The 72,089-nt window shown below is 37.4% G+C and overlaps 3 pseudogenes across 3 annotated transcripts; 1 reads left to right on the top strand and 2 right to left on the bottom strand.

Moving 5' to 3' along the window:
• Positions 1 to 19,457: 19,457 nt before the first annotated feature.
• LOC308415167 (S-adenosylmethionine decarboxylase proenzyme-like) lies at positions 19,458 to 27,620 on the bottom strand (annotated as a pseudogene). Its single transcript has 2 exons — positions 27,609 to 27,620; positions 19,458 to 20,456 (listed from the first exon to the last, which is right to left on the bottom strand). The product of its transcript is annotated as an S-adenosylmethionine decarboxylase proenzyme-like (transcript).
• A 456-nt stretch (positions 27,621 to 28,076) lies between these two features.
• Positions 28,077 to 28,467, top strand: LOC308415166 (small ribosomal subunit protein uS8-like; annotated as a pseudogene). The gene has a single exon. The product of its transcript is annotated as a small ribosomal subunit protein uS8-like (transcript).
• Positions 28,468 to 49,360: 20,893 nt separating this feature from the next.
• Positions 49,361 to 70,483, bottom strand: LOC308415165 (serine/threonine-protein kinase Chk2-like; annotated as a pseudogene). Its single transcript has 4 exons — positions 70,480 to 70,483; positions 67,894 to 68,186; positions 50,609 to 50,975; positions 49,361 to 50,457 (listed from the first exon to the last, which is right to left on the bottom strand). The product of its transcript is annotated as a serine/threonine-protein kinase Chk2-like (transcript).
• Between the last annotated feature and the right edge of the window lie 1,606 nt (positions 70,484 to 72,089).

Raw genomic sequence — 72,089 nt, 5'->3', positions numbered from 1 at the left:
ACATCTCAGATGTAAATAAAGAGTATCTAATAAAAAACAGAAAAAAGAAAAAAATCTCTTTCAATAAATATGCCTTAAAGATGGTTTTACAATCTTAGTGTTGTTAGTGAAAGGTTGATGACTTTAATACGTATTGGTGAATTGCCCTTGGAATATAACTGCTCCATCTCACTGGAAAAGCATGCTCTGAGTTCCAAGCTGATGACTTATGAGTTAGCATTTGGACATAACTCATTCCTAAGATTGAGGCTGTCTCTACTTAAAATACATCAAGTATAGGTCAGAGGTACTGGAATCAGAGTCAAATAGATTAAGAGCAAAGCCATAAAATGAGAGCCAAAAGGAAATATGATATTACCATGTTCTAAAATTAGAGAAGAGGCCAGTGAGTCTTCTCATTGTACAGTCTGGAGTGGAAGATGCATTAGAAAATAGACTAGAAAATAAAGAGGAAGAGTATTTGGAAGCTTTTAGAAAAACAGCAATAGTACTTGATATTGATTAAAAACTTACTATGTGCCAAAAACTATTGAAAGCAAGCCATATAGACTGTCAATATTTTCTTACAACTTTATTTTAAAAACAGAGAGATACATGTACAGATTTTAAAAAGAATTTTGGCATAAAACTATATGAATATATTTTTGTCAGTACTTGATTTTTTTTAAAGGTTTGATAGTATGCATTGAAATCTTACTAGTTACCATAAGCATAAAGTACATGTAAAACAAAACATAACATGGAAATAGTCAAAATTTTCTTGGTGTGCAAAGATTTAACATAATGATTTTTAAATACGAAAAATTGCCACAAGGCTATCTTCTTAGCTCTTGAGTTATTAATGATTTAAGGTCTAGGTGTACCACACTCTGAAGGGGTGCTATACAGTTGTTGTTGTTGTTGTTTTTTATGAAGGCCTGAGGTTTCTACTTTTTGGCTTTTCTTTTTTTGAGTTTCATATGTTCTGTGAGTTGTTTCTTGGGTATTCAGAGCTTTTAGGAGCTAGTATGCAATTATCAGTGACTGTATATTATTAGACTGTCAATTTAAAGAGACCTGCTCTACCATGAGAAAAAGTGCCATTGTTGTCTTTCTTTTACAAGTGGAGAAAGCATCACACAGAGCAATTAACTAATTTGTGTAAGATGTCAGCAAATAAATGCAGTACATGAGTTAGAACTCAACTCTCCTGATTTCACTATCTACTACCCACTAGCTTTTTGTAGTATGTGGTGCTTCCAACACTGTACAATTTAAAAGCCAGAGACATTTTCCTGACCATTTAGTATCTGTAAAAATTGGTTCAAAGGAAAATTCATAATGAAAGAGGGTTTAGTTGGATCAACCAATCACTTTCCTGTGGTCTTGCCTCATCATTCTTGGGCAGCAAGTACTCAGAAAGTAGATGTCCCACCTCTCTTGCCCAAGGTGGTAGCAAAAGTACTTTTGTAAGGGTAAGCACTCTATATCTTAGCTCCACCCACTGCTCCTCGGTTTCTTGTCACAGACTCTTGCTGAGTAGCAGAAGCTGAACTTAACATAGTTATAGATCCCGGAATGGATTTCAACTCATAACCCCTCTGCCTAGACTCCCAAACATTCAAACTATAGGCGCTCATATCTTTTCATGGCTTTGTTATCTTAATCTTATGGGTGATCAGTTTTTATTTGGAAAGTAAATTAAAAAATAAGAGAGAAATTGTAGAGACCAAGGAGCCATCTACCCAAGAAGATGCTGAGGCAGGGAGGGAAGTCTTAGCAGCAACATCTATCTACCTTTTAGATGTGCTGTCATGGAAGAATTCTGGAGTTAGTTGTTCAAAGTTAAGACAAAAAAACTCTATGATTTATTATGATAGAAATTGTTTAATAAATATTACTTGTGAACAATTGAGCAGGCACATTGCATCTTATTAAATGTGGAAAAAAGGAGAAAAATAATTGTAGTCTTGGCCACGAAGACTCTTGGGACAAGCAGAAATGCTAAAACTCATAAATGTGTATGAAAAATGGGAGTTGAAATGGCCAGAGGGTTGCTTAGGCACATCATGGAAGAGAAGGCAGAGAATCAGAAGGCAAAGAAATAGCATATTCTGTTTAGATTTTCATAGACAATTGGTATGATGGAAATTTAATATTTGTCAAAACAATATTGGCTGTGAAACATCTATTAATATTTACAGTATGCAAAATACTTTAAGACAAGAAATTCCAGTGTATGCTACAGTAAATTGTTTTAAAACCACTTAGAAGAGAAATTGTTTTGCATACAATAGGCACTTTTTGGCCTCAGACATATCACCTAAAGGTAAGAATTCAGTGGCTATTTCTCCTTTAGGCTCCAATTGGAGCAGATGTCTATAAAAATGTTATACAAGGAACAAATGCAATCGTGGGAGCCACCATCTTGTCCATAAATGTTATTTACCTGGTATGGCAATTTCAATTTCATTTGATTACAAAAACAGAATTCCTTAAAATTCCTATGGTTCATATGTCAGGAGATACGTTTAGCCTGGAAGCATTAAGTAGACTCAGAGAGCTTAAGAAAGGGTACATGAAGTTGGGTGTTAAAAGTAACGGTGGTTCAGGATATAAAGGAGGAGGGAGTACGGAAGGGGTTGGGACAAAGCACATTTTATATGAAATTCTCAAACTCTAAATTAAAAAATTATCTGAAGGAACATGTTAAAACCACTGAGAGACATTTAAAAATATCCAAATGTCAAGATTCAGAGTAATACAACCTTTAAAGGCAAAAGGGGGTCACTCTGATGGACTATTATGAATATGCATTTGGTATTCACTTTCATAAGCATATTACTGTTTGTGAAACATATTCCCTTTGTGAACTGTTTTGGCCATATTTATGGCTTTACATCCTAATTTGGCTTAAAAAAAAAAAAAACACTGATATCCAGTCTACCTGTTAATGGATGCCCAGTAGTAGCCATAGCGTGAATGTTTGCTAATACTTTTCATGGTGTTTACTTAAAAAATATATTGAGGGCATGGAGTGATGGCTCAGTGGATAAGAAGAGCACTTCTGATCTCTAAAAGGAATTGGATTCAGTTCTCAGAACCCACATGGGAAATATCACACAACCTCTGTACTTCCAGGTTCAAGAGACCTGATTTTCATCCTGTATTTTTGGCCTCTGAGGACATGACATGCATGTGGCACACATTCATGTAAGTAAGACCTTTATATTCATAAAATAAATGTAGATCATTAAAAAAATTGACATAATGAGTCAAGTTTCTGTTTTCTTTCTGGTCTTTGGAGGAGTTAGAAAAGAACAATTAGGAGTGTTTTTATTTCTGTTGCGAACTGCTTAAGTACAGTGTTTACATGCTTGTCCTTTGGGGGATTCAATATGGGAGTACTTAGTTCATAATATTGAGAAATCTTGTTCTTTTCTGAGATTCTTCGACATAGATTTCTAGATCACATGACTGGTTGACAAGCTGTAGGTGAATTTCATAGGTGGAGAAAGCTTTGAGTCTGGCCTTCACACAGCAGATGCTCAGCGTGTAACAACTACAGTGTGGCACCAGGAAAGAAGAGTGAAGGGGATAAGCAGAGACAAGCTAAACCTGGTGAGAAGTAGACTCAGAATCACACAGACAGTAGTGTCTGAGCTTACAAGTGTGGGCCGTGATTCACAGGTAGGATGATGACCCATAAAGCCAGGCAAAAATTCAGTCATTGTTGTGATTGGTACTCGGAAGGCATTGGTCCAGGTTCTGAAGGCCAATGTATATGAAGATGTGATTATTTACAATGACTGTTTAACATGGTGGATTGGAGATCTGCCATTAGCCAGAGCATCAAGGAGGAGAAATGCATCCTTAGAAAGAAATATGTGGTCATTTGGGCACAGCATCTGGTAGGGGTAATGGTAGGAAAGTCCCTGAAACACTGGGTCAGTACACAGTAGTACCGGCTAGTGAGACCACAAACTGAAGGAAAAATACATTACTAGAAAAAAAAATGAGCCCATGAATAATCCCATCTCGTTGTGATAACAATAAAGCTGTTACCTAACCATTGTGACTAGATAAAAAAAATACTGCAGTCACAAAAAAGGCAGTTTTAATTCAAGATTGTTGGGGAGATGAATTCATTCACCTAAGAGGCATTGTTTCTCAAACTTCCCATTTACTCAAGTGCTGGAAAGAGGAGACAAAACAGAATGGGGTCCACAGGGGGGATAAAGAAGGGCATTTCAGGTGAAATTCATGTTCTGGGGTTCTAATTATTCTGTGTCATTTATTCTCTTCATTAGACTCAGCTGTTCAAGTGTTCAGTAGTGGAAATATATCTTCCCTTTGCTTTTTTTGTCTTATAAAAACTTAAATGACTATGAATAACTGATTACATTGCTTGCCCTGTTAGAGTCCAAATAGAGGCACTTACGTATGTACGAGGGAGGCAGCCATTAGTATTGATTCACACAATAATTACTCTGATAAATGGGCTTAGGTAGATGATTGCCTTTACATTTATAAAAACTGCATTTGCTACCTTTCTGTAGGCTGATTCCCAAACCTTAAAAAACATTAACACTGAAGCTGCCTGTTAATCCTTGGAACTTCTTTAACTACATCACCATTTGGCTATTGTTCTTATATGTGGTATTCAAATTACCTATACTTCTAAATTTGATATTCATATGTAGGTAAAGCAACCATTTAATTCAATGGCAAAACAGTATTCCCCAAAAATGACATGAAAGAAACCAAATTATTGGTGGATTTATTGAAATTCTACTCTTGGTTCAATTATATTAGTATTTATTTTTAATTGGACATAGCATAATATCCTCACATCCTATTATCATCATATGGTTCAAACAATAGGAAATTCCTATGAGACAATGGCTGCCAGACATTGTGATACTTCCAAAGGCATTAAAAAGGAAATAACAGCATCAGTTTTACACAGAAGAAATGACCGATAGAAGTCTATTTTGGTTTCATGATTTTCTTAGGTAGGCACAGTGTCAATTTTCTCAAAATGTGTAGTTCCATCGGTGCTGTATATAAATGGGCAATACTTTACAACTAAGACAGAATATTGAAAAAGAGAGCAAGCCAGGAAGCTAGCTAGATCTAAGCCTAAATGCTTCCAGTAACTAATAAATTGTGTAATTTTACAAAAGTTACTTTCTCATGAGAAATGGGAATACGGCTTAGGCCCTGACAGAAGTGTTCTGAGGATGATAGAATTTCCATAAGACAGTCAGTCAGAAAAAAAGAAGCCATGCTGGCATCCTGCAACATTATTAGTTAATTATATTAAATGGTCAATTTGTTTGGGAAAGGAGTGCAGGAGAGTACCTACTATATTCCTAGTCACCCTAGCTCCTTTCCCTCGTATCATACACTCAATCCCCATGTATGGCTTTCCTCCAGCTTGTATGCCATTGTTGCAAACATGTGTCCAAATGTCATTTGGCCCTACCTTTTTCAGTGAGTTTAACACACTCCAGAAACAACACAATCTGAAGTGTTAGGTTTGAGTAACAGCTGAAGAAAGTTTGACTGCATAAGTCATTAAAATTTCTTCCTGATGGTAGGCGGGAAAGATACACAAAGAGATGAAAATTACTCACTGACTTGGGGCCGGAGGACAGCATCAGAGAAGTGCACCTCATTCATAACAGAAGCATTTTGCAGTTGGCAACACCCCCACAAATGACTAATCTCCAGAAAGAAATTTGATTCCTTCAACTACAAGGAAAAGAAGTCGAATGCAGGCAGCTGTGGTGATAAATCTTCCTCTCAGTTGTGGGTATGAAGCTGGAAAATCTCGAGTTAACTGTGCTGGTGAATCATGCACATTTATTTCTACATGTTTGAATTTCTTCCTTTCATTTACACAGAAGTGGCTTGTAATAAGGCTATCACAAAAGGTTGGTTTCTAAAAAACAGTAAAATAATTTCCCAGCATACATAATGCCAGCACAAGTGCCAGTTCATGACATGTAGTTTTTCCTTGCCTGAGTAAATATTAAGTGATATTTCTTCTTGAAGTATCCAAAAAAAATTGTTACTTTGTTCACAGCCACATGAAATATGGATTTTTTTCTGCATACCTTAAGAATCTTTAAAAATACTGGTGTTTGCTCAATGTGGGAAACCGTAACTCAAATGTAAGAGTGAGTGCTGGAAATTTAGATACTCTGTTAGTGGTTTAAGCGTTTATGAATCATGGTTCTAGAGCAATGGATCAGTGGTTAAGAGCACTTGTTGCTCTGGCAGAAGACCCACATTCGTTTCCCAGCAGCCAACGTGGTGGCTCACAGACACCCTTAAGTCGGGTTACAGAGCATCTGATGCCTTTTAATGTCTTCTGTGAGTACCAGGCACCACATGGTGCACATATAATACATGCAGGCAAGACGTTCATCCACATAAAATAAATAATTTTAACATTTAAAAAGTGTTTCCCTAAAAAGAGCAGTGATGACCTTGATTTTGAACAAAAGTTTTCACTTATGGACTTAGAGATCTCCGTGCTTGGCAGTTAAGGTAACTGGGAGAAAGGAGACAAAGGAAGAAACACTGCCTTGTTTAGCTCATCAAATAAAGTTCACTTCTGTCCTAACACAGCTAATGAGAACATCCACAACTGGTCTTTATAGTAATGATTCTGGTCTGTATCAATAGATGGGTGGAATGAGGGATCGTCTTCATCAAAGAGATATTTTCTTCTGTCTGCTCAGCTCTTTGTTGGCTCACCTTATAGTCTAACAAAGCAACTATTGAACTAGTTACATTGAAGCATTGAAAGAATTTTAGGGAACAAGTTTCACATCACATGTGACTGCAAAAGCAACTCCTATCAGCTGTGATGCTCAGAGTATTGTGTTGTTCTCATTAATCAGGTGGTCTCCCTAGTATGAATGTAAGTTCAACAGAGATTACAGGAATTTTTATTGGCATTTACTTTGAAGTATTTTAGGCCCTGTGTAGTGGAAAGGACATGAAGCACATGCTTCCAGAGCCAAAGCCCTTGAATGCTGGACCAAATTGGAGTTATTCCTATTTTATCTGGCACTCCTTGTTGAACCATGGATTCTATTCAAATACGTATGAGGCTGTCCTTTACTGAATTGAGGCTACTTGCCAGTGGCTATGTGACCAAAGAAAAGGACATTCCCTTCCCCATAATAAAATGTTGGGAAGGTTTTGTGTGATGTAATTTTTTTTTTCAGAAAATTGAAAACTTTGGGTTCTTGGTACCAAGATTATGTACCAAGAATAATAGTACTTTCAGCTAGGTAGTAAGTAGGCTTTTTACACCACAGATCTATTGGTCACTTTTACATGTCCTTGCAATAGGACCTGCAAGGTTCTAACCCCTTTCACCTGGTAGGTTCAAAATATCTTAAATTTCCTTGGAAATTGTCAAAATATGAAAGGGAATAAAGTGGGGAACATTGGCAGAGGCATACAAATTTGGAGAAATTGCACTGCCATAAAGGAACTATTGCAGAGAGGACATGGTTGATGCTTCCCTAATGAAGATGGCAGAACTGGCTACTGTAGAGATGGAAGGCTTCTGCTCTCCAGGCACCTAATGGAAGGTCTCATTCTGCTAAAAGCCAGGCATCTGATAAACTGTGGATTTGCCTTGCTGATATTTCTCAGAAGTCTAAAGAAACATTGAGGGGAAATGATGCTGTGGAGTTAATTATGATGAAATGGATCGAATCTTGGGAGAAAAATAACGATATCATTTAGTAATTTCTAATAGAAGGAAACTGTGGCCAATCTTTGTGAAAGGGAATTGGCTGTCAGGTCATTTTCTGTTTTCTCATTTTTCATTTCTTAAAGGCTCTGAAAAAATATACACAACCAGAATTAGAGAATCTTCAGACCTTGGGATTAAAAAAAAAAAGAATAGACCTTTTCACTTTAGTCGCAAGGCCCAGGCATGCAAGCAGTCTGGTTTCAGTCAACTCTCCTGAGTGTGAATAGGACTGCTACAGTAGTTTCATAAATTCCAATAGGCAGCAGCTTTCCCTTGTTGTAATGAGAGTTTTCTAGATCCATCCTCATATTCACCTGTGTATTCTTATGTGAAGATCTACAGCTATGAGGGCTTCTTTATCTCATGATGTTTTCTCAGAGTGTTTTCATATATATATATATATATATATGTATATATATACACACACACACACATAAATGTATATATACATAAATATATATGCATACACACACACACACACACATATATATATATATATATATAATTTCTCTTCCTAAAGGCTATGAAAAAAATATAAAGCCGGAATTAGAGAATCTCTAGATCTTGGGATTAAAAATATAGACCTTTCACTTTAGGAGCAAAGCACAGGTATGTGCCTTAAAGGACACCAAGTTTTTGCTGCCGTTGCCTTGACACACTGCCATGTGTAAACCTAAATGTCTAGTACTAAAATAAGCCCCGAGAACCCTCTTTGTTCATGTGCAATTCTGGGTAAGCGCAGCTATCACCTCGCACCAAGGAATCTTCTCTTGATAGCAAGTGAAGACCACTGCAGAAAACCACAACTGAGAACAATGCTTAGTATGTGTATGTTTGTAACAGTAATAATAATAATCAATAAAAATATGCTGTCATCCTGAGTGGAGGACATGGGAGGGGTTAGTGGCAAAGTACTTGGGAGGGTCTGGAGGGAGATAAGAGAGGGAGAAAATGAATGTAATTTGATGTGTTACAAACATACTCTAAAATGAAACAACAACAACAACAACAAACTTACTGAGTCCTTCCTGTATATCCAGTTTTAGTACAGTTGGTAAGGATTTGACAATGGACAACAACAAAAAAGGAACAAGCTTGTATTCTATTGGGGTTAGGCAAATAGTAACAAGTATCCCGTTTGGCGTACGTTCTCTTAGCGTTAGGCAAACAGTAACAAGCACTGCAGTGTTTTGATATTAACAACTGATATAAAGAACAAACGGAGTCATAAGAAAGAAAGCAATAGAACAAAAATTGTTATCGGTCGGCAGTGGTTCCCAGGATGGACACTTGAGGTGAGACCAAAGGATGCAGAGAAAACACCCATGTTAAATAAAGTTCAGGGAAACAATATGCCGGACAGAGTAAGCAGCTAGTACAGAGACCGGATGACGCAGCAAGTGCAAATGCTTCCTGATTAAATGGGAGATAATTGTGGCTGAAACATAAAGCTGTGTGTCCAGTCTTTGTGGGCTGTCTAGAAATGTTGTAATTTTAGCACTTGAAATCTTATGTTCTAGAAACCTCTAAGTCACTTTGTGGGATCTGGGATTACCACAGAAGCTCAGTAAAGCATAAGCTTCATGTTCAGAATATCTTACTCTATGCTAAGCATGCTGTGGTTTTTCTGACTCATCTCAGATGATAGAATTGCAAGATATCACAACCACAAACCCAGATCAAGCCCTGAGATGGACTATGACAGTGTTCCACTGGTACGTCATCTAGGATAGTAAGTTATTCACAGTAATATACTGTGTAGTGAAGTGAGACGACTAATACTACTTGTGTTGCACGAATGCCACTCAAATCATTAATGACAGTACAATTAATTTTTTTTTAACATCAAGGCTCTGTTTTACCCTTTCCCCAGCAATGCTCCATCTTTTAGAGCTTGGCTCAGAATTTTATTCCATTGTGCAATTTTTGAATGCTAATTCAGATATCAAAATCTCAACCTATCACCTCTTATTTATTTGTGCTACCAAAAATTTGACAAGTGAAAAATTGTGGCTTCTTACCAAAGTCATTTGATAAAAATGTTAAATAGGGCCACCTTTATTAGACCTGCCAATCCAGAAACAAATATTTAGATTCACTTCCTGCACCCACGTTCCTTACCCACTGAGTCCTCTGGGGCACCCCAGCTACCCTGAGCAGCCTGCTATCCCCACTGGACCTCCATCTTCCCCTCTCTTCTCCACTCATCTTCATCTGACCTGAGGATTCTGAACCATACAGGTTAGCATCCCTTTCCACACCTATCTTCCCTGCTTGCTGAATCTTCAAGGTCACCTCCAGCCAGCCTTAACAGCCTGCCATCTCCACTGGACCCCCATTCTCCTGCTACCTCTCAGACTACCTTCCTGATCCAAAACAATACAGCGGAAAAAAAATACCACATCAGAGGCCGGCCACATCAAGATTATAAGGGTTAGGCTCCCTCTACAACACTAACATCTAGTTACTAAAACCATCCAGATGGCCAAAGACCCTCATAGGAACACAATCAACAAAAGCCAGGGCAATATGACACCTTCAGAGCACAGCCACTTCACTATATCAAGTCCTGGATATTCTAACACAACCAAAACACAAGAAAATAACCTTAAATACAACTGTACTGGCTGGTTTTGTGTCAACTTGACTGAAGCTGGAGTTATCACAGAGAAAGGAGCCTCAGTTGAGGAAACGCCTCCATGAGATCCAGCTGTAAGGCATTTTCTCAACTAGTGATCAAGGGGGGAAGGGCCCTGCCCATTGTGGGTGGTGCCATCCCTGGGCTGGTAGACCTGGGTTCTATATGAGAGCAGGCTGAGCAAGCCAGGAGGAGCAAGCCAGTAAGCAACATCCCTCCATGGCCTCTGCATTAGCTCCTACTTCCTGACCTGCTTGAGTTCCAGTCCTGCCTTCCTTTGGTGATGAACAGAGATATGGAAGTGTGTGCAGGAATAGAAACCCTGACTAAGACAATTTGGTACCAGCATAGTGGGGTATTCCTGTGACAACCTGACCATGTTTTGGGGAGGACTGTGGAAGGACTTTGGACCTTTGTGCTAGAAGAACCATTGGGATATTAAGAGCTCTGTAGCATGTTCAGTAGGAGTTTGGAAGATAATGTTGAGAACAGTGCAGAAGATGGAGGCCTGGCTTGTGAAATTTCAGAGGGAAGATTAAAGACTCTTTGATCAGTGCTGTTGCTGTCTTTGTTGTGAAGATTCTGTGGTTTTGGTTAGCTGGGGCTGAAGAATCAGCTGTGATTAACAAGATACCAAAACTACTAAAGCAAAACTTTTGCATTTCTGGGACTATTGTTGCTGGTGGGCTGGAGCTGGGAGATTGGTGGTGATTAAGAAGAGACCAGCATCAGGTGAAGTCTTCTGGGAACTGTTTTCTGAGAGCATAAAGAGGATGTGTTCCAGAGAGAGCCAAGGTTGGACCTCCTGCTGTGACTTGACTTGGTAATGTGTAAGAGTCACCCAGGTGGTACTGGTTTTGAAGGAATGAAGGGATCATGGAGAGCAGCCGAGGCTTGGCACTGTGAGAGGCCATGGAAGGCTATTGGTGAAGGTGCATCCTTAGTGGCAATTAGTGCCCCAGGACTGACAATATTGTTTTGGAGATGCCAGTATCAAGAGATGCCCAGCAAGAACAGAAGCAGCAGTGGAGAACAGGCAGTGGGAGCCTAGAAGACAAGATGTGTGCTACAAAGTGCAGAGCTGGAGAAGTGACTCAAGCCCTTGGAGTAGCCCAGAAGTTCGTAAGTGTCTTCCCAAACACTAGATGGCTAGAGATTGATTTTGCTTTGACTGTGACTGTGCCTTGATATCTTTCTCTCTTGAAGGAAGAAAAGGAGCCCACAGTTTAGAGACTTTAAATTGTAAAAAGACTTTGGTTTTTAAAAGAGACTGAACATTTTAAAGGTATTGCAATTTTAAAATGTAAGAATTGGTAAAGACTGTGGGACTTTTAAGGTTATCTAGATCTTGGGGATGAACAAGAAAGTAAGGGTTGAAGCTTAATATTGATTTGTGTGTCAAGTTGACAAGGGGTCAATTGTACTGGTTGGTTTTGTGTCAACTTGACCAAAGCTGGAGTTATTACAGAGAAAGAAGCTTCAGTTGAGGAAATGCCTCCATGAGATCCAGCTGTAAGGCATTTTCTCAACTAGTGATCAAGGGGGGAAGGGCCCCGCCCATTGTGGGTAGTGCCATCCCTGGGCTGGTAGACCTGGGTTCTATAAGAAAGCAGGCTGAGCAAGCCAGGGGAAGCAAGCCAGTAAGTGACATTCCTCCATGGCCTCTGCATCAGCTCACGCTTTCTGACCTGCTTGAATTCCAGTCTTGACTTCTGCTGGTGATGAACAGCAATGTGGAAGTGTAAGCTGAATAAACCCTTTCCTCCCCAACTTGCTTCTTGTTCATAATGTTTGTGTAGGAATAGAAACCCTGACTAAGACAACAATCTTATAAAGATGATAGAGGCCTTTAAAGGGGAAATAAATGAATACCTCAAAGAAATACAGGAAAATACAATCAAACATGTAGAGGACTTTAAAAAGAAAACAAATTCCTTACATACAGAAAAATACAGTTAAACAGGTCTATAAAATAAAACAGTGAAAGGCCTGAAAGTGGAAATAGAATCAACAAAGAAAACACAAACTGAGGGGATCCTGAAGATGAAAAACCTAAGGAAGAGCACAGGAACAACAGATGCAAGCATCACCAACAGATTACATGAAAAGGAAGAAAGAATCCCAGTTGTAGAAGATACAATAAAAGAAATTGATATACTAGTTAAGGAGAATGTTAAATCTAAAAATTCATAGCAAAAAACATTCAGGAAATTTGGGAAATTATGCAACGACCTAATCTAAGAATAATAGGAATAGAAGAAGATGAAGAGTCCCAGCTCCAAGGACCAGAAAATATTTTCAACAAAATTGTAGAAGAAAATGCTTCCAACCTAAAGAAAGAGATGTCTATAAACATGTATGACACTTATAGAACATCAATTAGACTGAACAAGAAAATTCTGACACATAATAATTAAAACACAAAATCTATAGAACAAATAAATAATATTAAAACCATTGGGGAAAGCCTGGAGCAGAATACATGGGAACTGGGCGCTGTCTTTTTTAATATTTACTGCAGCTTGGAAAAGGTAATATTATAAAAGAATAGTTGGACTGGGTAAATGATGAATAAACTAAATTCATTATTTTAGAGCAGTATAATTGTGAAGCATAATGCCATAATAGGATATACTATTATTATACGTTTCTAAATTTACAACATAGGGTAAGTTTTTACGCAAACAGTGAATGTTCAGTGACTATGATCTAACAACAGTCATCCATGATTAGAACTACTCATCAGTGTAGAATGAGACACTGAGTTTACAGGATACCATGAATGTGTGGCATGGTAGTGTTGGGAAAGACTTTGTACTTTATGCTTTTGGTGTGGATTTAAGATAATTGTGTTAGTATGTGTGTATATGTGTACGTATGTGTGTGTGTGTAACAAAAAAAATAAAAATAAAAGCACTGGGGGAGAAAGCCCAGGTAACATACAAAGGCAGACCAATCACAAATGCACCCAACTCAAAACTAGAAGGGCCTGGACAGATATCTTGCAATTTAAAAACCAAACAAAAAATCAAAAACACAGATACCAACCTAGACTACTATACCCAGAAAAACTCTCAATCACCATAGATGGAGAAAAATGATATTTCAAGACATATCCTAATTTAAACAAATATATCCACAAATCTAGCCCTATAGAAAATACTAGAAGGAAAACTTCAACTCAACTAGGATAACTACATCCAGGAAAACACAGGAAGTAAATAATTTCATACTAGTAAAAACATGGGAAGAGTTTGTGCCTGTGAGTGTGTGCTTACCAAACACACACACACACACACACACACACACACACACACACACACACTCTAACACAACCAACATCAAAATAACAGGAATTAACAGTTGCTAGTCATTATTATCTCTTGACATTGAAGGACTCAGTTCCCCTATAAGTAGACATAGGCTAACAGAATGGATGTGAAAACAGCATCCCTCATTCTGCTGCATATAAGAAATACACCTCAGCAATAAAGACAGACATTACAATATAGACATCACCTCAGAGTAAAGGGCTGGAAAAAAGTTTTCCAAGCAAATGGACCCCAAGAAGCAAGCTGGAGTGGCCATTCTAATATCCAATATAGTAGACTTTCAAAGGGGAGGACACTTCATATTCATTGAAGGAAAAATTGACCAGGATGATATTTCAATTCTAAACATCTTTGTTTTTAACTGATTAATTTCAGTCCTGATTTTGCTTATTTCCTTCCTTCTACTCCACTTCAGTGTGTTTGCTTCTTTTTTCTATAGTAGTCAAATGTACTTTTAAATTTCTGGTATGAGAATTTACTCTTTTCTTTATAGAGGCACTTAGTACTATGAATGTTCTTTTTAGTACTGCTTACATTGTTTCTCACAGTTTTGGGTATGTTGAGGAAGATAGAAGACAGAAAAATCTCCCATGCTCACAGATCCCTAGGAGTAATACAATGAAAATGACCATTTTACCAAAAGCAATCTACATATTCAATGTAATTGCCATTAAAATTCCAACACACATACACACATACACACACACACACACACACACACACACACACACACAGAGAGAGAGAGAGAGAGAGAGAGAGAGAGAGAGAGAGAGAGAGAGAGGTTTCACAGCTCATACTCCTTTGTTGTTAGCATTTATCTCTGTCATTATAATAAAACTTAGTTTACAAAAGAGACAGTGGCCTGTACTAAAACATGTGCTGTCATTTGCTCATTGCTAGTGTACATACATATGCATGCATGCACATACACAGAATTTGTGAATATTCTTGGAATCCCATCCCATGGTCTGAATACTTCCTATTGTGTTGTGAGTTGGAGGCTTCCAATGTCTTTAAGGCCATTTGCAAATCTCAGATATTTCCTCATCAGTCTTCTGGCCTATATTAAAGCATATCTTTTTATGATCCACTGTGGTTTCTGAATTAACAGAACTATGATGTAGAAACAGCTTCATATCCCACAACCCCAAGTCTCAGAGTCCTTTGAGAATGCCACCTTTAAAGAAGTCTGCCAGTTTTGTATCTCCTGACCCAGAGGGAAAACTTTGTAATCTAATTATAAGGTGTTAGCAGTTACTGGGAATTAGCACCCATCATGTCAAAAGTTCAGATTTCCTTCACTGAAACCAATTCATAATTAGAAACCGCGTCAGCCTTTTGCCCAAACAGTTTAATCTCTTTCTTCAACAGAGACTAGCGCATCTTTGTGTGAATGAAGCTGCTGGTGCCAATGGGCACTTAGAAAGAATAGATAACAGGTGGCAGCCTCTAGAGAGTTTTGCAAGGGCGATAGAAAACAATGAACCCCCAATTGCTGATCTAGTTGAAACCGAGAAGCTGCCCAGTAAGACATATATAGCTCATATAAAAGCATGTTTTCTCCCTTGACCATAGAATGAGTAGAATTCTTACTTTACTCAAAGATTTAAGTTAATTGAGATTCTTTCTGAGTCATCCCCAATATGAATTCAAAGCACATCTTATTTTCTAGGGGTACTATTGGAGGCAGGGAAGAAGGAGGAATCAGGAAGTAAGGGAAGGGAGGTGTGTGAATTTTGAAAAAGTGGACTGATAGGCTCTAACCATCCAGTCATAATGAAACCCATAGTTTGCATGATGTTTATTTTCAAAATAACAGAAAAAAGGAAAAAGAAATAAAGAAAAGGCAATGAAAGATGACATGGACAAAACCAAAGAACAATGTACTTTTACAGTCCTGAGGGAAGGACCATCATGGTGGCACATACCTCTAAACTCAGATGGCCAAGACTGGATTCTCTCTTAGAGTTCCAGGACAATCAGGTATAGCTGGGGTTACATAGTAAGACCATGTAAGACAAAGGAAGCAGTAAAAAAAATCTTGACTTCTGACCTAAGATCTCTTTACTAGATTTAGAAAGGTACCCTGAACTTTAAAGTTATCATGAAATGAATAAAGCAAATAAATCTCACTAGATCATTTCTTGTCAGATTGGAAAATTCCAGAAGTAAATACAATGCCTTGCACATTAATTTGAAATATAAAGAGTAGTGGGGAAAAAAACCTCAAAATAAAGTAAAACAACAACAACAACAACAACAACAATAACAAAAAACCAAAAACATCGAAGTCACAGAAAACTATAGCAAAGAGAATAAACCCACAAAACTCCAGTTTTTAGTCATGACCGAAAACAGTGTTTGTGCATTTTTATTAATGATTCTGTGCCTATGTTCACAGTAATTATGTCACATTGCAAAATGTGTTGTGTCTTACCTTACTACTCAAGGGACTTTTCCTAGTAGTGCAAAATTATCAACAATTCTTTCAGCTCGATGATTTCATATATGTTTGCTTTTTCTTCCAAGGTTATCAGAACAAGGTGGTAAATTATATTTTTCTTAACAACACAATTTAAAGCTTTTAATGTGAATTAAATTTAATAGGCATAAAATTAATTCACGTTACTATAGACTTACAAAGACTAAATGTAATATTTTATTTACATTTTAGGACTTTGTTTAATTATACTATGAATCCAAGTGTTTATCAAGGCATGTAGGTATATGCCTGAAGTACCGGTTCTTAGGGGAATATGTATAAAGCTGACCTTGTCTACATATTGAGTTCCAACCAGTTTATGCTACCAAATGAGATCATGCCACAACACAAAAACAGAAAGAAGGAAAGCAAAAAGATCAATAAAAGGCCAGGATTTTCTATTTCTTTCTCACCTAAAGAAGCATAAGATATATTAAGGTCAGTTAGCAGTTTTTATGATAAATTACTGCAGATGAACAAATATAAAATCTTAAAACCCCACAGATCTTCTGATTAAGCAGTTCAGAGTGTACATTTTAACACTTGGTAAGTTAATGAAAAATATTGGTGCCATGTGGGTAAGAATGAAGATAATTGCCTTTGACGATGAATTGTGGCAGGCTTTATATCCTACTAAAACACTTTTGAGAGCTCAATAAAACAATATAGGAAGTTTGGGCATTGGTCAAGTACTGAATAAGCACCCTATACATATAAAACAGTGGTCTGACAAGAATGTTTGTCTTTCTTTGTGACTTGAGCAATGCCCCAATGGGTCATTTTATTTGAGGAAGTAGTCTGTGCACTGAACAGTATCTCACATCACCACAAGACAAACAAGAGGCTTTTCCATTCCAGTGAATTCCAAATGTAACTCAAAAGGAACTTCCCACTACTAAATGAGGAAACATTCTCTTTTAAAGCTCTTATTCTCCTCTCAAACATTATATCATGACTGCAGTTTCCCTCCTCCCCTCTGCCTCTCCTCCTCCCAGTCCTTCCCACACCTCTCCTCCCTCCCAGATCCACTACTCCTTTTCTGGTTCCCTACAGAAAAGAACAGACTCCCCAGGGCTATCAACCAAACACACTAAATCAAGCTGTAATAAGACTAGGCACAAATCCTCATATCAAGGCTGAATGAAGCATCTCAGTAGGAGAAAAAGGGGCCCAAGAGCAGGCAGAAGAGTCAGGGTTAGCTCTCACTTCCATTGTTAGGAGTTCTAGAATAAGACCAAGTTATACAACCCTAACATATGCCTAGAGGACTAGTTACAGACCCCTGCAGGGCCCATGAGTCTTTTCAGTCTCTCTGAGCCTCTATGAACTCTGCTTAGTTAATTTTGCGGGCTGTGTTTATTAATTTTTACTACACAATTAAGCAAACTTTCATTGAAGCTTACGTTGTGGTACCGAAATACATTTCAGCTGATTAGAAGTCCAACACCAACAATGGAATTATGGCACCAAAACTTCCCCGCCTGTAGTTACACTAGATCAATAGTCTACCTATAGTTTCTTTTCTAGGCTTTGTTCCACACAAACCTATGCAATTTTCAACATTAGAATTCTTAATTTTAGAAGATGGGGGAATCAGACCTCAAGCCAAAATCTACTGGGTTACAAAATCCAGCTTAAGTAAGCCCTGGTCCTCCAAATAGCAATTCAAAATAGGTGCTGTGTCATTACAGAGTCAGACTGATAAAGGTGACTGAAAGCTTCCCCAATGAAGCATTCAATCAGCACCATGTATAAATTAAAAATCCACAGTGTTCCAACCACTCGATTTCAAACCAAGTAGAGTCTGCGCTTAGAAATGCTAAAAAGTGTTTCACTATAAACATGGAAGGAAAAAAAATCCACTCTGTCAGTACAGAAACTACCAAAAAATCAGTAGGAGGACAATACATAGGGGGTTTAGTTCAGTTTGCTCTTTTCTGCTTAAATCCCACAGTATCTATAAATGCCACTAACATGCCAACTCCTGAAAGCCCGTATTTCTAGGGCCAATAACCGGCAGAATATTGTGCTGTTTCATCCATTCATCTAGTCTCCAGGCTGAGTAACCCGGGGAGTCCTCCCTCCGGTCAGCCATTCACTGATCATCTGAATGCCACCGCAAAACATGAAACCACAGAGAGCAGCCAACATCAGAAAAGATGGAAACCACAGATTCTCCTTCGAATCAAAATTTCCTTTAGTAAAAATTGGTGGCTACGGTGGTACTTATTGAGGTCAGGATGTTTAGGATTAAGTTTCTGCTGTGACTTAGTGGACATTCACTACTTAGTGAAGGCATGGTAGGCACTCCCTTAAAGCTAATTAAACTGCACTGTATAGCTTATCATTTCCATGGAGTTTCCTTTTTCTAATGGGTTGACTCTCCTTGCTCATCACCCCTGGAGACTGAATTCTGTTCATTTGATACATTCAGTTTTGTCATTTATCTCCCACAGAAGTTCATGACAATAAGGAGGCCATGTTCTATGTCTTAGCAAAAACATTAAGTAAGGGACCATCTCTAAACTCCCAACTGGAGTGTAAGACTATAATATAAGCCCACAGTGTAACAGTGTATTGCCTCATCAGTGGTGGTGAAAAAAAAATCACTGGACTATAAATACAGGAGCATCAATTAAAACAGTAGAATACAAAACAAGAAACTGGAAACATTTTCTTACAAAGACTCAGTTTGTGGAAGAAAACCTTTAATTTCCACTGCATAAAACACCTGTATGAAGTAAAAATTGGTTGTGAATAACATTAGTAGAGAATATGCTCTAGAAAGTGGAGGTAACTGGATGTAAAAACTCTGGCAGCAATTAATAGAACAGTCGCAGATGGTCAGCTGGGGCCGCTTCTACTGGGGACGAAAGCCTTGTCTGTGGGGATTTTGGACACTGCCTGAAGAAACATTACGCTGTGCATAAACCAAATTGAATCATTTTCACAAGTGTCGTAAAGATTCATACAGTCAAAGTTCTTTACTATGTGCACTTCAGCTCCACAGCAAGAGTGGCATAGAACACCTAAACACAGGAGAGCATTCATGCAAGATATCTAACTCCTTGATATAGTAATGCATACACTTCAAAATGATTACACTATCATTACACCTAGGGCTTTCTGCAACTACAAGGTGGTGGTCCTGGTCAGCATGGTCCCCAGGATCAACATCTAGAAAGCAGCCACCACCTCCTGTGTGTCTTCTCTTTTGCGTTTTTTCTTCTTCATTTTACCTAATCAACTCTGCTGTTGTTGCTATTAGCAAAAGTGGTAAAAGCAAAAATGTAATCGTTGAACATAGCACTCTGGCAATCAAGATGTTTTTTTAAACCATCAATCTTCTGAGGGTGAAGAAAGCACTGTTCAAAATTAAGAACTCTGATTAACAAACAGGGTTGTCACAAATTTTCCTGGCATGAGGACCTCCACAAGTTTTCTGATCAGGTCATCATAGGAGGTCAGGTCTAGGTTTGTTTCAAAGTTAACATAAGAAAATTCTGGTTTTGGAGTGATGTGAATAGTCCAGTATGTTCCATCTGATTTCATTCCATTCATTGAGCAGCCACAAGGACTGAATAGTGTGGCATCAATGACAGGACCTGGTATCAGGCCACGAATTCCACTCTCATGAGTGACATCCTCTGCAATAACACCATCTTTCATGTAGAACTGGTCCATAACTGCTGGGTCAAGCTCACTCATCAGAATTTCCAGGGTTAGATCTAGTTGACTTGGCTCTCTGGGAGATCCAAAGTATGCAAGTACCAACAGTCAGAATCCATACATCCCATACAATATGCTGCTCCACTTGGGAAAATTGCATTAAGAAACTCGATTTCTTTCTGGAAATTCCGGTGTGGGTGCCCTTGGTGAGAAGGCTTCATGAAATACTTACGAGAATAAAAGAAGCTTTGAATTGAGCCAAACCCACTGTAACCCCTAGCAGGCTTCATCAGGGGAACCAGTGCTTTCAGTAAGAGGGTGGTACCACGTGTCTTCAAAATGAAACGTCTCTTGGAGACACACAGGCTACTCTCACTGAGTACACAAGCTTCCTGCTTGTCAGTCTTTGTCACACTTAGGACTGAGCACTGCACATCCTTCAAAAGGACACCCCACTCAGATCTTGGGATGGTACTCAGATCTCTGGCTTTCATCGGAGTGCTGTCTGGAAAACCAGACCTCTAGAAGTTTCTCTGTCCCTTCAAAAAACGCGCGGCTTCTATCACTCTGTGACTAGTGAAGAACCACCAACCCCAAAAAATCAACTACATTAAATCTCTTCTCCCGCTGCTCCTGCCACCGCTGCGGATGGTTCCAGCTGTGCTACTAAAGTTCAGGCTCCATTTATGCTATAATTTTACATTAACATTTTTAAAAGGACAACACAAATTTTCCCAGCTATTTTCGTGAGCGAACATTGAATATGAGTCTGTTGGAAATAGAAGCAGATACAGTTCTGTCTCTTGTAGTCTGTCACTTTCCTGTTAGAGCTGAAGAAGTGCTAGTCCGCCAAACTCTATAAGCTGTGGACTGTGTTCTTATGGCGTGAAAGGAGCATTCTTAAAATCTACTTTGTAATAATGCATATTTTAAAATAACTAGAAGAGATGGTATTTTTTATTTCCTATTCCAGAACATGACATGTGTCTGAGGTGATTGATATAGTAATTATCCTTATTTGATTTTTGTGCAGTGACGTGTATGCTATGCAGTTATTATATATCAATAACATTTTACTTTAAAATTCTGAATAAAATAAAAGGAAGTGTAAAATCAGCCCCTGATAGGGGGCACAATGTCAAAATGTTTTAAAAATGTAAAGTGAAATTTTCTTAGAATAAGTTCCAGAGGATTAATAGAAAGCCCTTCAAATGAAAGAGGTCAGAACTAGGTAAGAGGAGAGAGAGAGAGAGAGAGAGAGAGAGAGAGAGAGAGAGAGAGAGAGAGAGAGAGAGAGAGAGAGAGAGAGAGAGAGAGGAGGGAGGAGGGAGGGTGGGAGAAAAGGAGAGAGGGGGGATAAAAAGAGAGATTCATATTTGTGGAATATTATCACAATTTCTTCCCCTGTTAATGTCCTAGATATTTTTGGTGACAAAATTGGATTATGATCTGTCTGGAAACTGTTGAGCCAATGTTCTGGGAAACTTACAAGTACTTCTAATTAATATCAAAAGTCAGGATAAAAGCAAATAATTTTTATGGTTGCCTCAATGATTCTTTTTTATTAATTTATTTTATAAAATATTGTTATAGCTCACAAAATTTGTTACATAATAATATATAATGAATCCACATTTTTTTCTCTTTTTCTTTTTTTTCTAAGAAGGACTGAAGCTTTCACATTTTGGCCTTCCATCCTTTTGAGCTTCAGATGGTCTGAGACTTGTTTCTTGGGTATTCAGAGTTTTCTAGAGCTAATATCCAATTATCAGTGACTGCATATTATGTCTGTTCTTTTATGACTGGCTTACCTCACTCAGGATGATATTCTCTAGATGCATCCATTTTCTTATGACTTTCATAAAGTCATTGTTTTTGATAGCTGAGTAGTACTCCATTCTGTAAATATACCACAATTTCTGTATCCTCTGTTGAAGGACATCTGGGTTCTTTCCAGCTTCTGGTTATTATAAATAAGGCTTCTAAGAACATGGTGGAGCAACTGTTCTTATTATATGTCAGAGCATCTTTTGGGTATATGTCCAGGAGTGGTATAGCTGGGTCCTCAGGTAGTACTATGGCCAATTTTCTGAGGAATCAATCGCCAGACTGATTTCCAGAGTGGTTGTACCAGCTTACAACTCCACCAACAGTGGAGAAGTGTTCCTCTTTCTCTACATTCTCGCCAGCATCTGCTGTCATCTGAGTTTTTTATCTTAGTCATTCTGACTGGTGTGAGGTGGAATCTCAGGGCTGTTTTGATTTGTATTTCCCTGATGACTAGGGATATGTGAATGGTTGATAAGTATTTGTTTAGTGTGTTGCTAAGAGCAGTATGTTGTCACAGAGGACCTAGACTCCTTAGGTATGGCTCTTGTTTACATTCCCAATGTAATTGCACTACATTTTAATTATCTGTTTCCTTTCGTACCTCTCTACTGGGCCTAATTTTGAAACTGAGAAATATCATATCTCCCTTGGTGTACATTGTTTCTATAGTGCCAAACACAGCCCCTTCCCCTTCTGCTTGGGTCCCTACACACAACTTTACATGTGACTTCTTAGTACACATTCGTAGAATGCAATATGTACCATGATACTAAGAAGCTTGGCAAATAGGGAGTGACATCTAAGCCGTCACTTTCACACATAAAGATGCTGCTGTCTGAACTTTCATAAACCCTCATATGGAAGCCTACCACTACTTTCCTAGTCTTGTTCCCTAAAATAAAATAGAAACCCCTCTTAACTCCACACTCCAAATCTGACTTTAGACTGCCTTGAAAACTTGGCCTCTCTATGTCAGGAGTGCCTCTACATCACCAACAATTTCCTACAAAATGAGATGGATTAGAGTACCCGGGCCCCTCAGCATAGCTTTCCCTATCCAAATACTTAGGCTACTTTGTTCTCTTTGCCTGGCCTAAGCAGTCTCACCTACTGAGGAGATAAAAGCTACTCATCACAAAACTAAAGATTTCAGAGAAAATATTGTCTGGAACACCTCACCTTGCCTTCATCCTTTTTTCTTTCTTTCTTTTTCTCTTTTAAAACAGAATCTCTGCCTGATTACATGCCTGCCCCACCCCCAACCCAAGCCCAGAGTCAAGTGGAATGAATGCAGAGAAGTTGTCCTGTTTTCTGCACAGTGAAAGAATGTGAAATTAGATACGTGTTTACAATGAAAGCAAAGTTAAAATAGCTCATCTCACACTACACTGCCAAATGAAGGATAACAGAGACATAAACATTGTCCTTAGAAAGATTCTTTTAGAGGAAAAGTATGAATCGTGTCATTTACTGAAACACTGTTTGAACAGATGGTGTGACTAACAGCTAACATGTAAGCCATCTTGGGAGTTTATGGAAAAGTAAACAAGAGGAGCTAACAAGAAATCGCTGTATTTCCCCAAAGCTTCTTTCATTCATTTCACCAGGAAAATTGGAAAGTGTGTGTTTTACAGGACTGCATTTCCCTGGGGGAAGTTCAATGTGAGCTGGGCTGAGGGTCTCTTTACAGCAAGCTGATGGAGATGCCAGACTGAGCCTTAAAATAGCCACCCAAGGAATGAGATGGTTCTTAGAAGCTGGTTCCCTCTATACAGATCATCCTTGTCACTTTTCCAGAACTGTGCAATGTCCTGAAAGTCTACCTATGCCTGGGAAAGAGAAAAAAGAAATTTAGGCTCAGAACCCAAATATGTTCTTGACACTCCATGGGGCAATTTTTGTACAGTGATTTCTCTACAGCAGTCAAATGTACCTAAGAGTCATTTTCTCAGTTCAGCCAAGGTTGGAGAAAGAGTAAATGATTCCAACAATGCACAGGTACTTCTCCCATGTAGATGCCGTTGAAACCTAGACATCCCTAGGGGCTGTAGGAAACCTCCAGTTTCAAGAACAGGTTGAGTTATTCAAAGGAGACCTATGGGACCTTCCATCAAACAACCCAGAGTATTGTCAAGTTGCTCTTTACAAACTGGTGGTAAGGCCCTAATCCTGAAGACAACAGCTACACAGCACATTGAACATGGACAGGCTGAGCTGGTCCCTAACCAAAACATTGTATTTTTATAATTTTTTTATATTTTTAAATTGGATATTATCTGTATTTATATTTCAGATAATGTCCTCTTCCATCAATCCCATCACCCCTTCTGTCTCTTTGTCTCCATGAAGGTGCTTCCTCTCCCAACCACTGTCTTGTACCTCAGCACCTTGGCATTCCCCCACACTGGGAAAATGAGCCGTTGATGGCGCAAAGTCCTCTCCTCCCATTGATACCAGACAATGCCATCCTCTGCTGCACATGCACCTGGAGCCATGGGTCTTTCCATAACAATTCATTGGTTGGCATTTTAGTCCCTGGGAGCTGTGGTGGGTTTGGTTAGTTGATAATTTTGTTCTTCCAGTGAGGTTGCAGAACCTTTCAACTTCTTCAATCCTTTCTCTAGCTCCTTCATTGGGGTCCTCGTATTCAGTCTGATGGTTAGCTGCAAGCATCCTCCTCTGTATCAGTATGGTTCTGGCAGAGCCTCTGAAGAGGCATCCATATCTGATTCCTGCCAGTAAGCACTACTTGGCATCAGCAATAGTACTTGGATTTAGTGGCTGCTTGTGAGACGGATACCAGGTGAGGCAGTCTCTGGATGATCTTTTCTCCAATCCCTGCTCCTCTATTTGCCCCTTTATTTCCTCCCATAAGTGTTTTATTCTCCCTTCTAAGAAGGACTGAGGCATCCACCCTCTGGCCTTCCTTCTCTTTGAGCTTCATAAGTCCTGTGATTTCTTCATTGTTTTTTATTTCTGTTTTTAATTCCTTCACCTGTTTGTTTGTGCTTTCATTTAGCTCCTTAAGTATTTTTTTTTGTGTGTGTTTTTTGTGTTTCCTCTTTAAGGGCTTCAACTTGTTTGCATGTGTTCTCCTGGTTTTCCTGTACTTCTTTAAGTGTGTTATGTATGTGCTTCTCAAGGATCTTTGTCATTATCATGAAGTATAATTTTAAGTCTAAATCTTGTTTTTTTTTTTTTTTTTTTTTTTTTTTTTTTTTTTTTTTTTTTGGTGAGTTGGGATATCCACTACTTGCTGTGGTGAAAGAACTGGGTTCCGATGTTTTCAGGTTTTCTTGGTTTCTGTTTCTTAGATTCTTGCACTTGCCTCCTGCCATCTTGTTGTCGGTGATGCTAGGTGATCTTGTTGTTTCTGACTGGAGCTCCCTCCTGTGGGTCTGTGGGCCCATGGTCTCTGGAGGTAGCTTTCTTCTGGGTGTTCTGCTCTGTTAGTAGGCTGTGAGCTCTGATAGCAGTGCCCAGTCCTCATGCAGCTGGGCTGACTCTGTCCTTGCGTCGGAAGTGTCTGTTCCCAGGCAGCACCACTACCTGCGCCCTGATGAAACTGGCAGAAAAAAAAAATCTGATTTGATCTCAGTTGTAGGAGACATGACAACTAGTATAACTGAAGAGGGATGATTTTCATATGTCATAGGATCGATAAGCAAACACGAGAAGGTTAAAACAGATTGCTCTCCAACTGCATGCACTCACACTCCTAGACAACCATTCTGGTGTCACTTTTTTTCACTGACAAAGAGGAGGTAGTAGAGTTGCAGACACTACATTTATGTTTGAGTCCTCAGGATATAGGAAGGGGGAAGTAAGAGGTGCCCATTTGCTGTGCTTTTTGTCATTCTAGCAAATTGTTGTATTTCTAACACATTCACCCATCAGCAACAGTAGGAGAATAGGCTACGAAATGTACTGTGAAGCCATGCCATAATTTCTGAGACTATCACAGTGTGTACTTACACATTTCTTTTTTTAACTTTATTTTAAAATAACAAAGATAAATGTACAGATTTTAAGCATTTTTGCATAAAAATATACAAACACATTTTTATAAGGTTGTAATTAAGTATTTGTGGGTACCTATACAAATACATATGTATATATGTAACAATAATATAGGAAAAAGAGGTTATTAATTTGAGGAGATAGGAGAGAAACTGGGAGGGGCTGTAGGGAAAAAAAAGGGGGATGTACTTACACATTTCTAGATGTCAATTATTCAGTTACTTCCCAATGCAATCAACAGGTGTTATAAGCATGGTGTTTATGAGGTTTGGTGTCAGTAGAACATGTCCCAGTGTTCTACAAGAACATTTATGCAAGCAGGAAAGCACTCTAAGGTAATACAGTACAATATAGTACAATATGTACATAAATGCAGTAATGTTGCAGTAAATGTTTTAAAAGCACCATCCTGTTCCTGTGTTCCTGCTCCATGTGCCCCTCCATGAGCAGAGACAGAGAGCTATGATCCCTGAGCTGCCCCAGCATGGCACCTTGCCATACTGCTCCTTGGCATTAGTTCAGGCCCCAGTAGGTCATATAAAACTTACATTAATTAATCTCAGTGGTGGCCTCTCCCCTCTGGCATTTCTCTCCTGGAAAAAAGGCCCGCCATGAACTCTACCCACACTCCAACCAGCCCGATGAATTCAAAACCCCAGAAACTTACAATTTAACAATGGCTTCATCTCAGATTTTCTCAGTAAATTTTATACTCCACAAAACGTCTACACCATAAACTCAGAGCTAAATAATATGATATAACTTGCCCACCTAGATAAGACAAATCATCCTATACAAATCCATCTCTTGTAAAATGTTCATTACAACCTGTAATGCAGAGACACACAGCTGGCCATCGTCCTCTTCCTCCATCTTGCCTCTCTCCTTGTTTCTCCTTCTTTCTCTTTCTATAAAACGTTGTCTCTGCACATCTCTTCTTCTTGTCCAGCGACAGGCCTCACTTTATCCTGGATCTGCCTTCCTGCATAATGACATCATCTTTATACTAATTCTTATCACCATTTATAATTATTTCTGTACTTGTTTATATTGCTATAGTTCTGTACAAGTGACAATGTACTAGATTTGCTTACAACAACATTATAGACAAAAGAATAATGTATGGCACTGTTATGTTATAGTGACCACAGTGTCACTATGTGATGGAAATTTTTTAGTTTCATTTCAATTTTACAGGACCATAGCTTAATACCTGATCACAAATGTATCTCACTTATGCATTTAGTTACTGAACAAATGTATTTTAAAAAGAGGCCAGAAACTATACTGTTTTAGACTCATATGCTAACATTTGCATAAAATTCAGTGATGATGTAGAAACAATAATGGGGTTGATAACAAGAAAAATTTGCCACAGTATATAATCTAAGTAGAGCTAGTTGGCATAAGCAAGAGACATAAGGAAAGACTTTCTAGTTAGTTTGGCAGGAAGTCATTATCATTTCCAATATAAATAACTTTATATGTATTTATTATATTTTTTTCTCTATGTGTATGCTTGTATTTCTGTAGGTGCATACATGCTACTTTTTTTTGTATATACTGAGTATTGTGTGTGTGTGTGTGTGTGTGTGTGTGTGTGTGCATGTGTGTATGTAAATCACAGGACAGTTTTCAGGAGGAAGTCTTCACCTAGTGTTCAAATTTTTGGGCTTGAATTGACATACTCAGTAATTTGCGCACTGAACAATCTTTTGGCTGCAGAATATAATATTAATATTTTAAATGATTATTATGTATGTATGTGCACACGTGTGCATACCTAGATGTCAGAAAATACCATGCAGGAGTTGGTTCTTTCTTACTAGCCTTTGGGTGGTAAAATAGAGCCCAGGTTATCAACAGTGCCTTTACCTGCTGAGCCATCTTGCCATCCTATAATGTGATAGTTTAAGAAGGTTTGTCTATAGCAAGCCTTTCAGACTGATATAAATTTCATGGAATTGTCTCATGAGAATTTAACAAAGAGTAAAGTAAATTGTAAGCACAAGTGAAATCCAGACTAAAACAAAGTTTAAAAAGTGTCCTGCTTTTAGAGAAATTTCTAATCTAGTGCTTGGACTAAGTTATTTTTTTCTTTTTTCTTCCTTTCTTATTTCTTTCCTTCCTTCCTCTCTTCTGCCCTCCCTTCTCCCTACTCACACTACCTCCCTTCTTCCCTTCTCCCCAACCCTACTTTTGAGACATGATCTCATTCTGGAGGACAGGCTCGTCTAGAAATCAGTATGTAGCCCTGACTTGGGATCTTCTTTTCTTATCTTCCAAGTGCTGAGATTACAAGCGTAAGCAGCTCTCTTTCTGCCATTTTCTTTCACCATCACCATGGTGAGAATGAATGTTCTGGCAGAGCTCTCAAGAGCATCAACAATGCTGAGAAGACAGGCAAGTGTCAGGTGCTCATCAGGTCATGTTCTAAAGTCATTGTTTCTTAACTGTGATGATGAAGCATGGATACGTTGGTGAATTTGAGATCACTGATGATCACAGAGCTGGGAAGATAGTTTTGTGAACCTCACAGGAAGGTTGAACAAGTGTGGACTTTATAAGTCCTCGGTTTGATGTTCAACTCAAAGACCTAGAAAAATGTCAGAACAGCCTGTTCCCATCACGGCAGTTTGGTTTCATTGTGCTGACAACCTCTGCTGGCATCATGGACCATGATGAGGAAAGACTAAAGCATAGAGAAGGAAACATCATGGTATTTTCTTTTTAAAATGAAAACAAAACAAAACAACACAAAATAAAACAAGCATAAGCCAACTTTAGAGCACTGATTTTTCTGACTTCAATGTATTTCCTTATTTTTTAACTAGTATTCACAGTATTAGGTTCATTAGTATACTGTGAGACTAACAAGAAGACCAATACTCCTATATATTACTAATTTTCTGTGCCTTGCTCCTCAACCACTACAGATCTTCGTAACTGTTTGGCAGGGGTTCTTGAACTTAGCATGAAAATGGCAATTTGGAGTTGGCTCAATAACAATTTAAGACCATTGGTCGGTAGACTTTGGAAACTATTTTGGATTTAAAGCCTGGACAAACAATTGTAGGTTGAATCTTTTAGTGAGTTATTTCATTTCCCAGAGTTCTTTATTCTCATAATTACTTTATTTGCTTGTGGTGAAGGGAATAGGTGAAAATAATTTGTAAATTGTGAATTAATATGAAAATGCTATTTTTATTATTATAAGAAAGTGTGTAGCTCTGTCAAGAATATGGTTTCTTATATTAGACAAAAGCCATAATTTTGAGCTCAGGGGTCAATAACTTTTACAGATTGATGCTGTTAAATGGCTGGTCTACTGCATTGTTCATTCCAGGCTAATTAAAAAATAGGCAGTCCAGTCTCTGTCTTTGTAGCAAATGTCTCATTATGCTTTGGTAAGTCCCAGGGTAGATGTCATTTTGTGAACAACATCATTATAGATTAAGAAAAGAGTCATGAGTCATTGCTGTGTAAGCGATAGTGTCCAGAATGATGTCCAAGGCAGAATGTATCCTCTGTGGAAAAATTTCTTCTTTATTTTATGTGTTATAGAAAAAATTATGACGATAAACAAAATATCTGAAAGTATGTACAATTTATGTGTATAAACATTTTTATCCCTTCTCCTCATTAGTGTGTTAGTTGAACAAATTATGTTTTTATTAAAAAAAGCAACCCAAATGTTCCTCAACCAAACAATGGCTACAGAAACTGTGGTTCATTTACATAATGGAATACTATTCAGTTATTAAAAACAAGGGCATCAGAAATTTTGCAGGTAAATGAATGGAATTAGAATATATCATCCTCTTCCTTAGAAAAAAACAGGACAAAACAAAAACCCAATAAGTGTATAGCACCCTCTCAGAGTGGGGTACACCTAGACCAAAAATCATTAATAACTCAAGATCTAAGAAGATTGCCTTGTGGCAATTTTTGGTATTTAAAAAATATTATGTTTAATCTATACATACCAAGAAAACTTGGACTATTTCATTTTTATGTTTTGTTTTACATGTACTTTATTCTTATTGTAACTAGTAAGATTTTAATGCACACTATCAAACGTTTAAAAAATAAAGTACTGAAATAAGTATATTCATATAGTTTTATGCCAAAACGCTTTTTTAATGTTTCTTTATTTCATTTATTTTTTAAATTGAACAACTTTATTTAAAAAAACAAAGATAAATGAACAGATTTTAAGCATTTTTGCATAAATGTATATAGATAAAATTTTGTCAGTACTTGATATTTTTAAAGATTTGATAGTATGCATTAACATCTTACTAGTTACAAGGAACATAAAGTACATGTAAAACAAGATGTAACCAGGAAATAGTCAAAGTTTTCTTGGTGTGTAAAGATTGAGCATAAGGTTTTTTTCATTTTCTTTCCTTTTTTGGCCTTTCTTTTTTTCTTCACACAGTCTGTGAGTTGTTTCTGGGGTGTTCAGAGCTTTCTGGGGTTAGTATCCAATTATCAGTGACTGCATATTATGTCAGTTCTTTTGTGACTGGGTTACCTCACTCGGGATGATATTCTCTAGATGTATTCATTTTCTTAAGAATTTCATAAAGTCATTAATTCTGATAGCTGAGTAGTACTCCATTGTGTAAATGTACCACAATTTTTGTAACCATTCATCTACTGAAGGGCATCTGGGTCCTTTCCAGCTTCTGTCTATTATAAATAGGGTGGCTATGAACATTGTGGTGCATGTGTCTTTGTTGTATGTTGGAGCTTCTCTGGGGTATATGCTCAGAAGTGGAATAACAGGGTCTTCAGGTAGTGCTAAGTCCAATTTTCTGATGACTGGCCAGACTGATTTCCAGAGTGGTTGTACCAGTTTACAACCCCACCAATAGTGGAGCAGTGTTCCTCTTTCTCCACATCCTCACCAACATCTGCTGTCATCTGAATTTTTGATCTTAGTCATTCTGTTTGGTGTGAGGTGGAATCTCAGGGTTGTTTTGATTTGCATTTCCTTGATGGCTAATGATGTCAGGCACTTCCTTAGAAGCTTCTCAGCTATTCGATATTCCTCAATGGAGAACTCTTTGTTTATCTCTGTACTCCATTTTTTAATACGGTTGTTTGATTCTCTGGTGTCTAACTTCTTGAGTTCTTTGTATATCTTGGATATTAGGCCTCTATCAGATGTGGGGTTGGTAAAGATCTTTTCCCAATCTGTTGGTAGCTGTTTTGTTTTCTTGACAGTGTCCTTAGTCTTACAGAAACTTTTCAATCTCATTATGTACCATTTGTGGATCTTTGACCTTAGAGCAGGAGCCATTGGTGTTCTGTTTAGGAAATTTTCCCCTGTGCTTATGTGTTTTAAGGTTTTCCCTACTTTCTCTTCTAATAATTTCAGTGAACCTGGTTTAATGTGGAGATCTTTGATCCACTGGCTTTGTACAAGGATATAAGAAAGGGTCTATCTTCATTCTTCGGCATGCTGAGTGACAGTTTGACCAACACCATTTGTTGAAGAAGCTGTCCTTTTTTCCATTGAATGTTTACAGCTCCTTTGTCTAAAATCAAGTGACCATATATGTGAGGGCTCATTTCTGAATCTTCTATTCTATTCCATTGATCCACGTGCCTATCTCTGTACCAGTACCATGCAGTTTTCAGCACAATTGCCTTGTAATATAGCTTGAGGTCAGGGATAGTGATTCCCGAAGATGTTTTCTTGTTGTTGAGGATGGGTTTCACTATTCTAGGTCTTTTGTTATTCCAGATGAAAGTGCACATTGCTCTTTCCCACTCTATGAAGATTTTGGTTGGCATTTTGATGGGGATTGCATTGAATCTGTAGATTGCTTTTGATAAGATGGCCATTTTTACAATGTAGACCCTTCCAATCCATGAGCATGGGAGATCTTTCCATTTACTGAGATCTTTCTTGATTTCCTTCTTTAGAGATTTGAAGTTCTTGTTATACAGGTCCTTGACTGGCTTAGTTAGAGTCACACCAAGGTATTTCATATTGTTTGTGACTATTGTGAATGGTATCTTTCCCCTAATTTCTTTCTCTGCATGTTTGTCCTTTGAGTAGAGGAAGGCTACTGATTTGTTTGAGTAAATTTTATATACAGCCACTTTGCTGAACTTGTTTATCAGCTTTAGAATTTCTCTGGTGGAATTTTTGGGGTAACTTACATACACTATCATGTCATCTGAAAACAGTGATGTTTTTACTTCTTCCTTTCCAATTTGTATCCTGTTGGTTTCCTTTTGCTGTCTAATTGCTCTGGCCAGGATTTGCAGTGCTATGTTCAATAGGAAGGGGAAGAGTGGGCAGCCTTGTCTAGTCTCTTATTTTAGTGCGATTGCTTCAAGTTTCTCACCTTTAAGTGTGATGTTGGCTATTGGCTTGCTGTATATTGCTTTTATTATGTTTAGATATGGGCCTTGGATTCCTGTTCTTTCCAAGACTTTCAACATGAAGGGGTGTTGAATTTTGTCAAATGCTTTCTCAGTATCTAGTGAGATGACCTTGTGGTTTTTATCTTTCAGTTTGTTTATATGGTGAATTATATTGGTGGATTTCCATATATAAAACCATCCCTACATCTCAGGGATGAAGCCTACTTGCTCATGGTGAATGATCACTTTGATGTGTTCTTGGATTCGGTTTGCAAGGATTTCGTTGAGTATTTTTGCATCAATATTCATAATTGAGATTGGTCTGAAGTTCCCTTACCTTGTAGGGTTTTTGTATGGTTTAGGAACGAGGGTTATTTTAGCCTCAAAAAATGAGCTCATATTCAATCTTACTCTCTTTCATGGAATAGTTTGGAGAGTATTGGTATTAGGTCATCAATAAATATCTGTTAGAATTATGCACTGAACCCATCTGGTCCTTGGCTTCTGTTTTGGTTGGGAGGCTTTTGATGACTGCTTCTATTTCTTTAGGTGTTATGGGATTATTCAAATGGTTTACCTGGTACTGGTTTAACTTTAGTATCTGGTATCTGTCTAGGAATTCATCCATTTCCTCCAGATTTGCCAGATTTGTTGAGTATTGGCTTTTGTAGTAGGATCTGATGATTTCTTGAGTTTCCTCAATTTCAGTTATTATGTCTCCACTTTCCTTTCTGATTTTGTTAATTTTAATACCCTCTCTTTGCCCTCTAGTTAGTCTGGCTAAGGGTTCATCAATCTTGTTAATTTTCTCAAAGTACCAGCTCTTGGCTTTGTTGATTCTTTGAATGGTTCTTTTTGTTTCTATTTCGTCAATTTCTGCCCTGAGTTTGATTATTTCATGCCATCTACTCCTCTTGGTGTATCTGCTTCCTTTTGTTCTAGAGATTTCAACTGTCCTATCAAGTTGCTAGCATATGGTCTCTCCAGTTTCTTTTTGGAAGCACTCAGAGCTATGAGTTTTCCTATCAGTACTGCTTTCATTGCATTCCATCAACTTGGGTATGTTGTGTTTTCATTTTCATTGAATTCTAGAAAACCCTTAATTTCTTTCTTTCTTTCTTCTTTGACCATGCTATCGTTTAATGGAGCATTGTTTATTTTCCATGTGTATATGGCCTTTTTGTTGTCTTTGTTGTTATTAAAGACCAGCCTTAGACCATGGTGATCTGAAAGGATGCATGGGAGTATTTCAATCTTCTTATTTCTATTGAGGCTTGTTTTGTGACTGAGTATATGGTCACTTTTGGAGAAGGTAACATATGGTTCTGAGAAGAAGGTGTAATCTTTTGTTTTAGGATGATATGTTCTACAGATATGTATTAATTCCAACTGATTCATAACCTCTGCTAGTTTCACTGTGTCTTTGTTCAGTTTCTGTTTTCATAATCTCTCCATTGATGAGAGTTGGGTGTTAAGGTCTCCTACTATTATTGGGTGTGGTGCAATGCATTTTTTGAGCTTTAGTTTTTTTTTTTTTTTTTTTTTATGAACATGGGTGCTCTTGTATTTGGAGCATATATGTTAAGGACTGAGAGTTCCTCTTGTCAAAATTTCCCTGTAATAAGTAAAAAGTGTCCTTCCTTATCTTTTTTGATATCTTTTGTTCAAAAATCTAGTTCATTCAATATTAGAATGGCCACTCCAACTTGCTTCTTGGGGCTGTTTGTTTGGAATGTTTTTTTGTTTTTGTTTTTTCTAATCTTTTACTCTGAGATAGTGTCTGTCCTTGTCTCTGAGATGAGTTTCCTGTATGCAACAAAATGTTGGATTCTGTTTATGTATCCAGTCTGATAGCCTATATCTTTTCATTGGGTAATTGAGTCCATTTATCTTAGCAGATATTAAGGAGTAGTGGTTGCTGTTTCCTGCTATTTTTGCTTTTAGAGGTAGAATTTTGCTTATGTGTCTTTCTTCTTTTGGTTTTCTTGCTTAGGTATTTTCTTGTTTTTAGTAGGATGTAGTTTCCTTCCTTGTATTGGGTTTTCCACCTATAATTCTATAATTCGTTGTAGTACTCATTTGAGGTTAGATATTGTGTAACTTTCGTTTTGTCTTGGAATATCTTGGTCTCTCCGTCTATGGTGATTATGAGTTTTGCTGGGTATAGCAGCTTGGGCTTATACTTTTGTTCTCTTAGGATCTGCATGAGGTATGTCAAGGACCTTCTAGCTTTCATAGTCTCTGTTGAGAAGTCAGGTGTGATTCTGATTGGTCTGCCTTTATATGTTACATTACCTTATTCCCTTACTCCTTTTAGTATTCTTTCTTTGCTTTGGGCATTTGGAGTTTTGACTATTATGTGTCTGGAGGAATTTCTTTTCTGGTCCACTCTATTTGGAGTTCTGTATGATTCATTTACGCTCATGGTCATCTCATTCTTAATGGTAGGAACATTTTTTTCTATGATTTTGTTGAAGATATTTACTGTGCCTCTTAATTGATATTCTTCGCCCTCTTCTATGTCTATTATCCTTAGGTTTCGTCTTCTCATTGTGTCCTGGATCTCCTGGACATTTTGGGTTAGGAGTTTTTTGGCTTTTGCATCTTCTCTGACTGTTTTGTCTACGTTTTCAATGTTGCATTAGGCCTCTGAGATTCTCTCTTCCATCTCTTGTAGTCTGTTAGAGGTGCTTGCATCTGTGATTCCTGATTTCTTTTTTTAGCTTTTCTACCTCCAGGGTTGTCTCTTTTAGTATTTTCTTTGTTGTTTCCATTTCCAGTTTAAATTCCTTCCTCAATTCCTTCATCTCTTTGGTTCTCTTTTCCTCTACTTCTTTGATTTCTTTGAGTATTTTTGTGTTTCCTCTTTAAAAACTTCTTTTTATTTATGCTTTTTCTCCCATTGTTGTTTAAGTATCTCTATCATCATCTTGAAGTTTGATTTCAGGTCTGAGTCTTCTTTATCTGGAGTGTTTGGCTTTCCTCTGTGTGCTGTGATGGGAGAGCTGGGTTCTGATGTTGCCAGGTTGTCTTGGTTTCCTTTGGGAAAGTTCTTTCCTTTTCCTCTTTCCATCTTGTTGTCAGTGATTGGTTCCCATCTCTCCTGTGTACCTGGCTTTGTCTCTGGATCTTTGCTGTTCCCAGTGGCACATGGCCTGGGCATTTGTTCTTCACGAAAGGTCCCTCTGGGTCGATACTGAGTCCCTATGGACTGCTCCCCTGAACCAATGGGGGGAGGTTCATGCTTTCCAACTGCTGGGCCCAGATGTCTCTTTGTCCTGGCTACTCACAGCATGGTCTCACCAGACCTTTGTCCCTGGATCTCAGCTGTTCCTAGTCCAGATGGTCTGAGTGCCTGTTCTTCACACACAGGCCCGCTGGGTGGAGACTGAGTCCACAATGCTTTTAAAAGTCTGTACATGTATCTCTGTTTTTTCAAATAAAGTTGTAAAAAAAGAGAATATATCATCCCAAGTGAGCAGACCCAGACCCAAAAGGACATTTATGGTATGTACTCAGTGATAAGTGGACTTGACTACATCTGGAATCAACTATTATCCAGAAATAAGGGACATACCAGTGATCTGGATCTTCACATGCATGGGCTGGCACCAACTTTTGATCCAGATCTTGAGGCATAGTGTTCATAAAAATCTAAGGCCCAGGCAAGGTAATATACACCTTTAATCTCAGTTGACAGTCAAGCAGATCTGTGAGTTCAAGTCAGCCTGGGACAGAGCAATCTAGGTGTGGTGGCACACACCTTTAATCTGGGCCACACCTTCTTCTGGAGACCTACATCAGTATGATGGAAGAAGGAAGGCTCTCTCTTCTCTCACTGCTTGCACTTACTTGTCAGCACATCCGTTGGAATCTACTTCCAAATTCAGCTTATACAGAAAACCAGCTCAGACGCCTAGCCTGTGATACTGTGCAACTACAAGACTCTTGAACTCCCCACTCACAGCTTCCCATCATTGGGTCAGTTGAACTGCAGACTAAACTGTTCCAATACTTTTTTTTTTTAAATATATAAAGACATTGCCTAAGTTGTTTAACTCTAGAAATCCATGACTAATACAGAAGTTGGTAACTGAGGTGGTTCTAGATAAACAGAAGTATAAAAGAAAAATATAAGGAGGAATCTTTTATGTGTCCGGAATAGGTTTCAAAATTTGTTAGCACATTCTGATTCATGAGTACATTCAACTACTGAAACTTTTTCAGATGCTATCTCCTTGGAGCTTGGAGAATACTGAGGGGCCCATGGTGGAAATTATATTCCAAACTTAATGAAGTGAATACCTTTGATTATCTTGATCAATTAGTTGCAACTTGCAATGAATTAGGTGACCTTGTATAGGAGCTTACTACAGTTTTGGGGAAAATATGAAAAATGATTTTGCTGGTTTGGTGCTTTTATAATCTCTGGATAAATTGATAAAAGAAAGGAATGAGCTCTGTGATAAAACTGATCAGCTCCAGCCACAAAGTACAGGAAATTCATGATACACTTCCTAGACTCATAGAAGTTAAACAAGAAGGAAGGAAGCTCAAGTGAGGATGCTTGAATCTCGCTTAGAAGGGGGAAGAAAACAGTCATAGGAAGTAGAGGGAGGGAAGAAACTAGGTTGGAAAGGCAATGAGGGGTATTGGGGGCTTAGGATAAGGTGTGGACAACTGGAGAAGGGTCTGTCTCTAAAGTTGTAGCATGATTATAGAATCTTTTTCTCAGCAGGGATGCCCTGTCTGTCCTTAGTGGGAGATGATGTACCTAATCCTGCAGGGACTTGATGCACAGGAGAGATACCCACGTAGAGCCCCAGTCTCTCGGAGAAGCAAGGAGTAGGGGTGAGGGATGGACGAAGAACTCTACGAGGAGGGTAGGAGCAGGGGCAGAATTTGGGATGTAAATAAATACTTTAAAGATGGTTTTTTATTTTAGTTTTATTTTTTATGTGCATGTGTGCTTATCTGCTTAATGTACCAGGAGGCTAGTAGAGGGGGTTTGATTCCCTGGAATTGGAATTACAAGCAGTTATGAACTGCCAGGTATGTTCTGAAAACCAAACCTAGGTCCTTTCTAAAAGTACCAAATGCTTTTTAACTGCTGAGTCACCTCGCTAGCCTACTTTACTATATAATATTTTAATTAATTTATAGATTGTGGAATGATCAAATTTTGGTAACTGAATGTATCTCCCTGCCATCTTTAATAGCAATTATTTCTTTAAGGTGAGTATATTTACAATCCTGTGTCTATTCAGTTTGTACAGTGCACTGACACTTCAGAGTTTGATATAGTATTGTCTAGTCTCACAACTCCTAGAAATGTAGTTCATATACTACCAGTATTGGAATTACCTGATCACTTAATATAAATACAGAAACTCATCTTCCCTGGCCAGATATAGAATTCGCATATTATAAAGATTCTCATACTGCCCATGAAGTTTGTAAACCAGGAATTTACAACAATCTGCTGTTTATAAAAATAACATCCTTATTGAACCAAATCTTCACATACTAGACATCATATACATTTATCATCTATGATTTACTAATTAAAAAATATTCACAGAATTGTATAGCTACAGTCACAATCAAGTTTAGAACATTTTCATTGCTCCCTAAAGAAACCCTGTACCTATTAGCTGCCATCTCCTGAGCCTTCAGTTGCCTCAGCTCTGAACAATTACCCATCTGTTCTTTGCTTCCACGATTTGCCTACGTTAGTTATTTCATTACCTAACACAAATGAAATCAAACAATTCATAGTCTTTCATGGCTGACACCTTTCATTTAACACTATGTGTCCAAGATCTTTACATAATGCACTATAAAAATCACATCTATATACCCCTTACATTGTTAAGAAATACCATCTTTTAAGAATGAATAGCCTGCTCTTTAACATAAACTTAGTTCAGTGTTTTTTTTTTTTTTAAATTGAACAACTTTATTTTAAAAAACAGATAAATGTGCAGATTTTAAAAGCATTTTTACATAAAACTATATGAATATATTTTTGTCAGTACTTGATTTGTTTTTATAGGTTTGATAGTATGCATTAAAAACGTACTAGATACAATGAGCATAAAGTTCATATAAAATGTAACATGAAAATAGTCAAAGTTTTCTTGGTGTATAAAGATTAAAAATAATCATTTATAAATAACAAGAATTGCCACAAGGCTGCATTCTTAGCTCTTGGATTATTAATGATTTAAGGTCTAGGTGTACCACACTCTGAGAGGGTGATATACACTTATTTTATTTTTCTAAGAAGGACTGAGGTTTTCACATTTTTGCTTTCTTTTTATTTTTTATTTTTTTGATCTTCATATAGTCTGTGAGTTGTTTCTTTGGTATTGAGAGCTTTCTGAGGCTAGTATCCAATCATCAGTGACTGCATATTATCTCTGTTCTTTTGTGACTGGGTTACCTCATTCAGGATGACATTCTCTAGATGCATCCATTTTCCTAGGAATTTCATAAAGTCATTGTTTCTGATAGCTGAGTAGTACTCCATTGTGTAAATGTACCACAATTTTTGTATCATTCATCTACTGAAAGACAATTGGGTTCTTTCCAGCTTCTGGCTATTATAAATAAAGCTGCTATGAACATGTCAGAATGTCTGTCCTTATTGTATGTTGGAGGGTCTTTGGGGTATATTCCCAGAAGTGAAATAACTGGGTCTTCACGTAATACTATACCCAATTTTCTGAGGAACCACCAGACTGATCACTTGATTCTCTGGCATCTAAATTCTTGAGTTCTTTGTATATATTGGACATTAGACCTCTATTCAGATGTGGAGTTGGTAAAGATCTTTTCCCAATCTGTTGGCTGCCATTTTGTTTCCTTGACAGTGTGCTTAGCCTTACAGAAACTTTGCAGATCACCATGGGCTAAGGCTGGTCTTTAATAACAACAAAGACAACAAAAAGCCCATATACACATGAAAGCTGAACAATTCTCTACTCAATGATGCCATAGTCAAAGAAGAAAAAATAAAAGAAATTAAGGATTTTCTAGAATTTAATGAAAATGAAAGCACAACATACCCAAACCTATGGGATGCAATGAAAGCAGTACTGAGAGGAAAACTCATAGCTCTGAATGCCTCCAAAAGAAACTGGAGAGAGCATACACTAACAATTTGACAGCACATTTGAAAGCTCTAGAACAAAAAGAAGCAGATACACCCAAGATGAGAAGAAATAATCAAACTCAGAGCAGAAATTAACCAAATAGAAATAAAAAGAACCATTCAAAGAATCAACTAAAGCAAGAGCTGGTTCTTTGAGAAAATTAACATGATTGATAAACCCATGGCCAAACTAACTAGAGGGCAAAGAGAGAGCATCCAAATTAACAAAATCAGAAGTGAAAGTGGAGAAATAACAACTGAAACTGAGGAAATTCAAGAAACCATCAGATCCTCCTACAAAAGCCTATACTCAACAAAACTTGAAAATCTGGAGGAAATGGATGAATTCCTGGACAGATACCAGATACTAAAGTTAAACCAGGATCAGGCAAACCATCTAAATAATCCCATAACACCTAATGAAATAGAAGCAGTCATCAAAAGCCTCCCAACCAAAAAAAGCCCAGGTACAGATGGGTTCAGTGCAGAATTCATAGAAGATGTTTTAAGGCTGGTAAATGCAGGTAAAGTTTAAGCGATGATAAGAAAGTAATTTGAGGTATATAAATGAAGGACAATGCTTCCAATTTCTTTCTTTTGTTATCATACTCTTGTATCAGGACTGAGAAAGTTCAGAGTTCTAACACTGATCAATATGGCCTAAGCAGTCTAAGTAGAACCCAACCGTGAGCAACACTCTTGCATTAATATACCTTGTAATGCTTCACTGGTCTTCACTGATCTTCACTTGTTCTGACTTCTAACGTCATAGAGAGAAACAATCCAAAGAATTTAGCTGTGGGATCCTGGCAGCTTCTTGCTGTTTCTTTGGACTTATGCCAATTCAGCAGAGCCTAGTGGTTTATTCTAGACCAAGCCACCACTACTCATTTGTGTTTGGGGTTTTTTAATTGAATTGGATTGCTGGTACTGGTTCATGTTTGATGTTTTGGACTGGGCTTCTGATATCCTGACAACTAAGATTGATATTGCCCCAAAGATCTACTTCTAAACAGGTATACATCTCTCTTGTCTGATTAACCATCTTTTTCTCCTACCTTTGGTTGGTGGGCTAAAGGTGAGGTTGAAACATTTAAGAACCCTTATTACAGCAAGTTTTGAAAAAAATCTAAGTTTTCAAAATATTTTCTTCCCAGCCTACTTAAATTTACCTTCTGCTGTGTGTGTGTGTGTGTGTGTGTGTGTGTGTTCCAGTATCTAGGTATTTATTTCCTCAAACTCTGCTATATCCAGAACTGCTCCAAAGCAGTTACCCACAGGTGCTTCAGCCTTGCCTCACAGACTGCTTCAACTGGGCCTGCACACTCCAATCTATGACGGTCCCATGGCCCAGACAGCACTGAAAGAACCAGCTCTCCCAGAACTTGACCAGCGTCACAATATTCTTAGGATACCCAAAGATGACATATTCTAGTTAACAAGAAGCGGTCTAAAAACTCAGTATCCTCAGCCCTGCTCCACTATCACCCCTTTCAAGTTCCTCCTTTTTAATTAAATTAAAAGGGAGCAATATTAGATTATAGGTGATTCTACTGGGCTCTTCTCAGGGCCCTAGCAATGGCTTACATCATCACCTGCCTCTATCTTCAATTGTACCAGATGTGTGCTGGTGCCTGCTACCCCTACCCCCTCTGTTCTTGGTACTCTTTCCCCCTATACGTCCTCCGAGGCCCATCTCTCTGACCCTCTCTGCCCTCATGATTTACTAATTTGCCTCTACTGCTTTTCTAGCTCCTCTCTCCTCTCCCTTCCCCCAATAAACCCCTTTCATACCAGAAAATAAAATAAAATTCTCTGTTTAGATATGTATCTCATTCTTTGATTGGATTATCTGGCTTGATGATGTCTAATGTGTACATTTCCTTCCACCGTTTGTTCTTTCCTGAATTTACTCATTTTCTTCCTCTATATTTTTGTGTTTTTCTGTAGTTCTGTATGGCTTTGTTCATTTCCTTTTTAAGGACCTCTTTTCTTCATAAGGTAGTTTTAAAGTCTTTTGGTAGTGAGGTTCAGCTCTATTGGGATATTCAGGGTCTCCTGTTGTTGGTTTCTGGGCCCTAGTGGAAACATGTTCTCTAAAAAAGCTGTTATGTGTTTTTATGCTGGCACCTAGGTATGTGAGATTAGTCTGATTATAGGTCTAGGTGCTGATATCTGGCTGTGCTTGGTTTGGTGGTATTTTGTTCCTTGGTTTCCTCTGTGTGTTGCCTGGAAGAGATTTTTCTATGGACCTGATAGGTGTGGTCACTGAGGGTTCCATGCAAAATGTGTTTTTGGATATTGGGAACTGACACTTAGGAAGGAGGATAGGCTAGGGGTATGAAAGGATTCACACGTGGAAGGAAATCTGTGTTCCACCAGCATCTGCTTATTAAGTCTTATTTGAATGGGGCAAGAGAGTAAAGAGTCATCACTCCAGAAAATCTCCTATAAAACTGGAGATGAGGATACTTGGATTGGATCTGAAAGAACAGGAGGACAATCTATAGTCAGCCTACCTACTTTCCTGTCCTTTATGTTAGTGGGGAGTGCCTGCTGGAGTTGGAGGTTAGGGTAGAGTAATACATGGAGAAAGGCAGTTTAGGAGGAAAGGTCTATGGGATCTACAAGAACTGTGGACAAGGGCTGTGGGAAAGAAAGTTTGCAGAAGGTGTTTTGCTGCAGAATCTGGAATGAGGCTGGGGGATTATATTTAGAGGAGAAGAGGAAGTGGTGAATGTCTTCAGTTAGCAGCTTATCCTGCTCCTGTGGTATTTTCCTAAAGAATTCCTGCTGGTGTTGGAGAGTGGAATAAGATGATTTGGGCGAAGGAAGGTTGTAGGAAAGGATCTTTGTCATCTGCTGGGGATGGAGTCAGAGAGGAAAGGGAGAGGGCAGCAGGTGCTCTGCTACAGAGTTGGGGGCATTGATTGGATCTGGAGAAGCAGAATGGGACAGGGAGGCTGTCAAAGATCTGCAGTCAGCTTACTTGTTTGCCTGACAGGAATCCATATTTATTCTTCTTTTTAGAACTCTATGTTGAGTCCAGAAACCCATTTTTATTCTGATTTTTTAGTTTCTTATTGAGTCTGGATATTAATATTCTGTCAAATGCATAGCTGGCAAAAATTCTCTCCCATTTAGTGGGCTGTATCTTCAACTAGGATGATTGTTTCTTTAGCTGTGCAAAAGCATGTTAGACTTACAAAGTTCCACATGTCAATTCTTGGCCTTAGTTCATGAACATATGGAGTCTTATTCAGAAAGTTCTTTCCCACACCTATCACACACACACATAATCACTCACTCACACACACACACACACACACACACACACACACACACACACACACACACACAAGTACACATGCACACAAACTATGGGTTTTTCTGGAAATTTCAATGTTTCAGACTTCTTGTTCAGGTTTTTGAACCATTTGAAGTTACATTTTATACAACGTGATAAAAATGACTCTGGACATTCAGTTTTTCCAGACTATAGGATAAAGTTGTTTTTTTCCAAATTACTCTTTGAAAATCTTTGTCAAATATCTGATAAATAAAGCTATGTGTGCCTGTGTCTGGGTCTTAGATTTTGCTCCTTTTGTCTTCATGTCTGTTTTTGTTCCAGTGCCATATTGATTTTATTAGATGGCTCTGTAGTATAGCTTAAAATCTGGAACAATAATTCTTCCAACATTGTTTTTGCTCAGGATTGTATTGGCTATTGAGGATATTTTGTGACATAATACAAATTTATAGTGTTTTTCTCTCTGTCTATAAAGAATGAAATTGGAATTTTAATGAGTCTATTGAGAAGATAATGTGAGTTTTGTCATTAAGTCCAATTTTTTTTTGGTTTATCACATCTATTGACCTGTATAAAGCCAATTTGGTCATCTTATGATGAATGTCTTTATTCTGTTTGCATGAATTTCACTGAGTATTATTGAGTCTATGTTCATCAGGGATATTGGCCTATAGTTTCTTCTTGATTTTACTTTTTTGTGTCTTTACCTGGCTTGGGTATTAGAGTGATACTGGCTTCATTTGAGAGTGCCCTTCTTTTTTTACGAGTTTAATATGGATTGAATGTAGATATTTCTTTTAAAATCTGATAAAATTCTGATACTAATCTGTCTAGAAGACTTTGTGTTGCTATTTCAATCTCTTTCTGTGGTATGGATGTGTATGGGCTGTTGGGTTACTCTTAGTTTAATGAGTGGGTTGGCTGTATCTACAAGTTATTCTACTTCTTTTAGATTCTCCAGCTTAATGGAGTATAGATTTTTAAAAATATTCCATTATTATATTTCTGAATTTCAGTGATATTGGGTGTCTGTTTTCCTCTTCACTTCTGAATCTGTTAGTTTGTATCCTCTCTTCTTTTTGGTTAATTGGGCCAAGGGAATGTTATTCTGGTTTTGGTTTTTTTCCCTAAATGGACATGCTCTTAGTTTCATTCATTGTTTCTCTTTTTTATAATTCATTGAGTCTGTTCTAATTTTTATTTTGTCTTGCCATAGACTGTTTGTATTTATTTTTAACATTTAATGTATTTTTATTTATTGTTTTTTCCATTTTTCCCTTTATTTGTTTAATCCACATCTGGGAGGTTCAGGCAAATACTTCCAATGCATAATTTCTTTCTCTATGTTTGTGTTCTTAGCTGTTCTTTATCTGAAAACCCTTTGAACAAAAACAGGTGCGAATTTAGGGGAGTTTGCTGAAAATTAAAAGCTAATCAGAGTACAGGGACTTTAATCTAAAAACACTGTTAAAAGCGGAAAAAATATGAAAAGCATAGTTGTTGTCTTGAAAGAAAGATCTTGGTCCACAAACATGAAATAAAGGGACCATTGTCCGATCACAGCCAAAGCAACACAAACCCACAAAGCAGTGTAGCTGAGTTAATGCGTACGCTGGGTGAAAAGCTGACTACTTTTTTTCCTTTTTTTTAATTTTTATTTTGTTTTTTCTTGAACTTCACACAGTCTGTGACTTGTTTCTGGGGTGTTAAGAGCTTTTTGGGGTTAGTATCCCATTATCAGTGACTGCATATTAAGTTTGTTCTTTTGTGACTGAGTTATCTTACTCAGGATGATATTCTCTAGATGCATCCAATTTCTTTTTCTTTTTCTTTTTTTTTTGGAATACATGATATTTTCAATTGTATGTTACTTCAATTTATTTTCAGATTTAGATCACTCTTTTAAATGGCAGAAAAATTTTTATCTTATTTTATATTTGTATCATTCAGATTTTCACTTGCTAATACCATTTATTCTCATATTTTAATTTTTCTTTTATTTATTTACTTATTATTTATTTATTTTTAAACTTTATTTTAAAACACAAAGAAAGATAAAAAAAATTTTAAACATTTTTGCATAAATGTATACAAATACATTTTTGTCAGTGCTTGGCTTTTTTTTTTTTCTTTTCTCTAAGGTTTGATACTCTGCATTAAGGTCTTACTAGTTACAATGAGAAAAAAGTACATGTAAAACAGGATGTAACCCGAAATTAGTCAACGTTTTATTGGTGTGTAAAGATTGAGCATATTTTTTTTCTTTGTTTAGTTTTGTTTTCTTTATTTCTTGGACTTCGTACAGTCTGTGAGTTGTTTCTGGGGCAGTGCGAGCCTCTGGGGTTAGCATCTCACTATCAGTGACTGCATATTATGTCTGTTCTTTTGTGACTGGGTTATCTCACTCAGGATGATATTCTCTAGATGCCGCCATTTTCTTAAGAATTTGGTTAAGTCATTGTTTCTGGTGGCTGAGTAGTATTCCATTGTGTATATGTACCACAATTTTTGTATCCATTCATCTTCTGAAGGACATCTGGGTTCTTTCCAGCTTCTGGCTATTATAAATACAGCTGCTATGAACATTGTGGTGTATGTGTCTTTGTTGTATATTGGAGTGTCTCTGGGGTATATGCCCAGAAGTAGAATAGCTGGATCTTCAGGTAGTACTAATGTTTAATTTTCTGAGGAACCACCAGACTGATTTCCAGAGTGGTTGTATCAGTTTACTACCCCACGAACAGTGGAGAAGTGTTCCGCTTTCTCTACATCCTTGCCAGCATCTGTTGTCATCTGAATTTTGGATCTTGGTCAATCTAACTGGTGTGCAGTGGGATCTCAGGGCTGTTTTGATTTGCAATTCCTTGATGGCTAAGGATGTTGAGCACTTCCTTAGATGTTTCTCAGCCATTCAATATTCCTCGATTGAGAACTTTTTGTTTAAGTCTGTATCCCATTTTTAAATAGAGTTGTTTAGCTTTTCAAGTTCTTTGTATACCTTGATACTAGGCCTCTATCTGGTGTGGGGTTGGTAAAGATCTTTTCCCACACTGTTGCCTGCCATTTTGTTTTCTTGACAGTATCTTTAACCATGCAGAATCTTTGCAATCTCATTAAGTAATATTTGTTAATCTTTAAAATTAGAGCTCGAGCCATTGGTGTTGTGTTCAGAAAATTTTCTCCTGTGCTTATGTGTTCTAATGTTTTCCCTACTTTCTCATCTAATAGTTTCAGTGTACCTAGTTTAATGTGGAGATCTTTCATCCACTTACACTTGAGCTTTGTACAAGGAGATAAGAAAGGGTCTATTTTCATTGTTCAGCATGCTGAGTGCCAGTTGGACCAACACCATTTGTTGAATAGGCTGTCCTTTTTCCATTGAATGTTTACTGCTCGTTTGTCAAAAATCAGGTGATCATATACCTGAGGGCTCATTTCTGGGTCTTCTATTCTATTCCATTTATCCACATGCCTATTTCTGTACCAGTACCATGCAGTTTTCTGCACAATTGCCTTGTAATACAGCTTGAGGTCAGGGATAGTGATTCCCGCAGATGTTTTCTTGTTGTTGAAGATGGATTTCGCTATTCTAGGTCTTTTGTTATTCCAGATGAAATTTTACATTGCTTTCCAACTCAATGAAAAACTGGGTTGGAATTTTGGTGGGGATTGCATTGAATCTGTAGATTGCTTTTGGTAAGATGGCTATTTTTAAGATGTTGATCCTTCCAATCCATGAGCATGGGAGATCTTCCCATTTTCTGAGATCTTCCTCGATTTCCTTCTTTAGATATTTGAAGTTCTTGTCGTACAGGTCCTTCACTTGCTTAGTTAGAGTCACACCAAGGTATTTCATAGTTTTTGTGACAATTGTGAAGGGTACCTTTCCCCTAATTTCTTTCTCCACATGTTTGTCATTGAATATAGGAAGGCTACTGATTTGTTTGAGTTAATTTTGTATCCAGCCACTTTGCTGAACTTGTTTATCAGCTGTAGGAGTTCTCTGTTGGAGTTTTTGGGGTCACTCAAGTACACTATCATGTCATCGGCAAAGAGTGATGTTTTTATCTCTTCCTTTCCGATTTGTATCCCCTTGATCTCCTTTTGCTGTCTAATTGCTCCAGCCAGGACTTCTAGTACTATGTTGAATAGGTAGGGGGAGAGTGGGCAGCCTTGTCGAGTCCCTGATTTTAGTGGGATTGCTTCAAGTTTCTCGCCATTAAGTTTGATGTTGGCTGTTGGTTTGCTGTATATTGCTTTTATTATGTTTAGGTATGGACCTTGGATTCCTGTTCTTTCCAGGACATTTAACATGAAGGGGTGTTGGATTTATCAAATGCTTTCTCAGCATCTAGTGAGATGACCATGTCATTTTGTTCTTTGAGTTTGTTTATATGGTGGATTACGTTACTGGATTTCCTTATATTAAACCATCCCTGCATCCCAGTGATGAAGCCTACTTGGTCATGATGAATGATCGTTTTGATGTGTTCTTGGATTCGGTTTGCAAAGATTTTGTGTATTTTTGAGTCAATGTTCATAAGTGAGATTGGTCTGAAGTTCTCTTTCCTTGTAGGGTCTTTGTGTAGTTTAGGTACGAGGGTTATTGTACTCAAAAAATGAGTAGGGTAGCATTCCATCAGATTCTATTTTTTGGAATAGTTTGGAGAGTATTGGTGTTATATCCTCAATAAATGTCTGATAGAATTCTGCACTGAACCCGTCTGTTCCTGGGCTTATTTTGGTTGGGAGGCTTTTGATGACTTCTTCTATTTCTTTAGGTGTTATAGGGTTATTTAGATGGTTTACTTGGTCCTGGTTTAACTTTGGTATCTTGTATCTGTCTAGGAATTCGTCCATTTCCTCCAGATTTTCCAATTTTGTGGAGTATAAGTTTTTGTAGTAGGTTCTGATGATTTCTTGAATTTCCTCAGTTTCAGTTGTTATGTCTCTACTTTCCTTTCTGATTTTGTTAATTTGTATACTCTCTCTTTGCCCTCTAGTTAGTCTTGCCAGGGGTTTATCAATCTTGTAGATTTTGTCAAAGAACCAACTCTTGGTTTTGTTGATTTTTTCAATGGTTATTTTTGTTTCTATTTGGTCCATTTCTCCCCTAATTTTGATTATTTCTTGCCGTCTACTCTTTTTGGGTATATCTGCTTCCTTTTGTTCTAGAGCTTTTAGCTGTGCTGTCAGGTTGCTGATGTAAGCTCTCTCCAGTTTCTTTTTGGAAGCACTTAGGGCTATGAGTTTTCCTCTCAATACTGCTTTCATTGCATCCCATAGGTTTGGGTATGTTGTGTTTTCATTTTCGTTGAATTCTAGAAAGTCCTTAATTTCTTTCTTTATTTCTTCTTTGACCTTGCTATCGTTTAACAGAGCGTTGTTTAGTTTCCATGTGTATGTGGGCTTTTTGTTGTCTTTGTTGTTATTAAAGACCAGCCGTAGACCATGGTGATCTGAGATGATGCATGGGAGTATTTCAATCTTATATCGATTGAGGCTCGCTCTGTGTTTAACTTTGTGGTCAATTTTCGAGAAGGTTCCATGGGGTGCTGAGAAGAAGGTGTATTCTTTTACTTTAGGATGATATGTTCTGTATATATCTATTAATTCTAGTTGGTTCAAAGTCTCTGCTAGTTTTGCAGTGTCCTTGTTCAGTTTCTGTTTCCATGATCTGTCCATTGGTGATAGTGGGGTATTAAAGTCTCCCACTATTATTGTATGGGGTGAAATGTATTTTTTGAGCTTTAGTAGGGTTTCTTTTATGAATGTGGGTGCTTTTTTATTTGGAGCATATATGTTAAGAATTGAGAGTTCCTCCTGACAGATTTAAGAATATGGAACGCTTCACGAATTTGAGTGTCATCCTTTTGCAGGGGCCATGCTAATCTTCTCTGTATTGTTCCAATTGTAGTATATGTGCTGCCGAAGCGTGCACAATCTATACCTTTCTATATCTATTTCTATGTCTATATCTGTATCCACAACCATGTCCTCGTCCATATCCATGTCTACATCCACTTCCACATCCATATTTATATCATCTATCTCTATCTCTATCTCTATCTCTATATCTATCTATATCATCTATATCTAATCTATATATTCTATCAATCTCTATCATTTTTATATTTATCTCTATCTTTCTAATCTATATCTATAACATTTATATCTAATCTATTTCATATATCTTTCTCTATCTCTATCTCTAACTCTTTCTCTATATCTATTTCTATTTCTCTCTCTCTCTCTCTCTCTCTCTCTCTCTCTCTCTATATATATATATATATATATATATATATATATATATATATATATATGTATATATTTGTTTTAGAATATTGTTTCATATCTATGTGTGCCTGTGTATATGAACATGTGTGTAGGTGACCAGAGAGCCAGGGCAGGTCATCTGTTCCAGAATGTAGTTACATGGGTGCTGGAAAGTGAATTCCAGTTCTCTACAGGAGTGTTCTTAACCACTAAACCATCTCTCAACACAACCTCCTAACGTTTTTTCTTAAAAAAAAAGAAATAAAATATTCATCTAAAGTGCAGGTCATGAAACATAAGCCAAAAGACCAATTTCCACAAGGTTTTTAATTGTGTGTCAGTGATGGGAAAAGCAATTGTTCCCACTATTAAAATATAGACTAAATTTTTATAAAATATATAGCTTTTTAAAAAGACTTGAAGGTGGAGAAGGCAACTGCAGTGTGGAAGGAAGCACATTTCTTTCATTTTCAAAGCTCACACACCATACAACACAGCCCCTCACATAGCCAGGTGCTTTGTATTCTCCGTATCCTCCACCTCCAGTTCCAGGGGCCGTTTTTGACATTAAGTCTGGGCGGGAGCCAGGGTGAGGTTCACCAAGTTCTTTCCTGTACCAGTAGATCCTGAAATTTTTTCTTCATGTACTCATATTGAGTACATGGATGATCTAAGGCTTCCTCTGTGGTAAGCCTAGCTTTTGGGTCCACAACCAACAGTGTCTTGACAAGGTCCTGAACCTTCTCTGAGAAATTTGTCCAGACTTCAGGAATAAGTTTGTACTTTCCACTGGTGATCTTATCCTTCAGGGATACTTGGGTTTTATGCTTAGTGAAAAGCAGATACAAACTTAGGCAGATGAAAAGAATGACTCCTAAACTCCAGCAGTCCACTGCATGACTGTACCCAGCAGTCCCGTTGGAGACAAGGACCTCAGGAGCCAGGTAAGTGGGCATACCACTTAGAGTTCTCGTCATAGAGGTCTTCCCCAAGATCTTGGACTGCCCAAAATCAGTGATCTTGAAAAAACAGTCCTCTTCCTGAGATGATAAAAGAAGGTTCTCCAGCTTTACGTCCCAATGTATAATCGCATTTTCGTGAAGGTACTGTTCAGCTAAAAGCATCTGATAGAAATAGAGCTTGCAGATGGCCTCTTTCAGACATTTGCTTGCCATCGCCCGGTGGTCAAAGAGTTCTCCTTCCAGAACAATGTAATAATCTTCCACATCAAAAACATCTTTAATCTTGATAATGCAAGGGTGATTTAGCTTCTTCCAAATTTCTATTTTAGTTTCCACACTGGGAACTGTGTCGGCCTCTCTCAGTGAGCCGAGAGCAAACCTCCGCTTGCTGATAGTCTTTATGGCCACTTTCTTACATGTTTTCCTTTCAAAAGCCATCTTTACCTCTCCATGAGCACCACTTCTAAGAGTTTTTGTCATGTTGTATTCGTCTCTTAACTCCTTAGGATAAACTGACTGATCACCTACAGTCAAATCAAACAATACAAAAACTTTATTTCTACATAGTGAAACTGCGATTTCGAAGTTGTTACTCAAAGGACAGCGTTTCCCTTTCTCGATGGGCTCGGTAATAATCTGTTTCTATGTTACATTCTGTCCTACATGTACTCCATGCTTATGGTAACTAGTGGGATTTCAATGCATGCTATCAAACCTCTAAAAGAATTAAGTATTGACAAAATATTCATATAGTGTTATGCCGAAATGCCTTTAAAAATCTGTATATGTATCCTTCTTTAAAAAAATAAAGTTGTAAGAAAAAAAAAACAATTCTTAGGGCCCATTTTCCTGAAGATACGAAAGTGCTTCTTGGTTTAAGTCTGGTACTTATGCATCCTCAGCAGTAGTCTATTGAAGCAATATTCACAGCTTATATTCCTCCCAAAGAAATAGTTGTCATTAACACAGTCTAGATTGGGAGAATTCATTCTGAAGAGTCCGTAGCCGAGCCCAGTCTTCTCGGGTTCTTTGTCCTTAGGAATAGGACAGAGTTCCTGAGTAGACACTGTCTCTAAGGATCTCAGTGTCCCAGAGCTGGAGTGGGAGGACCGTCTGGAGGACGACACTGTGCTGCTGGAGGAACTGGATGCTCCCTGGTATTGTCAGAGGTCCTGCAACTAAGGCGGAGTGCCTAGAAACTGGCTGAAGTCATCCAGGACTGTGAACAGGAAGCACTGTCCTGAGACCTCGACAAGTCACTGCCATGGGACAGATGACTCTTCATATCCAACCGTGTGAGATCACCAGGAGACACAAACACTCCCGTATAGTTTTTTATACAATTATTCACTATGAGACACAGTTGGGATTACTGGGAATAGTCATTGTAACAGAAGATTTATTTTTGTTTTTTTTTAACGACTTTATTTTACAAAACAAAGATAAATGTACAGATTTTAAATATTTTTTGCTTAAAATTATACATTTTTGTCAGTACTGTTTTTTCAGACATTAAAATAATTTTTACATAAAACCATGTGAATATATTTTTTTTTAGTCAGTACTTGATTTTTTTCAAGGGCTTGACAGTATGCATTGAAACCTAATAGTTACAATAAGCGTAAAGTACATGCAAAACAAAACGCAACATGGAAATAGTCAAAGTCTTCTTGTTTTGTGAATATATGTATATTTTTTTGTTTTCTTTATTTCTTGGACTTCATACAGTCTGTGAGTTGTTTCTGGGGGAGTGCAAGCCTCTGGGGTTAGCATCCCACTATCAGTGACTGCATATTATGTCTGTTCTTTTGTGACTGGGTTATCTCACTCAGGATGATATTCTCTAGATGCAGCCATTTTCTTAAGAATTTGGTTAAGTCATTGTTTCTGGTGGCTGAGTAGTATTCCATTGTATATATGTACCACAATTTTTGTATCCATTCATCTTCTGAAGGACATCTGGGTTCCTTCCAGGTTCTGGCTATTATAAATAGAGCTATGAACATTGTGGTGCATATATCTTTGTTGTGTATTAAAGTGTCTCTGGGGTATATGCCCAGAAGTGGAATAGCTGGGTCTTCAGGTAGTGTACAAGGAACTCAAAAAGCTAGACACCAGAGAATCAAATAACCCTATTAAAAAATGGGGTACAGAGCTAAACAAAACGTTTTCAGTTGAGGAACACCGAATGGCCGAGAAACACCTGAGGAAGTGCTCGACATCCTTAGCCATCAGCAAAATGCAAATCAAAACAACCCTGAGATACCACCTCACACCAGTCAGATTGGCCAAGATCCAAAACTCATATGACAGCAGATGCTGGCGAGGCTGCGGAGAAAGAGGAACACTTCTCCACTGTTGGTGGGGTTGCAAGCTAATACAACCACTCTGGAAATCTGTCTGGCGATACCTCAGAAAATTGGATATAGTACTACCCGAAGACCCAGCTATTCAACTTTTGTTTTGTTTTTGATAATGGAATAGTAAAAAGTTACATCTGAAACCTTAAACAGAATTTTCAATAGAAGAAATGAAAATGGTTGGGAAAAACTCAAAGAAATGTTCAACATCCTTAGCCATTAGGGAAATGCAAATCAAACTATTTTGAGATTCCATCATACACTGTTCATAATGGCTAAGTTAAATAACATAAGTGACAGCTCATGCTGGCTCGGAAGTAGAGCAAGAGGAATAATCCTACATTGATGATGAGAGTGTAAACTTATACAGCAACTCTGGAAATCAATATGGCAGTTCCTCAGAAAATTGAGAATTGAGAAACCTTAAGATTCAGCTATACCACTCTTGGGCATATACCTCAAGGATGGTCAATTTCACAAAAACAAAACAAAACAAAACAAACAAACAAACAAGCACCAAAGACCAAAACCAAAAACAGAAAAACCAACGTAATAGCCAGAAACTGGAAGCAAACAAGAATAAAGAAAATGTAGTGTATATATATATATAATTTATATGATGGAGTATCACTGAACTGTTAAAAATGACATTGTAAAATTTTCAGTTAAATGAATGGAACTAAAAGAAAATCATCCCAAGTGAGGTAATTGAGACCCAGAAAGGTAAATATGGTATATACTCATATATAAATGAATATTAGCTGTTAAATTAATGATGACAGAGCTATAATCTTGGTAGACCCATAGAAGTTAGGTAAATTGGGGGATATATAAATATCCTTCTGAGTGGGGAATATAATACATATATTACAGGTAGACTAGGGGTGGGTGGGAATGGGAGCAAGGGATCACATGGGAATGGATAGACTGTAGGAAGAAAGAGCTGGAATTGGGAGCCTTTTGGGGGTATATGGAAAGCTAATATAGTGGAAACTTCCTGGAATCTATGTAGGTGATCCAAATGAGAACTCTTAGTATGGGGTCTCAACTGGCCATCAGGTGAGGCTTCCAGCTGTGGGACTGGGTTACTTTTAGTTAAGTTGTTAGCCAAGGGAGTCTTATTAAATTCCCAAACAAGCCAGGTGGTTGATAAGACAAAGTGTTAATCTCCACAAACTGTCATCAGAATCTCATTGTTGAGGACAACACTCACATAACTCATCTCATTGAGCCTGGAGAACTTGAGCTGCTACTTCAATGAAGACTTCACTCTTATGTTTTGATCTCTTTGGTGCAGGAAGGTAATCCACAGGCTACTAAAAGAAAAATGTAGAAACTAACCCTGTCACAAAGCCCCTTACGTACAATCTTTCCTGCCTACAAAACATGCTAGAGCAATAGTGTCACAGAACTGTGGAAACAGCCAACCATTGTGTGATTTGATTTAAGGCTCACTGCATGAAATGAATCCCATACCCATCACTGCTTTGGTAACTAAGAACCAGAGACTATATAACCCAGAAACCTATAGTAAAATCAAACACCACTGGCCTAGAGGGGACACACACACACACACACACACACACACACACACACACACACACACACACACATACACACACACACACACACGATATTCTGCTATACCCATAGATCAGTGCTTTGTTCAGTCATTATTAGAGAGGCTTTTACTGGCTACAGATGGAAACTATTGCAGAGACTCACAGCCAGATATTACACAGAAAAAGGGAGTACAAATGAGATGTCTCTATCAAACCCAGAGGCCCCCCCAAAGTTCAGGGAATCTCATGGAAGAGAAGGCATAAAGAGTGCTAGAGTCAGAAGAGAAGGAGGACACCAGGAGAACAAGACCTACTGAATCTACTAAGCAGGAGTCATATAAGCTCACAGAGACTGAAGCACCAAGCACACAGCCTACATGGGTCTACATCAGTTTCTCTGTGTATATATTATAGTTATTAGTGAGAAAGGTAGTTACTAAAGTTTCTAAGGAAATCCAAATGTCTACTAGGGAATAATTTGAAAGATTTTGGTCCATAAACATTTTAAAAATATAGAAGTAGACTTCTAGACACATATAACCTACTGTTATTAAATCAACAATATACAAACAACCAGATCACATTCTCAACAGTTAATAAGACTAAAGAAATAATAATGTTACAAGAGTATAGTATAGATTTAGTTATTGGCAAGTTATCCCAACTCTTTAAAATCTAACTAACACCAATCCTACTCAAATTGTTCTGTAAAATAGAATTGAGGGACACTACCAAACTCATCATGAAAGCACAAATCAACTTGATACAAACAGAAAAAACAAAACAAAGCAAAACAAACAAATCTACAAACAAAACATATAAGGACAGTACCAATAATGAAAGGGAACAGTACAAATAATAAAAGAGTAGGCCACACCACCCAGAAGAGCAGGTAGATCACCTGCCCATGGAATGCTCCCACTTTCTTGCTTCAGTTCCCACAGACCCAATCTACCATGATCTCTTCCTTTCTTACCTGCCACTCCTATTGCCATATCCTAGTCTTCAACTCAGGTAAGAACTCTTGCTCAACCATAGACTACACAAACCAGAAGAAGACAGAGGAAACAGAAACAAAATAACAAAATACCTACTCTACAAAGACAATCCAGAATTAATCAAAAGAGACAGGGAAGGGCACTTCATACTCATCAAGGGAAAAATCAACCAAGATGATCTTTTAATTATGAACATCTATGGCCCAAACCCAAGGACACTCACATTTGTAAAAGAAGTGTTACTAAAGTTTGAAATACATATTGACCCTCATATATTGATTTCAATAGACTTCAATACCCTACTCTTACCAATCTATTGAACATAAAAACAAAAACTAAATAGAGAAATAAAGTATCTAACAAATGTTATAAGCCAAATGAACCTAAAAGTTATCTATAGAACATTTCATCCACATACAGAAAAGAATATACCTTCTTCACAGCACCTCATGGAGCTTTCTCCAAAATTGACCACATACTCTGTCACAAAGCAAGTTTCAACAGTCAGGAAAAATGAAGTAAATCACTGCATCTTATCAGACCATCAACTGTACTTCAATAACCACAGTAAGAGGAAGCCTAAAAACTCATGGAAACTGGACAACTCTCTAGTAAATGATAACTAGTTAGGATAGAAATGAAAGAAAATAAAAGACTTTTTAGGATACAATGAGAATGAATCACAACATACCCAAACCTATGGGACACAAATAAAGCAGGAAAAGAGGAAAGATCATAGCTCCATGTCTTTATAAAAAATGGAAATATTCAATACCAGAAACATAACAGAACACTTGAAAGCTCCACAACAATAGGAAACAAGCACATCCAGCAGGACTAGATGACAAGAAATAATCAAAGGGTTATAATCAATAAAACACTAACAAAGAATAAATGAAACAAAGAATTGTCTTCACAAAAACCAAGAAGACAGACAAACCCATATCCAAACCAACTAGATGACACAGAGAAAAGGTACTAATTAACAATCTCAGAAACAAAAAGGAAGACATAACAACAGACACCAAAAATATTCAAAAAATTATTCAGTTGTATTTTCACAACCTGTACATCACAACAATTGATAAATCTAAAAGTAATGGAAAAAATTTCTTGATAGGTACTAATCAAAATAAAATCAAAATAAAATAAATAGCTCATTTTTTATTGTGGGATTATTTATTATTTTGTAACATTAGGTTACTTCTAAAAATGTTATTTTAAACATATTTTTTCACTCTTACAACTTTATTTAATAAAAGAGGGATACAGATACAGATTTTAAAGTCATTTTGGCATAACACCATGTGAATATATTTTTGTCAGTACTTAATTCTATTAGAGGTTTGATAGCATGCATTGAAATCCCACTAGTTACCATAAGAATAAAGTACATGTAGAACAGAATGTAACATGGAAACAGTCAGTTTTCTTGGTGAGTATAGATTAAGTATAATGATTTTTGAATACCAAAATTGCCACCAGGCTATATTCTTAGCTCTTGGATTATTAATGATTTAAGGACCAAGTGTACCACACTCTGAGAGGGTGCTATACACTTTTTTTTTTCTAAGAAGGATTGAGGCTTTCATTTTTTGGCCTTTGTTTTTCTTGAGCTTCATATGGCCTGTGAGTTGTTTCTGGGGTGTTCAGAGCTTTCTGGGGTTAGTATCCTATTATCAGTGACTGCATACTATGTCTGGTCTTTTGTGACTCAGTTACCTCACTCAGGATGAAATTCTCTAGATGCATCCATTTTTCTAGGAATTTCATAAAGTCATTGTTTCTGATAGCTGAGTAGTACTCCATTGTGTAAATATACCACAATTTTTGTATCCATTCATCTACTGAAGGACATCTGGGTTCTTTCCAGCTTCTGGCTATTATGAATAGAGTTGCTATGAACATTGTTATGCATGTGTCTTTGTTATATGTTGGAGCGTCTCTGGGGTATATTCCCAGAAGTGGAATAACTGAGTCTTCAGGTAGTACTATGCCCAATTTTCTGAGGAACCACCAGACTGATTTCCAGAGTGGTTGTGTCAGTTTACAACCCCACCAACCGTGCAGGAGTGTTCCTCTTTCTCCGCATCCTTGCCAGCATCTGCTGTTATCTGGGTTTTTGATTTTAGCCATTCTGACTGGTGTGAGGTATATAAACATATTTTTAAAATCTTTATAGTCCAGATTTTATCCTTCTCCTGGTCTACTGTCTGACTATTCCATGTCTCACACCTCCTTCACTCATCTCTATGAGGATGTCCCCATTCCACCTCCACCACACAGGCAGTATATGTGTTGGGGGCCACATATCAACTGGTATGTGTTGCCTGGTTGGTGGTACAGTATCTGAGAGATCTCGGGGTCAAGGTTAATTGACATTGATGGTTCTTTTATAGGGTCACCCCTCCTCAGCTTCATCCATCTTTTCCCTAATTCAACCACAGGGTTCAGCAAATTCTGTCCACTAGTTGTGTTTAAATATCTGCATCTGGCTCTTTCAGCTGCTTGGGTCATTTGGATGGCAGGCATGATAGGCCCCTTTTTGTGAGTACACAATAAACTCAGTAATAGTGTCAGGACTTGGGGCTTCCCTTGAGCTGGATTCCACTTTCGGCCTGTTGCTGGTCCTCCTTTTTCTCAGGCTCTTCTCCATTTTTGTCCCTGCATTTTTCTTCAGTCAGGAACAACTATGGGTCAGACTTTTTGACTGTGGAATTGGAACCCCTTCCCTCATTTGATGCCCTGTATTTCTACTGAAGGTAGGCTCTACAAGTTCCCTCTCCCCACTGTAGAGCATTTCATCTGATGTCTCTGGTACATTCCAGAGGGTGCCCTCTCCTCATTTCCATTATTTCTGCTGGCCCTCAGGACTTCAGTCCTGTTCCCCCCACCCAATACTAGATCATGTTTCCCTCTTCTCCCCCCTTTACCCTTTCCCAATCAGGTCTCTCCCCTTTCTACACCTCCTGTGATTGATTTCTTCTCCCTGCCAAGTGGGATTGCATCTTCCTTACTTGGGCTCTTCTGCTTGTTAACCTTTTTGAGTTTTGTGGACTGCATACTGGATATTCTGTAATTTTTTGGCTAGTATCCACATGTTAGCAAGTACATACCATACATGTCCTTTTGGGTCAGATTTACCTCACTCAGGATAATATTTTCTAGTTCCATTCATTTGCCTACATAGTTCAGGATGTCCTCCTTCTTAATAACTGAGTAGTATTTCATAGTGTAAATGAACCATGTTTTCTGTATCAATTCTTTTGTTTTGGAACATCTGGGTTGTTACCAGCTTCTGGATATCAAAAAGAAGTCTGCTATAAACATATTGGAATACATACCCCTGTAGCATTGTGGAATGTCATTTGGATTTATGCCCAAGATGGGTATAGCTGGATCTTCAGGTAGATTTATTTTGAATGTTCTGAGGATTCCAAAGATTGATTTCCAGGGTGGTTGTACCAGTTTTCAATCCCACCAGCAATGGTCTCTCTTTCTTCATATCCTCACCAATATGTGCTGTCACCCGAGTTTTTGATCTTAGCCATTCTGATTGTTGTAAGGTGGAAACTCAGGATCATTTTAATTTGCATTTCCCTGATCACTAAGGACTTTGAACATTTCTTTAAGTGCTTCTCAACCATTCAAGATTCATTGTGTGAATTCTTTGTCTAGTTCTATACCTCCAGTTTTTTTTTTTTTTTTTTTTTTGGATTGGGTTGTTTGGTGTTTTGGTGCTTAGCTTCTTGACTTTTTATATATTTTGGATATTAATTCTCTATTGAGTGTTGGATTATTGTATATTTTTCCCAATCTGTAGGTTTCTATTTTTATGAGGTTCCATTTATCAATTATTATCTTAGACTGTGAGCCATTGGAGTCCTGTTAGGAAATTTCCCTATACGACAATGATTTCAATTATTTTTCCCATTTTCTTTTCTGTTAGATTCAGTGCATCTGGTTTTGTGTTAAGGTCCTTGATCTGTTTGGACTTGAGCTTTGTGCAAGTAGGCAAATATGGATCTATTTTAATTTTTCTATATACAGACTGCCAGTTAGACCAGCACTATTTACTGAAGATGACTTCTTTTTTTCACTCCATATTTTTGGCTTCTTTGTCAAAGATGAAGTATCTGTAAGTATCTGGTTTCATTTCTGGGTATTCAATTTTATTCCATTGATCAATGAGTCTGTCTCTGTACCAATGCCATGAAATTCTTATCACTATTGCTCTGTAGTATATCTTGAGGTCAGGAATGTCGATTTCTTCAGAGGTTCTTTTATTTATTAATTTTTATTGGATATTCTTTGTATTTACATTTCAGATGTTATCCCCTTTCCCCCAATTCCATTCCCCCTCCTCCTCCCATTGCCTCCATAAAGGTGCTCCCTCTCCTAATCAACTTCTTCCACCTAAGTGCCTTAACATTCCCCTACACCAGGAAAATGAGCCTTTGCTGGACCAAAGGCCTCTCTTCCCATTGAGTGCAGAGAATGATATCCTCTGATATATATGTGCCTGGATCCACGGGTCTCTCTCTCCATGCAAACTCATTGGTTGGTGTTTTAGTCCCTGGGAGCTGTGTTGGATTTGGTTAGTTGATCATTTTGGTCATTCTAATGGTTGCAGACCCTTTCAGCTCCTTCATCTTTTCAATAGCTCCTTCATCGGGGTCACTGTGTTCAATCAAATGGTTAGGTCCAGGAATCCTCTTCTGTATCAGTATGGCTATGGCAGAGCCTTTGAGGAAGCATCCATATCAGATTCCTGCCAGTAAGCACTACTTGGCATCAGCAATGGTGTGTGGGTATGTTGGCTGCACATGGGATGGATTGCCAGATAAGGCAGTCTCTGGATAATCTTTTCTCCAACCCCTACTCATTATAACCTCCCATTAGTGTTTTGTTTTTCCTTCTAAGAAAGACTGAGGCATCCACCTTCTGGCCTTCTTTCTTTTTTGAGCTTCATAAGTTCTGGGAATTGTTTCTTGGGTATTCTGAGCTTTTGTGGGTAGTTGACTTTCTTTTGTTGTCTAATTTCTCTTTCTAGGACTTTCAGAACTATATTGAGTACGTAGGGGGAAAGTGGGCAGCCTTTGTCTAGCCCCTGGGTTTAGTGGGATTTCCTCAAGCTTATATCATCATTTAGTTTGATGTTGGCTACTGGCTTGCTGGATATTGCTTTTATTATGTTTAATTTTGGGTATTGAATTCCTGATTGTACCATGATTTTAACATGAAGGTAGGTTGAATTTTTCCAAATGCTTACTCAGCATCTAAAGAGATGAAGAATCTAAGCAACAGAAACCAAGACAACCTGGCAACATCAGAACCCAGCTCTCCCATTACAGCAAGTAGTGAATATCACAATACTCCAGAAAAACAAGATATATACTTAAATAGTGCCTCTTGTTGATAATGGAGGACCTTGAGAAACAAATGAGTAATTTTCCTAAAGAAATTCAGCAAAAACACAGATAAACAAGTAAAAGCCCTCTGAGAAACCCTGGAAAACACAAGCAAATAGATGAAGGAATTGAACAAAACCACCCAGGATCTAAAAACAAAAATGGAATCAATAAAGAAAATACAAAGAGAGACAACTCTAGAGATAGAAAACTTAAGAAAGATGCCAGAATTCATAGACATAAGCCTCACCAACAGAACACAAGAAATAGAAGAGAGAATCTTAGGGGCAGAAGATAACATAGAAAGCATTGAAACAACAGCCAGAGAAAATGTAAAAATTAAAAAGCTCCTAACCCAAATCATCCAGGAAATCTAGGATGCAACCAGGAGACCAAACCTATGGATAATAAGTATAGAAGAGCAAAAAGGCTCCCAACTAAAAGCCCCAGTAAATATCTTCATCAAAATAATGGAAGAAAACTTTACTAACCTAAAGAAAGAATTGGCCATGAACAAAAAAGAAGACTACAGAACTTCAAATAGATTGGACCAGAACAGAAATTCCTCCCTATTCATAATAGTCAAAAAACCATATATTTAAAACAAAGAAGACATATTAAAAGCAGTAAGGAAAAAAGGACAAATAACATATAAAGTCAGACCGATCAGAATTACATTCAACAAAGACTAGAGAATGAAAGCTAGAGAATCCTGGACAGGTATCATACAGACTCTAAGAGAACAAAAGTTTCAGCCCAGGTTACTATATCCAGTGAAACTCTCAATTACCATAGATGGAGAAACCAAGATATTCCAAGACAAAAAAAAATTTTACACAGTATCTGTCCACAAATCCAACCCTACAAAGGACAATAGATGGAAAACTTCACAACGAAGTGGGTAATTTCACCCTAAGAAATGCAAAAAATTAATCTTTTTGCAACAAACCTCAAAGAAGAAAAGCATACAAACATAATTCTACATCTACCACCAACATAGTAGGAAACAACAATCACTATTCCTTAATATCTCTTAACATTAGTATATTTGATTCCCAAATAAAAAGACATAGACTATCAGACTGGATATGTAAACAGGATCCAGCATTTTGCTGCATACAAGAAAGTCATCTCAGCAACAAAGACAGGCACTACCTCAATGTAAAAGGTTTGGAAAAAAAACTTTCCAAACAAATGGTCCCAAGAAACAAGCTGGAATAGACATCCTAATATCTAATAAAATAGATTTTTAACCAAAATCATGAAAAAAAGGAAGGACACTTTTTACTCATCAAAGGAAAAAAATCTATCAAGATAAACTCTCAATTGCTGAACATCTATGCTCCAAATACAAGGGCACCCAAATTCATAAAGAAACTCTATTAGAGCTCAAACCACGTATTGCACCACACACACTAGTAGTTGAAGACTTCAACACTCCACTCTCATCAGTGGACAGATAATTGAAGCAGAAACTAAACAGTGACACAGCGAAACTAACAGAAGTAATGAACCAAATGGTTTTAAGAGATATCTATAGAGTATTTCATCCTAAACCAAAAGAATGTAGCTTCTTGTCAGCACCTCACTTCATCTTCAAAATTGATCATATACTCTGTCAAAAAGCAGAGTATATGTCAGGCCTCAACACATACAAAAACATTGAAATAATCCCTTGCATCCCATCAGATCACCATGGACTAAGGCTGGTCTTCATTAACAGCAAAAATCCCACATACACATGGAAGCTGAACAATGCTCTACTCAATTATAGCTTGGTCAAAAAAGAAATAAAAAAGAAATCAAAGACTTTTTTAGATTTTAACAAAAATGAAGTCATAATGTACCGAAACTTAGAGAATACAATTAAAGCAGTGCTAAGAGGAAAACTTGTAGCTCTGAGTGCCTCCAAAAAGAAACTGGAGAGAGCATAAACTAACAGTTTTACAGCACAGCTGAAAGCTCTAGAACAAAAAGAAGCAGATACATTCAAGAGGAATAGACAAAAGCAAATTATCAAACTCAGAGCTGAAATCAACCAAATAGAGACAAAAAGAAGTCTACAAATAATCAATAAAACCAAAAGCTGATTCTTTGAAAAAATCAAGAAGATAGATAAACTGTTAGCCAGACTAACAAGAGGGCACAGAAAGAGTATCCAAATTAACAAAATCAGAAATGAAAGGGGAGACATAACAATAGAAACTAAAGAAATTGAAGAAGTCATCAGATCCTAATGCTCAACAAATCTTGAAAACTTAGAAGAAATGAACAATTTTCTAGACCGTTAACAGGTACCAAAGTTAAATCAGAATCAGATAAACCATCTACATAGCCCCATAACCCCTAAAGAAATAGAAGTAGTCATCCAAAGCCTCCCAACCAAAAAAAGCCAAGGACCATAGAAGACCTAATACCAATACTCTAAACTATTCCACAAAATGGAAACAGAGGGAACACTACCCAAGTCATTCTTCTAAGCTAAAACTGTGCCCATTCCTAAACCTCACAAAGACCCTACAAAGAAAGAGATCTTCCAACTAATTTCCCTCATGAATATTGATGCAAAAATACTCAATAAAACTTCTTGCAAACTGAATCCAAGAACACATCAAATCGATCATTCACCATGATCAAGTAGGCTTCATTCCAGGGATGCTTCAAATACAAAAATCTATCAACATAATTCACTATATAAACAAACCCAAAGAAAAAAACCCACAGTTCTTTTATTGTTAAGAATTGTTTTTGCTTTTCCAGATGATTTTGAGTCTTCCTCTTTCCATGTCTTTCAAGAATTGTGTTCAGATTTTGAAAGGGTTTGCGGTGAACGTTTAGGTGGCCTTTGGTAGGATGATCATTTTTACTATATTAATTCTGCCAATCCATGAGCATGGGAGATCTTTTTATTTTCTTAGATTTTTTTCAATTTATTTATCAAGAAATTTGAAGTTATTGTCATACAGATCTTTCACTTATTTGGTTAGAGTTACCCCCACAATATTTTATATTATTTATGGCTATTTTGAAGGAAGTTTTTTACTTAATTCTTTTTTCTGCCTGTTTTTCATTTGTATAAAAGAAGGGTACTGATTTATGTGAGCTAATTTTATATCTAGTCACTTTCCTGCATTTAGTTATCAGCGTTAGGTGTTCTCTGGTATAGTTTTTGGGGTCGCTTATGTATACAATCATATTATCTGCAAAAAGTGATACCTTTACTTATTCTTAATCAATTTGTATCCCCTTGATCTCTTTTCATTGCCTTAATGTTCTAGCTAGAATTTCAAGTACTATATTGATTAGATATAAAGAGAGTGGGCATCCTTGTATTGATTGTGATTTTAGTGGGATTGCTTCAAGTACCTCTCCAATTAATTTGATATTGGCTGTTGGTTTCCAGAAAATTGCTTTTATTACACTTAGGTATGTGCCTTGAATCTTTGATTTCTCCAATACTTTTAATAGGAAAGGCTGTTATATTTTGTCAAATGCTTTTTTACCATCTAAATAGATGAACTATGATTTTTTTGAGTTTGTTTTTATAGTGGATTATGTTATCTGATTTTTGTATATTGAACTAATCTTACATCCCTAGGATGAGACCTATTGATCATGGTGAATCATGGTTTTGATATGTTCTTGGATTCATTTTGCAGTATTTTTGTTGAGTACTTTTGCATCAATATTCATTAGGGAAATTGGTATGAATTTCTCTTTGTTGGTTGGGACCTTGTGTGGTATAGGTGTCACAATAATTGTGGATCCAGAGAATGAATTAGGTAGTATTCCTTCTGTTTGTCATTTATGGAATAGTTTGGTATTAGGAATATTGGTATTAGTTCTTTGAAGGTCTGGTTTAATTCTGCACTAAAGCCATTTTTCCCTGGGCTTTTTCTGCTTGGCAGGTTTTTGATGACTTCTTCTATTTTCTTAGTGGACAGGAACCTGTTTTGATAGTTTACCTGATCTTGATTTAACTTTGGTATGTGGTATCTGTTAAGAAAATATTTCATTTAATCTAGGTTTTTCAGTTTTATTTAGTGTAATCTTTTGTAGTAGGATCTGATGATTTTTTAAAATTTCATCAGTTTCTTTTGTTATGATTGCCTTTTCTTTTCTAATTTTGATAATTTGTGTACTGCCTCTGGGCCCTTTATTTAGTTTGTCTAGGTTCTTGTTGGTTCTCTCAATGAAACAGTTTTTGGTTTCTTTAATTCTTTGTATCATTCTCTTTGTTTTTATTTGGTTGATTTTGGTACCCAGTTTGACTATTTCTTGCCTTCTACTCCTCTTGGGTGAGTTTGCTTCTTTTTGTTCTAGGGATCATAGGTATGCAGTTAAGTTGTTAGTTTAGAATCTCTCCAATTTATTTACCAGGGCACTTAGTGCTACAAATTTTCCTCTTAGCACTGGTTTCATTGTGTCCCATAAGTTTGGGTATGCTGTGTCAATACTTTCATTACATTCTTGAAAGTATTTAATCTCCTTCTCTCTCTCTCTCTCTCTCTCTCTCTCTCTCTCTCTCTCTCTCTCTCTCTCTCTCTCCCCCTCTCTCCCTTCCCTTCCTCCCTCCCCCCCTCCCTCTTTCCCTTTCTCCCTCCTTCCTTCCTTCCTTCCTTCCTTCCTTCCTTCCTTCCTTTCTTTCTTTCCTTCCTTCCTTCCTTCCTTCCTTCCTTCCTTCCTTCCTTCCTTCCTTCTTTCTTTCTTTCTTTCTTTCTTTCTTTCTTTCTTTCTTTCTTTCTTTCTTTTTTCTTCGCTGACAAAATTATCATTGAGTAGAGAGTTGCTCAGTTTCCCTGTGTATGTGGGCTTTCTAGCTTTGTTGTTGTTGTTGTTGTTGAAGACAAGCCTTAGTCCATAGTGATCTAATAGGATGCATGGGATTATTTCAATCTTCTTGTATCAGTTTAGTCTTCTTTTGTGACCAACTATATAGTCAACTTTTGAGAAGCTATCATGAAGTGCTGAGAAGAAGGTATCTTCTTTTGTTTTGGGATTAAATGTTCTGTAGATTACTGTTAATACCCTTTGGCTCATAGCATTAATTAGTTTCATTGTGCCTCTGTTTAGTTTCTGTTTCAATGTCTTGTCCATTATTGTGTGGGATTCACTGTGTATTTTAAACTTTAGTAAAGTTTCTTTTATGAACGTGGATCACTTGCATTTGGTGCAGAGATGTTCAGAATTGAGGCTTTCTCTTTTTCCTTTGATGAATACAAAGTGTCCTGTTGTATCTTGCTTGATAATTTTTGGTTGATAGCCTATTTTATTGGATATTACTATAGCAACTCCAGGCTGTCATTGCATCATTTGCATGGAAGACATTTTTCATCCTTTAACTCTGAGATAACATCTCTCTTTTTTATTGAGGTGTTTTTCTTGTGTGCAGCAATGTGCTGGCTCATGTTTGCCTATCCAATGTGTCAGCTTATGTCTTTTTATTGGTCAGTTGAGTCTATTGATATTGATTGATATCAAATACAGATGATTGTTAGATCCTGTTATATTTATTTTTGGGTGTGGCAGGTGCATGTGGTTCTCTCCTTTAGGCTTTGTTGTGAGATGATTAATGTCTTGTTTTTTTGTTTTGTTCAGTTTTGCATTGTTTTGTATTGTTTTATGTAGGTAACCTTTTTGTGTTGGAGGTTTTCTTGTAGACTCCTCTTTAGGGCTGGGTTGGTAGATAGATACTATTTAAAGTTGGTTTTGTCCTGGAATATTCTTTCTCATATATGTTGATTGAGAATTTTCCTGGGTATAGTAGTCTAGGCTGGCATTTGTGATCTCTTAGAGTCTGTTTGATTTCTATCCAGGGTCTTCTGACTTTTAATGTCTTTCTTGCGAAATCTGGTATAATTTTGATAGGTCAGCTTTTATACTTTACTTGGCCCTTCTCCCTTGTAGGTTTTAATATTATTTCTTGGTTTTATGCATTTTGTGTTTTGATTATTATGTAATAAATGAATTTCCTTTTCTGGTCTCATTTATTTGGTATTCTATAGGTTCTTGTACATTCATGGACTTCTCTTTATTTAGGTTGGGGAAGATTTATTCTATGATTTTTAAGACATTTTCATGTCCTTTGAACTGGGAATCTTCATTATTCTCTATTCATATCATTCTTAGATTTGGTCTTTATATTGTGTCCTATATTTTCTGAATGTTTTGCATTAGAAGTTTTTTATATTTTGAATTTTCTTTGACAGTTGTGTCAATCTCTTTGAAGGTATCTTTTATAACTGAGATTCTCTCTTCTATCTCTTGTATTCTGCTGGTGATGCTTACATCTGTAGTTCCTGACTTCTTTCTTAGGTTTTCCACTCCTTGGTTTACCTCATTTTGTGTTTTCTTTATTGCTTCTACTACAACTTTTAGGTCTTGAACCACTTTATTCAATTCCTTCACCAGTTTAATTGTGTTTTCCTGTGTTTTTAAAAGGGATTTGTTTGTTTCACTTGTAAAGGCTTCTACCTCTTTAACTATGTTGTCTTTTTTCTTTTTTTTAAACGACTTTATTTTACAAAACAAAGATAAATGTACAGATTTTAAACATTTTTTTGCTTAAAATTATACATTTTTGTAAGTACTGTTTTTTCAGATATTAAAATAATTTTTACATAAAACTATGTGAATATATTTTTTAGTCAGTACTTGATTTTTTCAAGGGCTTGACAGTATGCATTGAAAACCTAATAGTTACCATGAGCGTAAAGTACATGCAAAACAAAACGCAACATGGAAATAGTCAAAGTCTTCTTGTTTTGTAAATATATATATTTTTTTGTTTTCTTTATTTCTTGGACTTCATACAGTCTGTGAGTTGTTTCTGGGGGAGTGCAAGCCTCTGGGGTTAGCATCCCACTATCAGTGACTGCATATTATGTCTGTTCTTTTGTGACTGGGTTATCTCACTCAGGATGATATTCTCTAGATGCAGCCATTTTCTTACGAATTTGGTTAAGTCATTGTTTCTGGTGGCTGAATAGTATTCCATTGTGTAAATGTACCACAATTTTTGTATCCATTCATCTTCTGAAGGACATCTGGGTTCTTTCCAGCTTCTGGCTATTATAAATAGAGATGCTATGAACATTGTGGTGCATATATCTTTGTTGTGTGTTAAAGTGTCTCTGGGGTATGTGCCCAGAAGTGGAATAGCTGGGTCTTCAGGTAGTACTATATCCAATTTTCTGAGGTATCGCCAGACTGATTTCCAGAGTGGTTGCACCGAAATTTCTGTTCCTGGTCGCTGGATCTGGCAGGGCAGGACAGGGCAAGGGAGGGGGTGCACTTTCCGTGTGCACTCCGAAGAGATCTCTCTGCTCCCTGGCAGCTCAGGTCTCCCACCCACCAGTTGCTCAGCCTCTACGAGCCGCCGTTCCGGGTGGCAGATGGGCCAGGCTCAGCTCTGTGTCCTGAAGTTGCCTCCGGGTGGAAACAGAAGTTTCTAAGTTCTGTTCCAGGTCACAGTTGTTCAGCCTTTACGAGCTGCCGTTCCGGGTGGCAGATGGGCCAGGCTCCGCTCTGCCTTAACTATATTTTCTTGTATTTTTTTCACTGAGTTATTTATATCCTCCTTAATGGACTCTCTTATCTTCATGAGATAAGATTTTAGGCCAGCTACCTTATTTTCAGGTATGTTGGTGTGTTCAGGGCTTGCTATCGTGCAAGAACTATGTTCTCATGATGCTCATGTATATTGGCTTCTTTTGCTTATGGTATTTTACTTGCCTCTTACCATCTGCTTATCAAAACCTGGTGTTCGCTTGTCTGGGTGTCTGTCTGGAGCCTGCCTCTTTTGTTCCTGTGTTTCTTCAGGTCTCCTGGTAGGCCTGTGGCCCTGGCTGTAGCAGACCTTTTTTGGGGCTTTCCCAACTGTTCGTTCTTCAGAGAAGCAGTCAAGCTCTGGCCCTGTATGTATATGCTCTCCAGAGATGCCTATGGACTGTGGTTTCTGTTTCCCTGTGTGCAGATGAACTCCAGGGAAGTTTTCAGACTGTTGGATCAGTTGCCCTGCATGCTGCTGATTCCCTGGGAGGTTGTAAGACTGGTATTAGTTACCCAATTGCCTTTTGTGCAGTGGACGCCCTGGGATGCCTTCAGACTGTGGTGTCTTCAGAGTTGCACACTAGCTTGTTATCTGCCCCAGGAGAGGGCACTGGCCAGAAGGGGCATGGAATACAGTGCTTGGGTTTCTGGGGTGATGGGTTCTGGATCAACTTTGTTCCCACAGGCAGCTGTGGGCCCTCATGAGGGTTCTCACCAGTTGCCCTGTGTGCAGAAGACCTCCTAGGATAATTTCAGAGTGTGCTGTCTTCTCGGGAGCAGACTAGATGGTAGTCTGCCCTGAGCAGAGGGGAGCTGCTGAAAGGTGTTAAGTATTTTAAATAGACCTATATTCACCAATAAATTAGGTACAGGTTACAAACAAAAATCCCCTGAACCACCACAAAGGCCAGAACCAGAAATCTTTAGTGTCGAATTTGACCAGACTTTCACTAGAGAACCAGTGCCAATACTCCTCAAATTATTTCACAGAATAAAACAGAAGGAAATTTGTTAAATTTACTTTATGAGCTCACAGTCACACTGATACCCAAATTACACAAAGAATCAACAAAGAAAATTACAGATCAATTTTCTTCATAACATAGATGAAATAACATTCAACAAAATACTTGTAAACTGAATATATGAATATATAAAAAATTCATCCACAGTGATCAAGTAGGCTTCATCATAAAACAGGGCTGGTACAACATAATTTTAAAAGATAAAAGAAAAACGAAAATCAGGCAATGTAATTTACAATATAAACCAATTAAAAACCATGTGATTATCCCATTAGATGCCAAAAATTCCTTTGAAATAATTCAACACACCTTCATAATAAAAGTCTTTTGGAAATCAGAGATATAAGGAACATACCTAAACATAATAAAGACAACTTATAGACTGCCTATAGCAAACACCATCCACAAAAATAGATGTGAAAACATAATTAAGGTTTGTACTGAAATAATGAAATAGAAATAAAAGACAATACAAAGGACATGAAGGGTGGTGCTTTGTAAAGATTAACATAATTGACTATTTTTTTTCCAGTTTTCTTAAGTTTATTTTTTTCTTACAACTTTATTTAAAAAAGAGAGACACATGTACAGATTTTTAAAAGCATTGTGGCATAACACTATAAGAATATATTTTTTTCAGTACTTAATTCTTTTAGAGGTTTGATAGTATGCATGTAATTTTACTAGGTACCATAAGCATAAAGTGCATGTAGAACAGAACGTGACATGGAAACAGTCAGAGTTTTCTTGGTGTGTATATATTAAACGGTGATTTTTGAATATCAAAAATTGTCACAAGGCTATATTCTTAGCTCTTGGATTATTAATGATTTAAGATCCAGGTATAGCAAACTCTGAGAGGGTGCGATACACTTAATTTTTTTCCTAAGAAGAACTGAGGTTTCACTTTTTGGCTTTTGTGTTTCTTGAGCTTCATATGGCCTGTGAGTTGTTTCTGGGGTATTCAGTGCTTTCTGGTGTTAGTATCCAATTATCAGTGACTGCATATTATGTCTGTTCTTTTGTGACTGGGTTACCTCACTCAGGGTGATATTCTCTAGATGCATCCATTTTCCTAGGAATTTCATAAAGTCATTGTTTCTGATAGCTGAGTAGTACTCCATTGTGTAAATGTACCACAATTTTTGTATCCATTCATCTACTGAAGGACATCTGGGTTCTTTCCAGCTTCTGGCCATTATAAATAGGGCTGCTATGTACATTGTGATGCATGTGTTTTTGTTATATGTTGGAGCGTCTTTGGGGTATATGCCCAGAAGTGGAATAACTGGGTCTTCAGGTAGGACTATGTCCAATTTTCAGAGGAATCGTCAGACTGATTTCCAGAGTGGTTGCACCAGATAGCTTGACTCTTATAGACAAAATTCTGGATTATACTTGTACTCATTGTCAAAGAAGAGATGTATTTTAATGGAATTCACATTAAAGCCAAAAATTAATAAATGGTACCTTATCGTGCTGAAAACTTCCTGTTTAGCAAAGAACATCATCATTTTGGTGAAGTAGTAGCCTAAAGAATGAGGAAAAGGCATTATTAGTTGTATGTATGACAGAGGTTTAGGTTTTAGAATATGAATATACAAACAACAAAACACCCAAGAGAAAATAACGGAATTAAGAAAATGGAGCATGGAACAAAAGGAAGATTTCTCACAAGATAAAATGCAATTGGTAGAGTAACATTTTAAAACGTGTTCAATAGTTATCCCCACCAGGAAAATGCATCTTACCCATTTTAGAGTGGGTAAAATAAAAATTAACAAGAAATACTCATATTTTTATGGTGAAGTGTGGAGAGCCGTTTTGGCACCTCTGAACATTTGATGGCAGAGTATTATTATCTCCTTGTACAAAGCTCAAGTGTAAGTGGATCAAAGATCTCCACATTAAACCAGATACACTGAAACTATTAGATGAGAAAGTAGGGAAAACCTTAGAACACATAGGCACAGGAGAAAATTTTCTGAACAAAACACCAATGGCTCAAGCTCTAAGGTCAAAGATTAATAAATGGAACTTAATGAGATTGCAAAGTTTCTGTAAGGCTAAGAACATTTTCACGAAAACAAAACGTCAGACAATAGAATGGGAAAAGATCTTTACCAACTCCCTATCAGATAGAGGCCTAATATCCAAGGTATAGAAAGAACTCAAAAAGTTAGACACTCAAACTTTTCCTCAAAAAGTTACAGAATCAAACAACCCTATTAGAAAATGGGGTACAGAGCTAAACAAAACATTCTCACTTGAGGAATATCAATGACGGAGAAACATCTAAGGAAGTGCTCGACATCCTTATCCATCAGGGAAATGCAAATCAAAACAACCCTGAGATTCCACCTCACACCCGTCAGATTGGCCAAGATCCAAAACTCAGATGACAGCAGATGCTGGCGAGGTTGTGGAGATAGAGGAACACTTCTCCACTGTTTGTGGGATTGTAAACTGATACAACCACTCTGGAAATCAGTCTGGCGATTCCTCAGATAATTGGACATAGTACTACCTGAAGATCCAGCTATTCCACTTCTGGGCATATACCCCAGAGACACTCCAATATACACCAATGACGTGTGTACAACAATGTTCATAGGGGCTCTATTTATAATAGCCAGAAGCTGGAAAGAACCCAAAATGTACAAAAATCATGGTACATTTACACAATGGAGTACTACTCAGCCATAGAAACAATGATTTAACCAAATTTAAGAAAATGGCTGCATCTAGAGAATATCATCCTGAGTGAGATAACCCAGTCACAAAAGAACAGACATAATATCCAGTCACTGATATTGGGATGCTAACCCCAGAGGCTCGGACTGCCCCAGAAACAACTCACAGACTGTGTGAAGTTCAAGAAAAAAAACAAAACAAAACAAAACAAAACAAAAAAAGATAAGTCATGCTCAATCCTTACACACCAAGAAAACCTTGACTAATTCCGGTTTACATCCTGTTTTACATGTACTTTTTGCTCATTGTAACTAGTAAGACCTTAATGCAGAGTATTAAACCTTGAAAAAAAAAAAAGAAAAAAAAGCCAAGCACTGACACAATTTTATTTGTATACATTTAAGCATAAATATTTAAAATTTTTTTTATCTTTGTTTTTTAAAATAAAGTTAAAAAAACGACACTTTCATGCCTAGGAAAATCCATGTATAGATATACACTAAAAGCACAGCAAGTTGAAGTGTATATCACTTAATACTAAGAGAAGATTATATGTAGTGATAGACTTTGACTAGAATGTTTGCAGTAAGTGCCATAGAGGTGGCAATAATTGTTCAATGATGTAAACTTCTGATATACCAAACCTAACAATTCTCCCTTACCTACT

Source organism: Micromys minutus, assembly GCF_963924665.1.
Source record: "Micromys minutus genome assembly, chromosome: X".
Classification (NCBI taxonomy): domain Eukaryota; kingdom Metazoa; phylum Chordata; class Mammalia; order Rodentia; family Muridae; genus Micromys; species Micromys minutus.
Note: the sequence above shows the minus strand (reverse complement) of the source record. Positions and strands in the feature narration are given on the sequence as shown.